The 71,681-nt window shown below is 38.2% G+C and overlaps 4 protein-coding genes across 4 annotated transcripts; 3 read left to right on the forward strand and 1 right to left on the reverse strand.

Moving 5' to 3' along the window:
- Nucleotides 1-16,684: 16,684 nt before the first annotated feature.
- On the reverse strand, nucleotides 16,685-22,833 carry LOC122836534 (alcohol dehydrogenase class-3-like). Its single transcript, XM_044126126.1, has 9 exons — nucleotides 22,698-22,833; nucleotides 21,766-21,867; nucleotides 21,393-21,543; nucleotides 21,197-21,284; nucleotides 20,889-21,108; nucleotides 17,714-17,977; nucleotides 17,482-17,614; nucleotides 17,234-17,372; nucleotides 16,685-16,937 (listed from the first exon to the last, which is right to left on the reverse strand). The coding sequence occupies exons 1-9, from the start codon at nucleotides 22,713-22,715 to the stop codon at nucleotides 16,904-16,906; spliced, it is 1,149 nt and encodes a 382-aa protein (XP_043982061.1). The 5' UTR covers nucleotides 22,716-22,833; the 3' UTR covers nucleotides 16,685-16,903.
- A 14-nt stretch (nucleotides 22,834-22,847) lies between these two features.
- On the forward strand, nucleotides 22,848-25,877 carry gar1 (GAR1 homolog, ribonucleoprotein). Its single transcript, XM_044126128.1, has 7 exons — nucleotides 22,848-22,956; nucleotides 23,164-23,340; nucleotides 24,674-24,828; nucleotides 24,926-24,985; nucleotides 25,058-25,187; nucleotides 25,300-25,404; nucleotides 25,489-25,877. The coding sequence occupies exons 2-7, from the start codon at nucleotides 23,178-23,180 to the stop codon at nucleotides 25,497-25,499; spliced, it is 624 nt and encodes a 207-aa protein (XP_043982063.1). The 5' UTR covers nucleotides 22,848-22,956; nucleotides 23,164-23,177; the 3' UTR covers nucleotides 25,500-25,877.
- A 716-nt stretch (nucleotides 25,878-26,593) lies between these two features.
- Nucleotides 26,594-31,261, forward strand: LOC122836535 (alcohol dehydrogenase class-3). Its single transcript, XM_044126127.1, has 9 exons — nucleotides 26,594-26,695; nucleotides 27,197-27,298; nucleotides 28,413-28,554; nucleotides 28,623-28,710; nucleotides 28,799-29,018; nucleotides 30,251-30,511; nucleotides 30,580-30,715; nucleotides 30,794-30,932; nucleotides 31,071-31,261. Exons 1-9 carry the CDS (start codon nucleotides 26,678-26,680, stop codon nucleotides 31,093-31,095), a joined length of 1,131 nt encoding a protein of 376 aa, XP_043982062.1. The 5' UTR covers nucleotides 26,594-26,677; the 3' UTR covers nucleotides 31,096-31,261.
- A 1,282-nt stretch (nucleotides 31,262-32,543) lies between these two features.
- Nucleotides 32,544-38,020, forward strand: eif4ea (eukaryotic translation initiation factor 4ea). Its single transcript, XM_044128153.1, has 7 exons — nucleotides 32,544-32,646; nucleotides 33,352-33,452; nucleotides 33,723-33,818; nucleotides 35,540-35,603; nucleotides 35,767-35,880; nucleotides 36,095-36,234; nucleotides 36,895-38,020. Exons 1-7 carry the CDS (start codon nucleotides 32,629-32,631, stop codon nucleotides 37,007-37,009), a joined length of 648 nt encoding a protein of 215 aa, XP_043984088.1. The 5' UTR covers nucleotides 32,544-32,628; the 3' UTR covers nucleotides 37,010-38,020.
- The last annotated feature ends 33,661 nt before the right edge of the window (nucleotides 38,021-71,681 follow it).

Consider the following 71,681-nt stretch of genomic DNA (forward strand, 5'->3'; position numbering starts at 1 on the left):
TATTTTTGTATTTTTCATGTTATAAACAGCTGCCCTGCAGCTACAGAGTCACTTCTGAATTCCCTGCAAGTTTGAGAACGTTACATTTGAACATTATGCTTTATGTCAGTTCATATGTTTTTTTTACCTGATATAAAAACATATCAGTTCTGGGATCATTCTGTTCTAAAACTAAATTCAGCCTCAGTCCCTCCAACAGGGATCTAGTTGATTCTAGTTGATTTAGAATCCTGCTGAGAGAACGGATCGATTGCCAAATACTGAAAGGTCCAGGCTAACAATGGTTGGTCTGCTGTCAGACATTACTACCAACACTGTGGCTCGTTTTATCTGCAATTGGAAAATTATTAATGCCAACAGATTTACTGTAAAAATACACAGAACCCACGGAGAGGTCCCATCTGCAAGCTATGAACTAAAGCTGCAGCTGATAAAGTAAAAATACAATAAGTTGTTTATGTGATCCAATCAGACATCAGGATGTTGTCAGAAATCTTACTGCATTAATGCATTAGTGTTATAATTTTCTGTTTTTCATAGATAAAGCAGGAGATTCCTGATCTGTTTGTTGTAACTAGCTACCAGAGCGCCCTGTACTTCTGGACTGACGGGTTGTCTGGGTTGAATTCAGTACAGCCACATATGTTCGGCCTTTTAACATTTCAGAGATTTTGCTGTTTATGCCTTCCATCTGTTGTTCATGCTAATAGACAGGCTGAGTATGCCAAACTTCATTCTGCAGCTACAGTGATCGCGGTGCGTTTGCCGACAGCTGGGTTTTTATCAGGAAGCACCTGCTGTCCCTCCTCATCCATCTTTGAGGTGGTTTCCATTTCTCTATCAGAAAGCTCCTCACTAACGGGTCCTTACTAGTGAGTGGTCCCAGAGCCATTCATCTCTTTGGAACTGGAAACATCCAGGTTCACCGGTGAGTCCTCAGTCATCAGCCGAGTCGCCACCGTCTGGCTGTCGATGTCACAGTTGTATATTCTTACAGGCTGAAATAACAGAAAGAGCACTAGTGAGTGAAAGAGTGAGTGTTGAATTTGTTCACCATGTTAACTCTGGAGTAACACTTTAAAAATACACATTGCAAACAGTAGTGCAATAGCACAAGGATCAAGTCTTCAAGGAGGCATGAATGACACCATAATGGACTTTGAAGTGGATGCATTAAGTGATGTTAAACAAGAGCTAAATTTGTCATTTAAATAAACCAAAAACCATTCCAGGCTTAATTTACAGTCACTTCAACAAACATCAAACCTTCAGCAAAATCAACAAAATAAATCCTGACTGATTGTCCTCTTCATGGTTGACTTAAAAAAATAATTGTGTTATCTTTGCCCCACACAAGTTTTGTGATTCACCTTTTGTCTGGCAGTTTGTTTTCTCCATGGCTTTTGGTTTTATCTACAGAATGAAATTTACTTGAATATTTCAAAGCAGCAAACATTTGTCAAGGTTATGTAAACCCAATGAACTGGTTATTTTTATCACAGCATTTTTCATACTATGAAAACAACAAAAATACAGAAAACAAGAAAAAAGGTAGAGAGATATGTAGGCATCAAAGGAAACAATGAGTTGAAGAGTTCTTTGTAATTGTCTTTATTATTTTGAAAGTTCAGTTGTGTCCTCTCAGGGCTTTAAACCAATTAAAAGGTAGGAGGGGAAAAAAAAGGTTCTACCAGCTGGTTCGGTTCGGTTCGGTTCTGTTCATTTAAAGGTAGGAGGAAAAACCTGACCTGTGAAAGGCCAGAACAGTAATTGGCTGTTATATGAAACTGTAGCACAGCAGACATACAAATAACATACAAATCATATAAAATACAAAGAGGACCGACTTGTGTGCAAGAGAATTAGCAGCTCTATTCTGATCTTTCCCTTGTTACTCACTGGAGTTGGCTGACAACATGATGATTGTTGGCTGTTGTAACTGGAGGTGAGGTGTGGTAAACTGGTGCAACTGGATGAAGCATGAGTCTGTCCGTCTGGTGACGATTGTTGGCAGGCGTGGCTGATGTTGCAGCAGTTTTACAGGTTCAGACAGGAGACATAATTGTTTCTCAGAGGTCCAACGTGGTCATTTCAGTCCGCCCTGGTTATCATCAACTGCTTGTTGTTGCTAAGGTGTTCATGAACATATGCAGTTCCCACATAAAGACCAAAGTAGCTTGATTGGAGAACAAATGTAAATAGAAACACAAAATAAAATAGAAATAGTCATATTTAGTTCACTTTGGCCTTAATTAACAACACTTTAACAACTTCCTTGGAATGCAAAAGTTGGTTTGCTCTCAGTTAAATATATATCTCCATCCATATCTCCAATAATTAAAACCTGTCTTTTTGTTTTATACTAGTCAAGTCAAGTTTTATATAAATTTGTTTTATGTGATAAAATATATCACAATAACCAATTGTGTTGAAAACTGCAAACAAGTAACAAACATTACATTTTGTCAAAAACCATTATAATGAAGTGAACTGTGTGTAATTTGAGTTTGACTGATTCCACAGTAATATCTCAGCAGTAATTATCTATTTATACTAAAATCCCAGACAAATACACATAATATCACTGTAACATACTTAAAGGAAGCAGCTGTTTTTGTTTTTCTTATTTCTTCACGTAAAACATCCACATAAAACATGTTTTGGAAGATTAAAAATCAGCGTTTATAGATGGATGAACTCTAAAAAGATCCTTCCTTGCAAATCTATCGTTGGCCTTGAATATTTGAATTAGACTGTTTATTCTGGAGGTTCGACTGACAGATCTATGAAGTTGATTTTATGGAATAATGGACACTACTTTAGTCTTGAAATCTTTCTTCTTCCCCAACTCTAGAAGCCCACAGAAACATTTTGTGCCAGTCTAATGCGAACTTAATCTCAGAAGTCAGATGCATTGTTCAAATGTGCTGAGAGTATCTGTTGCTGTTGTTCAGGTAATGAAAAGTACAGTAGATGGTTGTAGCTTCTCTAGGAGCAGCCAAATGCTCTTGGTGGATCACAGGAAGTTCCCTTAGACTCTCAAGTTTTAGGAGATTATTTGTTTAGATTTTGGAGACATTAGCAGCTTTAAATTCTTTATGGTTCATAATATAATACTTTTCTGTTCTTTGCGATGTTTACAATAAATTACCTAAACAATAGACAACTGATGATTAAATGTCTGTGAGGAAACATTTAAAGAGTCTGTGGAAAAATCTTTTGAAACATTGTTTTTTTTAAAAGACTAATGAGAAACTCTATTGTCTGAATTCCTTGTTGTCTGTTTACTCAGCCGTTAACGCTACATGACGAGAACTTTGAAAAAACTCATTTTATCTGGAGCTACTGGGATTATTTTAATTACACACAATGACAGACTCAGTCCTTTCAAAGTTAAACCTTGGTTATGCCTCTGTTTAACAACAGGTCTGGTTGAAAAATCTCTGGAAACCCCCTGAGTAGTGTGAACATGTTCAGGATCTGCTGTTCCCCTAAACAATAAGGAAATGCTTGATGGAACGATGAAAACTAAGTCCAACAGATGTTTTATGTTGGAACTGATTTAAACTTTAGTTCATCCAAGATATTTTCCATCTTGTTGGCATTTTAACATTTTTGCAGGAGTTTTCAAGTTCCTTGAAACTCTTCACAGAAAATCGTGAACTCTTAGGTTTGTGATTTTTGAACGGTAAGATGTGGAAAAGTTTGTGCATATTATAACTTGCTGACTTAGCATTCAAGCGTTCTTCATAAAAATGAGCATGGTGTGTGTGAATACACCTGCTGTGAGGTCACACAGCTGCACAGACACCCCTTCCACCTGACGGAGGAGTCGTCTGGCCAAAGAACGGCTCCTGGGTTGGAGTTCAAAGATTTATGGCCGTCTTCTTGCTCTCATGCCTGAGTGTCATAAAATTTTATGATGTCTTTTCCATGGTATTTCTTAAGCACATCTTTAGCAGACAACGAAGACATAACTCAGCGGTGGTCATGATACAGTCGTAACTTATCCCAGCTAGATGGAAACTGATTGTCAGTGTTGTGATCTTGAGCTAATTTAAATTCCCCTGCAGGTTGGCCTGGAAGAAAACTTTAAAAGTTTGTGCAAATTTATATATTGTGAATATTTAAGTGAGGGAAAGGTGGACTAATCTGAAAAGTTCTGCCATCCCAAAGGATTCTGACTCTTTCATGCAGTACAAAGGTTTGAAACTTTAATGAGCCTCTCTGGGATGTGGGCTGGTGGTTCATAGACATCATTAGGAAAGGCCAAGTGATGTAAGGACTCTCATCCTGCAGTTCACCACGTCTAAATGAAGTAACTGGCTGTAAAGTCTTGTTTTAATACTTGCAAAAGGATGAAGATAAACTGATATGAGGTAGTTATCTGATAGTGATAAATCACTATCAGATAAGTATAAAAATAGATTAAAAGACACCAGGCTTGCAGCAATGTCAAGCAGACATAAATTTATTGTTAAAAAATGCTTCAGATTATGATTTTTATCATTGAATTTGTAGTTTAAACTTAGAATTTATTGTCTTTAAATGATACAGAAAGACCTCATAAAATAATGATCCAAACACATAAATGGATAAAATAGTCTGTTTGAAAATGTTTCATCATGGACAGTTTTGGCAGCAGAGCTTCTATGAGTTAGCACAGCCTTTCTTTTCAGTTTATGAGTTTAAACTCCATCATTTTCATTCGGAGAAGTCGGAAAGGTCCAAACTTGTCCTCTGAGTCAAGCTGCTGGAGGACACTAAATCCTCATTCTGTTGGTTAAAGCTGAAAGAAATTTTGTGGAAGAGAGAAAAATGTCTTGGCAAAAAAACAGCACCAAGATTTCCATAGGGGAAATTATTGTTTTTAATTTAATAAATTCTTTAACTCTTAGCTGAAAAAAAAGGATTTTAGAGATTCAAATCAAAACAAACAGAATGTCCAAATGAACATAAAAGAAAGTGAATAATCTTTGAAAGAAAATCAGTTTTACACAGAGTAAAACAGGATTCTGATGCAGACAGCCTAGCATTTAGCCTCAGCTGTGCTTGCACACACACGCCCACCAACACACACCCCTACACACACACGCTCTATCAATGATAAGGAATATTGAAGGAGCCGACAATAATCAAGATGAATGGTTTCGACTGTAGCAAACCAAAGAGGCTCCATTTACTGCTGTTTTAATTTCTTATCTGGGTGGCAGAGAGCCATTAAAAGCATTTATGAACAGAAACATTTGGATGAAATGTAAAAGCCTGAATGCAGTCACATGATGAATGTTGTACGGTTGGCAGACAGGAGAGAGATTAATGATGCTGAGCTCAGAGGTAGCCAGGTTTGAACACCTTGACCGCAGATGGAAACTCTGCTACTTCTGATTTATATTGAAACATCCAATCAAAATGTTTGGTTTTCAATCAGTCATTCCATATTATTGTTACTTTATGTGGTTTGATGTCATACGACAATTTTGCATGAATACATTTGTTGAAATAAAATTAAGCTATTACTATCGACTAAAACGATCATTTTTCTATCGTCTTTCTTTAATTAAAAATATTTTAGAGAAATCTGAATATATATTATTTGGTATCCAATGTGAGAAAAAAAATTGAACAATTTAAGATCAATTTACTGCAACTAAATTATGCCAAATATTGTTCTTCATTACAGTGGCAGCTGAAGCAGAAATGCAGATGTCCTCCAGGTCAGTCAGTCCGTTTCTCTCTAGAACCTCTGACCATTTCTGCAAAATTGCTCCACCTAAAGAAAGAATAGCTGTACTGCAGTTATAAGGAAAGAGAGAGATATAAAGGAGCAGGTCAAAGTTTATCTTTATATGTTGTTGGTTTTCAGACTCACTGTGACTCTGGAGGACCTGCAGAGATCTTCAGCTCAAATTACTGATGTGCTTTACAAATCTGGCCTTTATGGAAGTGGAAAATAGTAGACATTATGGAAAAAAGTATCATTTCCAGTTTGACACAAACTTCGAAGTTAAACTTTGTAGTGACAGAAAATGGGCCACACTATCTGCATGGAGGTGGCAGTGTCATCCTGTGGAGTTGCTTTTCTTCAGCTGATCAGAGCTGATGAGAAGATGGATGGATCTGAATCAGGATCATACAAGAAGCTGCAGAGATGCTGAGTCAGGTGAAGGTTCACCTCCCAGCAGGAAACCAGCCTGAATATCCAATGTAAAATGTGAAAAAGTTCAATTGTTGTGAAAACTTTTCCAAGGCACTTTAAGGATCATTTTCTAGGCCAGACTTACTGTAGCAGCCCAATTGGTGGGTAGAGTGCTGGTTCTTCACCACAAGAATTAAATGAATTTGTTTTCTTAACCGAGTGGTGAGACGTTGTGTGTGGGAAAAAGAGTGACAGTTTTCAAAACAGTCGGCATCACATTTTCCCATAATTATATTTGCAGTTTTCTTTAAACAGAAAGTAATATTTTTTAGATCAAATGTAAAAAGCAATAGTCTTCATTTCAACTTTTCCTTTCTAATTTTTAATATTAGTCTTTATTTCTTTCTTTATAACATAAAAATACTTTCCCATTTCAGATCTTTTGTAAACATTTTGTCTGAGCTAAAGGCCTTTCAGTTAGCATGAGGCGGTGACTGTGGGTGTTCCATCGGTCTGCAGAGTGCACCGACTTGTCAGGGCAGGACGGAGCTCTGGGGTGGGGAAATCTTCCTCCTGCACCCTGGGGACAAGGGATTACCCTGGGCAATTTAGTTGTTTCCAAACAGGTGAGAGCCAGGTTAGACAAGACCGACTTCGTTGGGGTGTCCGGAGCTTAGCGGATATTAGGCTAAAAGCAACTTGGTGGGTGTTCCCGCTGCTCCTTCCTTGTCTTTCCTTGGTTGTTTGTTTGTCAGTCATTAGAGATGAAGCATCATGTGTGGGTAGCTGTTGCTAAGCCAAGTGCTAGTGATTATGTGGGCGGTCAATAGAAGCTAATTGTGTGGACTGCAAAGTTATTACCACAAACATAATTAGTCAGCTTTAAATTATGAGGCAATCTCTTGTTGTGCAGCAGTGCTTTCTTTGTTGTCTCCAAGAAAGACATTTCTGTGGGTGAAATGTAATAATCCTGTGATATGAAAATACAATATAACAATCTGAGTGATCAGAGCCCATAAATGGAATCGTTACTGGACGCATTTGTCTGGCATAAACCCTTTCAAGACTGAGGACTTTGTGGGCCTTAATAAAGCCCTAATAACTGGGACGTATTGTTTATTTTCTGTTACACTGGCCCTTGGGCCACACAAATATAAACCCTCCAGCACAGTGGCTTTGCCTCAAAGCCTCGCATATCCGCTAAATACCATCAGAGATCTGAGACTTTTCCTCAACCGTTTCTCTCATTACTGCTGGTGGTAACCCAACTAAAACTCTTCATTTGCTAATGATGCATTATATGTGCTTTCACTATGAACATTACCTCCTCAGGGCTTTGCTCTCCAGAGCACGTGCTGCTTTGCATTTTAAGATCTGCAGCTTGTTTTGCTGAAGCTTTAAACAGTTTAAGAGCTGCGGTTTCATCTGTGAAAAACACAACAGGATTTCCAAAAATACCAAAATAAACTCAAAGTTCTGCCTTAAAAAAGGAATGTTGGTGGATTGTAGCTGATTATATTTACTTATTACTTATTATATTTAAGTAGTGCTACTCCTACAGTACAACTTTTGGCTACTCTACCCAACTCTGATGTTGCGTAAAATACTTTATTAAATATTCAGACTTGGAAATCTGATGTCATTTGTTGTGCTTACTCTTTATAAAGTTCTGATTATTTGCAGTGGCAAATAAATATGCATATAAAAATTATGATTTACATTAGAGTGTGTATAATGTCTGTGGATCTTGTTCTTGTGAAAAATTACAGCTCCACCTAGTGGAGGTTGTGGTTTTAGCACCTGCATGAGATTGACTCGTACACAAATAATAAAAAAAACTCAGATAGCAGAAATAAAAAGGTGGAAAATGATCCAAGAAGAGTTCACCTGAAATAAAATGGCTTCTACATTTTTAGCAGAAGGTGTGTGGACGTCTCGGTGAGGTTCATAACATCCCATTACAGTCACACCTGACAGTCAGAGCTTCAAACCAAGGCCAGGTTTTGCTGTTTGCTCAGAGAACATCACATTCGACCAAATGTGTTTGCTCATACTCTCAAGACATGTGGGCTGAGGAATGAAATATCAAACAGGACAACGGTTAATGGGATGCACAAGTGTTCACACAGCTAGGTGAGAATGCACACACACACACGCACACGCACACACATCTACACACACATAACAGATGATTATGCATGCATTCAGATTTGCTGCATTTCTCAAACACATGACAGTGACACACTCCCTGACACTCCACACCTCGCTGCCCTAAAACATAATTAGTCCTCTCTCCTGCTTGTTGAATAATCAGTGACTCTACTGTGGGTTTTGCATGAATAATTTCTAATGTGACAAAGATGGAGAGGAGAAGGAGAGGTGTCCTGTTGTGTTTTGGGACATGGGAAGGCTAGATTACCCGTGTGCCAGGGGAATCTAATGCAATTACGAGTGTTTGCTTACACCATGTGTCCTCTTCCGTCTGCGCAGCAGCGTCAGGACTGCGCCCGCCACCATCCTCCCATTCAGCTCTCTTGTTTGTTTTCAGTATTTACACCACCACCACAGGCAACCCACCCACCCCCACACCCCCCTTCTCATTTACCCCTGCTTTCAATATCACTAATTAAAGTAAACCAATAAGACTGGGGGAGGGCAGAAAATAAGATGTGTTTGAAGACCAGATTGAACTCTACCGGCAGCTCAGAAGTCAAAAGAGACATTGTGAGAGGGCTGTTATGTGTGTGTGGGTGTGTGTGGGGAGGGGGTGCGTGTGTGTGCATGCAGGAGTGTGTGTGTGTGTGTGTGTGTGGGTGTGTGTGTGTGTGTGTTGCTGGGAAAATATACATTATTTATAATCCAAAAAAGAGGGGCCACATGGGGAGAAAGAAGGTTTATTTAAAAGACTAGGAATGGCCTGCTTATTAGCTTTAGCTCTCAGTTCCACTCATTAGAATAGACTCTATCAGGGGTCTCAAACTCCAGTCCTCCAGTCGCTGTCCTGCAGTTTTTAGATGTGCCACAGGTACAAAACACTGGAATGAAACGGCTTAATGACCTCCTCCTGTGTAGATCAGTTCTCAGAGCCTTAATGACCTCATTATTCTGTTCAGGTGGTGCAGCAGAGGCACATCTAAACGTTGCAGGACTGTGGCCCTTGAGGACTGGAGTTTGAGACCCCTGCGTCTAGACAAACAGACAGACAGACAGACAGACAGACAGACAGACGTTTTCCCCTCACTCTGGGAATCTGATGACATTTATTTTTTTGTGTATGTAGAACTGAGAATAATTTTAAGATAATCTGCCCATGTTCCTGTTTGCTGTATGAGATTCAGAAAATAAAGTCAAACATTTAGAAAGTGCAGCTAAGTTGAGGGGCGACGGGGAGAGTTTTAGTTGAAAGCAGGATGGTTGTTGGTTCTCTCAGCGTGATGCTGTGAAAACAAAGTCCAAGTCCAACTGTCATTGCTTAGGATTACATATTTGACATGTAATCTGTTGCTAAAGTTTAAGTATGTGTGTTTTACTAGCAGGAAAGTTCACCTTACAATACCAACTCTGTGGAAAACTAACTGGCTGCTGACTTTCTTAATTTTGGGGGATCGTGATCGGCCGATACTTACATGCGAAGCACATCTTATGCACTGATCTTATTTTTGTCTGCAAAGGTTTATAAATCAGCCTCTGTCCTCTTCTGCTCTGCAGTGAGAGGTTTGACTGACAGACTAACCCACCAGGTCAAGTCTGAACGTTCACAGTTCATTTTCCCCCCACTGTTGCCAACTCAGCGACTTTCTTGCTATATTTAGTGACATTTCAGACAAAAACGCTACATAAATGTTTGGCTGTTGAACTGAACCGTTCAAGGTAGCTATAAGGCTAATTTTCTATTAGCAGCTTCACAAATCTTTTTTCTAAACATTACATTATAAAGGCACATTAAAAAACACAGGGTTACCTGCAGCGTTCAACAGTCCAAAGCGCCAGACCAGAGGGGGTTTCCCAACATGGTGCATTCAAGTCCATCTGGTTCACTGCGCTGTCTAAATATGACAACAACTCTGAAGTGACTTAATCACTTTTGTTCCCAGATGTCTGCAGACTCTCCAACGTCTTTCTGTCGGCTTTCTATCTGTACAAACAAAGAGAGATTTAAAGGGGTGCAGCAAAAGCAAACGAGGTGGATTAGCAGCTTACCAACAACTAATGATGTCATCCAGAACCTGGTATTGTAAAATAATGTCTCTGCTTTCCAGAAACTGAGCTGTTAGCATGTCAAAACAGAGATTGTCATACAGTCTTTGGTCAGAGGTCTTCAGATTGTCTGCAAAACTGACTGCTACTGGAGGTCCTTCCTGTTCACAGTATCATCTCTTTGAAGATACTTAGATGGTATTAATCATGACAAACATTTAATTTTCCTCTGGGATAAATAAAGTATTTTTGATGTGAATTGAACTGAATTGAAGAAAGTTGCGAGTTTGATTCCAGCTGCCTCTTCTGTTACGTGTTTAATCTGTTTCATCAATAAGGAAGAAAAACGTCTTTCTGTTGAGTGTATGTAAATATCTGCTGTATTTGACATCATGTGGAAAAATTTCAAATTTCATTGTATAAATTCTTGGAAATGTTTGTTGTACAATTATTCCACTCTGAAAAAAAACAAAAACCTAAATGTGTCATCAAAGGCCTAGGAAGAAAATTGTGTTCATGCCCATGATGAGTAAGAACCTTTCAGTGGAATTGTTATTAATCAATATCATTACTAAAAACTGCAAGAAAAAACTGACAATCTGCTCAAAAATGATCGTGAAGTTTGAGTGTGATGATGGCAAGCTATGCAACCTTCAAAAAGAGATTAAAAATGATTCATAGAATCATTTTTTTTTTTAGCTTTTAGTTCTGGAACTACTGCAACATCAATTCAGTTTTACAAACTTGAGTCTCTGCATATTTATTATTAAAAGTGCAATGCTTTGGAATGAGTAATGGACCGACACACCTATAATGGATCATTTCAGGTTTTCTTTACTGTTCACCACAATTACTACCCAAAGAAAAGTGTTCAGTCAGCTGTGTTCAGTTCGGAGTGTGTTTTTTGGGATCGACCCAATCCCTTTGTGGCCAGGCAGCGAGCCAAGGAACATTGATTTGGAAGTCTCATCTTTGGAAAACAGTGAGTTATTGTGAGCAGAGGGAGAAAAACAGAATGATTTATTTTATGGCGGTTGTCTAACAAGGTAACTGCGACTCACCACACACTCATTTTGATGTTCCTTGTCTTACCGCAACCTTGAAAGCCTTTTGAAGGAGCACTTAAATGATCCGGGACGCATCGGGAAGATAGAAATGTAAGAGAAAACTAAAGAGAGATCTTTGGTAGGGCATAAAGAGCCATTCAGCTGAAACTGATTCCAAACAATCAGTCTAATTTATGCATAAAATTATTATTTCCAGATATAGACCTGAAAAGTCTCAGCTGCATTTGTATGAAAACTAAAGTTTCCATTCAGTTTGACTGAATTGAAACTATTTTTAAAAGAAATGAGTCAAAATTTCAGGGTCTGCAAGGACAAAAATGTTGGAGACAAAATCACTTTATGGTCTGTAGTTTGTTGAACTAACCTGGCAAAATGCACAAAAAGTTAAAGAGGTTTAATAATTTTGTATTTGCAAAAAAAACATTATAGTAAGAAAACAGCTGTACATATTCCCAGGAATGCTCTCAGACTTTTGCGGGTAAACTGCAGACCTCGAGGGAAACTAAATCTCCCAGAATTTTCCTCACGCTTGTGCCGTTTTCAGGGATTTGGGAAAAGCCACCGAGTGTATGAGAAAAGTCTCTCTCTCTACCTCCACCACAAACCAACTGGAGATGTTTTGTTGACTCAAAGTTAACACACAAAGGTAAAAGAAATGCAAAAATTTGCTAAAGGGATTTGGATGTGACATTTATATCCACCCTGTCACTGAAAAGCCCCATGCAGGTCCCACAGGCGGCAATTATTCAAGACAAACTAGGTTTGTTTACTGCAAGTGAGCGTGGGCATAACGCGATGATCTGATTGACCATTCCTGTCGTGTAGAAACTCAGACGGGATGTTTGCTTTGAAAAGGTTTCAGTTATACTTTTCTATACAGAGAACATTTTTGTACCAAGTCATTCAAGGACGACTCAAAGAGCTAAAATAAGTCACATGGTTTCTTCCCATGCCTGCTGCTGATGAGCTGTTTGACCAATGTGGGAGAGACAAAACAAGGGAGTGTCATGATAGCACCTTCCAGCTAATCTCTCAATTACTACCTTACTGCTACTGTCAGACAAAAGACAACAAAAGCTTAGAGCTGTCACGCATGAATCCCTCCATGTGAGCGTGTGTTTGTCTGTCTCTGCTGTAATAGCTATGTGTGGTCTACGTAATCCTGCTCTTTGTTGTCTATTTCTGTTGCAATTCATCTAGAAAACGCAGTCATGACTAACAGCTTGCAAAACATGAAATGTGATCTGGCACGGCTCATTGAGAAAAGCATGATATAGTATTTATATGGGATGAAGGTTCTGAATTAGCAAAAAAGAGGAAGAGTTTGGAGGAATCTAAAGAAGAATACTCGTCTTCCAGTTGAAGGAGAAACTGTGATGAATGTTTATCGAGTCAGTGGGCCGTTTTCTAATCTTTCTTCTTTATGAAAGCCCCTGCAGTGCCCTAAAGCTTCAACTAAAACAGCTGTTCTTCCCAAACACTGAGTTAGTTCACTGTTGTGCCATTTTCAAATCGAGTTAAGTATATTCCTCTGACAAGTAAGCTAAATCTGTGTCAATGAAAGACCAGGGATGTCACAGCCATTGCCTGGCATTAGGCGTATAATGGCCTGGATTTGCTGCTAAAACGGGGGCTTCACATGGGCAGCTTCTGGTGACTTAAGTAGGCTGTTCACCATAGCTGTGGAGCTGCATCAGTTCAGTTTATTTCACACAAATCTAAATCTAATAACTTATTTAACAAATTAATCATCACTGGATATTTTATTTTTGCAGTGTTGCCAACAGATCAGTGCTGCTCTGGTTGTGCATTTCAAACACTGTAAATATTTGATGCTCAGTATTATTTCCTATAATTATGTATAGGAAATACTGCATTCTCTATAATCACATTCTCAGCTTCAAACTGTTCTGAACAGAAAACTTCAGGATTGGCCTGAGATTGTAGAAATCCCTAGTCCAGCATATTACTGTAAAAAAAAAATTAAATGAAGTGTGGATACAAGCAGAAGCATTTCTATGCTCACTCCTCGGGTCGTTTGTTTTTCATATTTCCCTTTAGCCACTTGAACTTCAGGATGACAGCCAGTTTTCAAGATTATGGGTATTTGAACCAATTTTTCCCATTTTTTCTTTTTCATTTTTATGCCTTGGATAAACTTTTTGTCACAATACATATGATTTTAAAGTTAGAATATGTAGTAAAATCAGCTGCCAAACCTGAGAAGGAGGACTTTGCTATTTGAGAGTCTCACACCAGTCGTCAACTGGAAGGAAATGAAGTTATGTGATACCAACTGAGAGACAGTTGTCTTAATGTTTAGTATTAACTGCAACTGTTTTCTGATGTGCTTAGTGTTAGCTTGCACTAATTTTATCTATTGTTTAGTGTTAGTGGAGTTCAGATTTTTGTTTAGTGAATTAGTGGATAGTGAACCTGAATTTTGTACTTCTGCCAACTACTGGCAATAATTACTGCCAGTTTTAGTGCAAACATATATGGGGCACTTCCATTTAAATCTAAGATTTATATGGAAGATTTAAAGACCCAGAGGTTATTTAACCTACATAAAATTATCAATTACTATATTTACAGATTATGACTTTTAACCCTACTGATAGTAACCATGTAGATGTTCTTCTGTATGAATGCAACCAGAACATTTTTAAGTTCTTTTAAATCCCGGAAAGTATTTAGAATTATAATTTAAATAACATTTTTAATCTCTTTTTAATTTAACATCCAGAATCATTCTGTACAAATTTAAATGTTGACTCTTGATCAATAGAAATGCACATTTAAAGTTTTAAAATCCATATTCTGTGTGACCAGTAAAACACTCCCAGGGTTCCAGGCAGCCACTTAGTTTGCTTGTGCTTTGGGCTGGCCCTAAAAAATCTTTTACAAACATTTGACCTGCAGCTGAAACCTTTTGGTTTCTATTTTTGAAGAATTAAGCATATTTTTTCAAAAAATTCTGCCACCGTGGAAGATTGTAAAACTATAGTGCAACCAAACATGACCTCAATAACGTTTAACAGGGGAAAAACATTTTCATTGTAGTTATAGTTCTGTTTAATCAGTTGTGAGTAAATCAACTCATCATGTAAACTGATAGAATGATAGAATGATAATACGGTCAGACTAAGTTTCTTGTTCCAATGTTGATCTGCAGAAAAGAAGATTGAAAAAATTCATGTCACATACTCATAAAAAAAATTTTTTTTAAATAGTTCCTGGTTGAAACCATTACAGAGAAAAATCCAATGTTAATATTACTCTCCAGCAAATACACCTGTCCCTCTCCAAGCTTGTTTGGTGGTTGTTGTTACTGAGGAAGAGCCAGAACATTGAAGCTGAGCTAACATCCCATAAAGCTTCTCAAATAGAAATTTGTTATTCATTTAAAACTCACAATGCTTCCTTCTTGGGTTTCTGCTGCAGAGAAACCATTTTTAAATGAAATTTCATGTAGAACTAAATTGAATGATGATGACACTAATTCCAGATTAAAAAGCAGGTTTGCTGTATATTGAGAAAATATTCACACAGTTAAGCCCAAATGATTCACACCGCTGGGAGGTTTAAATTCAAAGTAATCTCTTAATTTGACCTACGTCTTTCTTCTGACTGGAAGTAGCAGCCGAATCCGAGTCCAGACTTGAATCTGATAGAGAATCTGAGCAGGGAGCTAAAGATTAGGGTGATGGAATGGAGGCCTTTCAACCCTAAGGACATGAAGCTTAAAGTACCAGTGAAAACATACAAAAAGCAGAAAAGCAAAGGGTTTGGTTACTGTATTCCCTACGCAGATTTTCCATTCAATATTGAGGCAAAAATAATGTTCAAATCAATAAAATGCCATTTCCAAATTGTTTCTCCTTTTATATAATTTTATTCCCTAACAAACTTTTTGGTAGAATAGAAGTAAATCTAAACCTCTAGAAGGTTTTTGTTTTACAATGTGCCACGTTTCAACCACAAATTTAATTAATTTAATTAAAATTTCCTGTGATAAGCCAACACAAGATAAGGAAGAAGAAAGTTATTTATTCCTAACAAAATCTTGAAACCTTTTGAAAGAAATCAAGTTTTAAGTTTTTGGCAAGTCACGCAAATCTCACGAGACCAACATTTAACTTTCTGTTTTACATCTAAATGTCTGTGTGGAGGACAAGTAACACCCCCCTCACTTCACAGTGCAGTGAACACACCATTCCTATAGCAGAACATAGTGATGGCAGCGTTATGCTGTGGGAATGAATCCTGGAAGAAAACCAGCTACAGGCTTCAGAAGACCTGAGACTGAAGTGGAGGTTCAGCTTCCAGCACGACAAACACTGTAAACATATAGTGAGATATATTATTATGGAATGGTTTAGATCAAAGCAAATTCCTCAGTACAAATGGCCTAGTCAAAGTCCAGACCTAAATTTAACAGGGGAGCTGTGGCAAGACTTGTCTCAGATAATCCCCATCTGATGGAGCTTGAGCTGTTTTGGAAAGAAGAAAGTGAAACGTTTCAGTCTGTAGATGATTACAGTTGATAGGAACAAAGACAACCAGAGCTGCAGCTGAACCTGAAGTGAAAGTTGATCCTAAAAAAGAAAAAGCAGCAGAAGTCCGTGAGCATGTCCGACACAATGGCTCCCCGTCGCTCCAACACCTGTCTGAACTCGTCTCGCTCTTCCTTCCGCTGATTCAGTATCTCCATGCATCTGCTCTCCACTTCCTAAAAGTTTGCCTTAGCTTCGCATTTTAAGGTAAAACCAGGTCATCTAAACTGAAGTCTGTGATTAATGGCACCAGCAGAGGAACCAAAGATGAAGAGAAAAAAATTTATTTTCAATTTTATAAAAACAATGTTTGGAAAATCTTTTTAGCTGCCAAGTGCATTCATTTGATCCGAACAGACCTTCAATAAAACAAATTCTTTCGACAGCCATTTTGGTTCTTCCCTGTAAGGCATTCCCCAAACAACCTTTTGTCTTCTGTTCTGACAGCCCACAACTGTTTTCCTAACCGCTCAATATATAAAATATTACCAAGGACGAAATCTGGTCAGCCTGACCACATGAAGCCGCCGTTCCTCACAGCTGAGGACGGATTTGGCCTTTTGGTTCCCACAGCTTTTATCCCAGATTCCTGTCCAAGTTGGTGCAAAGCAACTTCAGAGTCATTGTAGCTGACAACTGTGACAGATGTATAGAGAATATACCCCGATGCTGCTGCAGAATTAGGAATTACATGCTTTGTTTCTTCAAATGAGAGACATCAGAGAGCGGTGTTTGCATCAAGACTTTAATAAACTGTAGGAAAAACATAAAATAAAAGAAACTTCATAAATGGAAATGGGATAGGATGATTATAGGGACAAATGTTCAAGTTTTTTTCTATGATACAACACTGCCACCTAGTGGTAACTTGTTGCTAAAACTTGGATAAACCATAGGGTAAAGGGAGTTCTTCATGATGGACTCAGTTCTGGTGTACCCTTCTTTCAGAAGTCTTCCAGACGGATGACTGTTCGGATACTAAACAAATAAAAACAGGATGAATAATGAGGATAACTCAAGGTTTCTTTCTATAGAAGAAAATACATAACTGCAGTTATTAAGAAATAAACTACATGGTGCATTAAAAGAAAAAAAAGACTTTAATGAGTTTTAAACTTATTCAGCTTTTTAAACTGACTTTGTTTCAGAAATGAACTAAACAGGAAGTAAAGATGTTGTGAGATTTGCTCAGTGATTTAAGTCTAGCTCTGCTCTGTAGCTACCTAAACAGAGGAAACAACCACATACTGAGTGAAAACTGAACAGCTTCTCACCTTTGACCATTCCTCAGCAGGTCGAAGGCGTCATTGATCTGAGCCAGAGGGAGATAATGGCTGATAAATTCATCCAGCTTCAGCTTCTTCTGCATGTAAGCCTCCACAAGTTGAGGAACATCCTTCGCACTTTTCCAACCTTCACAACAAAACAATATCAAGTTTAATTAGGCCAGTTTCCAAAAGTATTCTCACCCCTAGAAGTAAAACTACAAACCTAAAATGAGGCTGGAATGTTTTGAACTGACCTCCAAAGTAAGTCCCCTTCAGGGTGCGCCCCATCAGGATCTTTATAACCTGGACATTCATCGACTCTGTCTCTGTCCACCCAGCAATGACGCATGTCCCACAGCCGTCTCTTGTGGACTCCAGTGCAGCACTCTAGAAACAGCAAAACAAGTCCAGTCTTTCACAAACTACATGGAAAACTTAAACCTCAAATCTTAGTTTTCTCATTTTAAAAAAAGAAATGACGTCCACCATGGTAACTGGACTGCCAACACACTCTAGGGCATAGTCCACCCCCCCGTTGGTCTTCTCCACCAGAATGTCCTGGATGGGCTTGTTTCCATAATCTCTGGGGTTGATACATTCTGTTGCTCCAAACTCTCTGGCTTTCTGGAACTTGTTAGGGTAGATGTCGACCGCAATGATCCTTCTGGCCTTGGCCTCCTGGCAGCCCATAACAGCAGCCAGACCCACCGCTCCGAGCCCAAACACGGCACAGCAGGAACCTTTCTCAACCTGGATGGAAACGCGAAGATGGATGAAAAAGAAATGCAACTTCCATAAAGAAACAATAAGATACTGGACAATAATTTGGACCAAAATACTCAACAGAAATGACCATATGTAACTTTACAGAAACCATTAAAAATCATGTGGATACAGGTAAAGTTGTTCAACAACTACATTTCTCAATAAGCATCAAAACTGGTTTGAATCGTATCGTGTTTCTAGACAGAAATGTGTTCAAACAGGAGCGGATCTACTGGGGTGGCATGGCCACTGAGAGGCTTGCAACCCCTGTTGCCAGCTGGCGACATTGAATTCAAAAGAAAGTTATGGCAAATCGGACATTAAGCGTATTAATCTCTTTTTTCCGACAACATTGAATGCAACACCATGTAACCTGACACCTACTGCTAAGTAGTGGGAGAGAGCGGACAGAGCTGGAGGCAGCAGCATTTATATATATGGATGGATGGATATTTTGGACGGGACATTACGTGACTTATCGTGCGCCACAGACGCGCCATTGCTGTCTGTTGAGTCAGAAATATCGGTGTTCAGGAAAATACCACAATCACGCAAAGAATATGAAAAGAGGACGCAATATTTAGCGGTTAATTCAACCCTATGACAGCCATAGATAACAAGGTTCAAGGGTTTCACATTTAACAAGTGAGGAAAAAGTTTTAATTTAGAGAAAATATTGAAAAAGTGAGCAGTGAGTTAGTTACTGCTCACTTTTTACTTTTAACTGTTGCTAGCCTGCTATTGACTCTGATAACCTTATCATGTGCTGCGCAGTTTTATGTGTTTTGGTTCCGTTAGCACTAAAATAGGACAACCCGCACATCATGTCATCAGTAGAGAAGGTGTTTAAATCAGCTAATCAACCACCGCTGTGTTCAGGCGAGAATATATTAATAATGTATTAATAATGACAATATAGACATCAAGCCTGACAACATAATGTAACAGACTGAATGTTCTAGTGTTTCTGCATAATTTATTGAGTGGGAAATGTTTGTTTTTTCCCCTGATAGGACTGAACGTAATCTCTGATTTATCTGCTCATTGAGCTGTTGTCTGTCAGTTGTCATGGCAACGGGTCCGCGTGCAGGGTAATGCTGACTCAGAGCGAGAAAAAGCAGAATATCAGTAGTTATGTCTAGTTTCGTTCTCCACCCGTTTATCAGCTTTATTGTACCTTTATAAAAACTGAACTAATTCCCTCTGTTCGTAAAAAGTGACGATATTTATAACAATTATCAAACTGCGGCTCCTACAGCATATTTAAAATAAAACGATTGACCAATATAAGGGGAAATTGCCCTTTCTTGCATCTTGACATAATTAACAGAAACCAAACTGTTTATAGATTTGTATAATGGAGAATTTATGTATCAAACATCAGTTTTCTCAGCTTTATTTTAAATCGTATTTAATAAATATATCTCTGATAGTAAATGATGGCGCTACTGATATTTTCGTGTCAGATTTCTGCTGGTCCTGTATTGGATAAGACTGGTTTTCTGGACACAATGTATCATAAATAGGCACTGTCCAATCCAATACAACACATCAATTAGCATGAGTATGAAAGACGTAAAAATAATTAATTACACTACATTAAGTAATTATATTTAAACCTCAGTGCTACATGAAGCTCATTTTGAAGCAATGCAAAATATTGTTAAAGACAACATTTTGCAACAAGTAAATTAAGTCCAGTGATAGGTCTATTTATATATATATATATATATATATATATATATATATATATATATATATATATATATATATATATATATATATATATATATATATATATATATATATATATATATATATATATATATATATATATATATATATATATATACCCCTGTGTTAAAATAAATTACATTTTTGCATTGATACAATTTGGAATGTGATGTAGGTGTACCACAAGGGTTGAGCTCTGCTTTTCTCCTCACTGTATGCAGATGATGCAGTCATTTATGTAACTACAGCTACTCCTCATCAGGCTGCAGAATTATTAACTCAGCAGTTGGCTGCTTAATGTCAAAGACTGTTTCAATGTGTTATTCTGAGATAGAAAACACAGAAAGAGTTTAAAATGAAGATGTATCAAGAGGAAATTAAAGAAGTATCTATGTTGAAATATTTGGAGTTATCTGAGACTCACAGCTCAAGTTTGATGCTCATGTCAAGAAAATGTCTCAGACTATCAAGGCTAACTTTTTCCATTTGATAAGACATGTAGATGTACCAAAGCAGCTCAAACCCACATGTACGCAATGATATTATCACATAGGTCACATTGCCTTACTGCTTGGGGACGGACTTCAAAATCAGTAATGATTAATGTTATACAAGCAATAAAAGTATTTAATCAGAAGCCAGTGAAGTGGTATCACTGCTAAATTATTCCAAAATATAATTTATTAAATTTTACTGATTTTCTAAAAACAATATTTAATTGGCCAATCAGGAACCTGTGACTGACAGACACATTGTCATGTTGTCAGACACGAGGCTTTTCTCTGAAGCGCTGGCTGAAAAGAACACCACTGTGGTTTTATGTCTTTTACTTGTGCAATGTAACTTGTCATTTTCTATTACTTCCTTATCTGTGTCATAATTATTTGTTTTCTTGGATCAAAAAGCCTAAAAGCAGCTGTGAATCAGTCTTTGGCTAAAAGCCAGTTGGACTGTCCCTTTAAAAATAAATAAAAAAATAAAATAATAATATGAACAGTAATGCTCAGCGCTTTGAACTCCTTTATACAAGAATATTCTAAGGAAGCTTGGATGGTCTACTGCCATCTTGTGGAGAATTTTCATAATAGCACAAGATGGTTATTATGGCTATTATGAAATCAGCTTTAACTTGACCTAAACCAGGTAGTTTCAGTCCTCTCACCTTCCCGGTTTTAACAGCCGCACCGTAACCGGTGGAGACGCCGCAGCCCAGCAGACAGACTTTTTCCAGCGGAGCCTTGGGGTCGATCTTCGCCAGAGACGTGTCGGGGACCACCGTGTACTGACAGAAGGAGCTGACACCCAGGAACTGATAGACCTGCTGACCTCTGCAAGATATTCTGCTCGTCCCATCAGCCAAAACACCTGCTTGTGTGTTTTCCCTGTAAGTGACAAGAAGATCAGACAGTAATTAAAGTCTGTGGGGGAAAGACCATGCATCCGACCGTGGGTGTATGACTGTGAAATCACCAGTTCTTTTTGCAGAGGTTTGTTTTCTCACATTTACACTGATCACACTCTTCACAAAACGGAAGAAATAGAGGAATGACTTTATCTCCTGACGACAAAATGAAAGCAAAAGCATTAAAAGAGGATGTAATGGACAAAAACGAAGAAGTAAAACCAAAATCTGACTCTGAAATCTGTGCATTTTAATGAAAATTACCCGGTGCAAACTTGGTTACGTCTGGGCCAACACTCTCCACTACACCTGCTGCTTCATGGCCGAGAACCAGAGGGAAAGGTCGGAGGTTCATTCCTCTTCCAGCCTCATACAGGTATTCCCAGTCTGTGTAGCACACGCCTGAGGCAACAACCTAAAGAAACAAAAGATTGAAATAATTGATCAGTTTCACAAAGAGGAAGCTGATGTTTTCCCCAGCATGACTATCAAGCCAAGGCAGCAACAAGTTTTATCTTCCAGATATGTTTTTGCATAACTTTGAGATTATATTTTAATGACATACATCAAAGTTAGCATGAAAACCTCTAAAACTGCATCAGAAACTAATTCAAATGTTTGTGTGCAGTGTGTGTACCTTGATCCGGACTTCATGAACCTTAGGAGGGGCAACATCCACTTCTTCAATAGAAAGAGGCTTCCTGGGCTCCCAAGCAACAGCTGCCATGCATCTGATTACCTGGAAAAAATTAAATATGCTAATTGAATTTCCTTGCCCCACCCTGAAGCTATAACGACTGGATGGGGAACAACCGGCAGTTGATGAAGTTCATATCAGACTTACACCAACCCTCAGTGTTTCACAGTTTTTAAACCTCTAGTTCAAAATCTGAAAAGATTGGATTACCCACAGATTTATAGGTCCATCACAACTACAAAAGAAGAAGTCACACATAGACTGCATTACTGTTAAATTCAGTCTATGTTTTAAAGTAGAAACCCTATTAATTGCAGGAAGCTTTTAAAGGTTGCTTGATCTTTTGGACCAACACAGAACAGGTGCGATAAATATATATGTATATATATTTAAGGAGATCAAACATGGCCTGAATAAGTTTAACCAATAGATAGAATAAAAATATTAATTTCCTGTAAAAACTAAATTAGCAATTAAAACACATAAGACTTGATTATTCAGAAATGGGCACAGCAGCTTCACAGTAAAAAGTGTTATTTAATTTAAAAATACTTTCTTTCTCCTAAAGAAAAATTCATTGTCGTAACTCAGATCTGAAGACTGTTGCTGTACAGAATCTCATACAGATTTGTATGACTGCTAACCATGACTAATGTTAACTCTGAAAGTGAAATAATCGAAGATTTTCTGCTTATTTTTGAAAGTTCCTATACTATTTAATTTATATCTCCATGGTGGACTCGTCTATAGGGACACGTCGGTCATGTGAAATATATAGGAAGTCGCTAATCGGATGTAAATTTAAGCATCAGTGTAATTCATTTATTTATTTATTGTTGAAAGAAAAGAAAGACAAAATTGTGCTTTCTTACCTGTCCTGCTGTTGTCATTATTAAGTGAAAAGTAAGCCTGGAAGTGAACAAATATTAGAAAAGAAACTGTTGAAAAACCAGCACTTAACCAGCAGCAGCTGTCAAAACAGAGAACAACATTGCGCTTGCTCCTTTAAAGATGACGCCAAGGAGGTTTACGACACTTTCTGATACACTCTGTTATGTTTACGGCAGCCTCTGGTCACACGTGTTGTCGCATGGAGATTGGAGTCGGTAGAGCGCTCATCTAGTAATTCAAGTATGTGTTCTAATAAATATGTTTAGATTTTTCGTTTTTTTATCTTAAGTGCTACAACATGTTTTGTAGTTTAATATTGTTGTTAAGTGAGTGTGAGCGAGGAAGCTAACTAGTTAGCAGGAGCTAATACTGTTAGCTCATGTGTTGATGCGACTGAGTTCAACTTCCACTGTGTTTTACTTTGCTTCTCATTTCTTTCTATTTCAGACCTTAAAAGGAAAATGTCGTTCAGAGGCGGAGGTGGACGTGGTGGGGGTTTCAACAGAGGGGGTGGAGGTTTTAACCGAGGTGGGGGCTTCAGAGGCGGAGGAGGATTCGGCCGAGGTGGTGGGAGAGGCGGCTTCAACAGACAGCAAGACTTCGGTCCTCCGGAGCGAGTTGTGGGTAAGATCAGTTCAACCAGCGGAGGTAGCAGAGCTCCGAGGAGACAGAAGAACTTTCAGTTGATTCATCGGGAGATTAGGTGGCTCATGAGGACGGTTTTAAACCCTGAAGTTATGGGCTAATCCTGGTTGGTTTAATATTGAATTCCAAAAATTGTATTTATGCCAAGGGAAATTAAATTAATTCATATCATCCACGTATTTCCAGTCACTTGTTGTGGATGGTGAGATTGTCAGCAGAAAGATTTTCTGGTAGCAGTCAGTCTTGGAACCAACCTCTTCAGGTTTTGCAACATCTGAAACAACAGCTTTCACCAACTGAAGTCTGTTGCTGCATGAAAGTCTGATGTTTGTGATGACATGCTAACAGCTGAATATTCGGGCAGCAGAGCCGTTATTCATGTGTCATCCAGTAACATGTACTGGATGACACTATCAGTTGTTAAGCGCTACTAATTCACCTTATTTGCTTTTGCTGCTCCATGCATCCATAAAGCCTCCTTTTTAACCCCACTGGGATTTGGGGTCAGAATTCAGCTATTATTTGAGCTTTTGATTGTAAATCATCTGTAGATTTGAAATTTTGAAAGGTGATGTTTTCTATGTAAACCTGAATGCCATAAAGTGGAGCTGTATGTAAGTGGAAACATGTTGTATGCATGTGCTGACTGTGCTGGTGTCTCTGCAGATCTCTAATTACCTGGAGTGGCCAAACCAAACTTTGTCACTACATCACAATAGTACAGTGTTGTCGTAACTGTTGTTGTGACAGTAATCATAACTGTAACAACAGCTGTGGTTACTGTCACAATAATTTCACCAGGTCTGATTTGAGCAACAAGTTCCGGAGAAGATTGAATTACATAAAAAATAGTTTCTCCTGCAGCATAATGACCTCAGCTGTTTTTGAGATTAGAAAACTTTTTCTGAAGAGATTTAGTAAAACTTGTAGAACTCTAAACATTTCAGAAGTTTTTTTTTTTAATTTCAGCTGTTATGTTTTGTTCACTGTTGCATAGATTTTATCATTAGCCTTTATTATTTACCCTAAGCTGTTGATGCCTTTATTTCTGCAAAAGAATATAACTGCATATCACACCGTTTAGATTTTATTTATTAAATATTGCAAACCATGAATTTTTCTTTTCATTAATCAGTTGTCCACTATTATCTTTTGGTCTGTCATGTAAAATGCTTTTTGTTGCTGTAACAATAGGAAATGTGAATAATTTCCCAGGACATAAATGCTGCTCCAAGTAGCTGAATCTGTGGTGCAGATGTCTCTAGTTTTTAGATATTAATAACTTAATGTAATAATGACTTTGTCTCTGCAGCTCTGGGGGAATTCATGCACCCCTGTGAAGATGACATTGTGTGTAAGTGTACGACGGAGGAAAACAAAGTTCCCTACTTCAACGCTCCGGTCTACTTGGAAAACAAGGAGCAGATTGGGAAAGTGGACGAGATATTCGGCCAGCTCCGAGACTTTGTATCCTTTCTGTTGTCATGATTTTAGGCTCTGAACCCTCTGAGGATTTTCATGTGTTGCATCCAGGATTGGCTTTTTCTTTAACCGATTCCTGTAGTATTTTTCAGTAAAGCTTTCTGAAAACATGAAAGCATCTTCGTTCAAGAAAATGCAGAAGGTAAAAACTCATTTCCAGACTGTGATTGCTTCTTGTTCAGACTGAACTGATTCTAAATCCCTTCGGTTTTAGTTTTATATCGATCCGATGAAGCTGCTGCCGCTGCAGAGGTTCCTGCCAAGACCTCCAGGAGAAAAGGGGCCGCCGAGGGGAGGCGGAAGAGGAGGGGGCAGAGGTGGAGGAAGAGGCGGTGGGCGTGGAGGTTGGTCTAGTCTGTCATGTTCAATCATTTGTAGAATGCTGGTGCTGCTACTTGGATTTGTACATAATCAGGTCCATCATGTATGATTAGTTCCTGTTTTTGTTTCTATCAGGTGGTTTCAGAGGTGGGAGGGGAGGAGGCGGCCGAGGAGGATTTGGAGGAGGTGGAGGAGGCTTCAGGGGGAGAGGAGGAGGAGGAGGAGGACGGGGATTCAGAGGTCAGAACTTCTCTCTGTACAGATTATTTGTCATCCTGTGTCAGAATGTCGCCTGGTGTCCTCATGGTTTGTTCTGATGTTCAGGTGGAAGATGAGCGCACTCGACATCACATCGAACCTCCGACTAGAAGCTTTCAGTCTGCTGGATTCTGGCCTCACAGACTCATTAGGACTTTAACTGATGAGTTTTCTTCATCTGTTGTCTGGATGACTGATGGATTTTATATTTTTACCATTATTTAAAAGGTTCACGCGTTTGTTTCTGACACAGAGGGGACCCTTTTCTTTTGTTCTAATATTCTGTCTTGATGGGGGTGAAAATAATTCTAGGAAATGCTTTCATAAACTTCCATGTGATGATTTTTCTAACGTAGAGAAATCTAAGTTTATTCAGCATTGGCTGGAAACATTTTAATAGAAATATTTCATAAACTGAATTTTTGTTAAAGGCCTTGATTAAAAGGTTTTCTGTCTGGGGGTGTTCTGCTGTTTTATTTTTTTTAATTATTTTTTTAACATTTTGAAGGTTTTAAAGCATAATTGCAGGGATTTTTCCTTACTGGTAATATCATTCACTTTATTTTGGTAAATTGTCCACATTAAACACAGGAAACAACAAAAGAAAAACAAGATGCAAGTAGAAGAGAGCACAAAACAGTTCACAGATAATACACAATTTAGTTGCATGATTTGAATATGGGTGAGATGGCAACAGGTAGAAAATGAGAATATAAAGAGGTGAATAAACTCAGAGCAGAACATTTATTTTAAAACGGTTTTATGTAATTCAGGATATTCACTTCCTGGAACCTCTTCAGTGTGCATCAAGTACAGTTGGATTATTTTTAATGGGAAATGTTGAAACCAACGGAGGCAACAGAAGTAAATTCAAAACGAACAAGATAGAGCAAAAAGGAGCACAGTCAAAACCACAAGGAAGTAAGGTTTATTTTCATCCATGTTTTCTATTGTAAATCCCAGAGATTTATTTTTTAGTAACAGTACAATGACAGATGGCATTTAAATTAAATTTTCATAAAACATATTCTGGCTACCTTTTGTCTCAGGTCCAAATTTATGTAGATTCATTGCGTAAAATAGAAATTATTAACGGGCAGAGATGATTTATAACTTCTTGTTCGACCCAGTTTTCGCTCCTTTGACCAAGCTGACGTCATACGCACGCGAGCGTTCTCGCTTCTGATTGGCGTAAAGGTTGACTCCTTTACGGCTGCGCGGCATCCTCCGCCTCCTCGTTGCAGAAGGAACGGACATGGAGACAGCTGGGAAAGTAAGTTTCCACAAACTAAACCAGAAATATTTCGTATGCATTTTTACTCCGCGTGAAAGAAGAAGAGTAAACGCTTTAAAAGTGTTCATGTTTATGTAGAGCTCGAAGTTCTGAGAGCCAAGATGAAGGTTTTTACAGAAGCGTGTTGAATGAATCGCAACAAAGAATTTGGGTCTCCAAACTGAATAGCAGGGACTTTTGGCAGGTCGGCTCCAGCTGGTGCTTTCAAGATCCCCCCCCTCCTGCAACTTAAGCGTGGACTCCGTCTTTCCTCTGATTTAAAGAAAAGTAACGCAATGAAAACAAAATTTACAGTAAAATGAGCGTCACGCAGCGCTGTCAACTGCAGAGATTCAACTAAACTAAGCAGCAGCGAGAGGCTTCAGCAGGAAAATACAGGAACTCTGACTGCACTGGAGGACCTTTGGCATGCACAGCATAAGAGGAGGCACTTGTTCTTGTTGCAACACCTCGTTGTTAAATTCTCTATTTTTCCTGCAGGTGATCAAGTGCAAGGCAGCTGTTGCCTGGGAAGCAGGGAAGCCTCTCTCAATTGAGGAGGTGGAGGTTGCACCACCCAAGGTTCACGAAGTTCGCATTAAGGTGAATTTTAATCTGATTCTAGCCCCGTTTTCTAAAGTGGTGCATATTAAAATAGCAATCCCTCTTGAATGAGCTTTCTGATGTCATTTTTAGGCCCTTTGCTTTCATTCGAACCTGTCCAGTGTGTGGATTTTGATGTCAGGATAAATATGGAAAATGTTGTTCACAAGGAGTAAAATTCTGCCAAAAAACTCAGAAATGTCTTAGCTAATTTTAAATATTTACAAGAAAAAAATAGGTTATTGTCTGATGTTGTAAAATAAGAAAAAACATTTTTTCTATGATTCAAGGTGTAACTGGATCCCGTCTGCGTTGTGCAGGTTATTGGTTGTTAGTCAGGCCGTGACTCGGTTTGGCTTTCATCGATTTATTCTGACGAAAATATTAAAAAGAAAAGCAATCGTGTTACAAGCTGCCCGCTCCAAGTCCGACACAAACAAAAATACATAACAGAAATTAACTTAATAAATCTATAAATAAACTGGATGTATTTAGATAGAAAATAAATAGGACACACCTCCCAGGTTACAAAGGCATACATTCATAATATTAAAACTAACATAAATTTACTTTATGATTTGCTATCATTAATTACTAACTTTATAATTTATGACACAATAAAGTCTAAAAGTACTGACAAAAATGCCAGAAGTTTTCTAAGAATAAAGTTGGGCTTCTGGATATTTTCCAAGGTGTAAGTGGAAAGTCCAGCCTCTTCCTCCATCAGAACCACATCTTCCAGATCCACCCTCACTGCAAACGCCTCAAACAGGATCCAGAATATCACCTGCTTTTACTCAGTCTGACATTTATCAAGTATTCTTATACTAAAGACTGCAGTTTGCATTCTAAGACCTTTTACTCTTTAAGCAGAATATTTCTTATTTCACTTTTTTGTTCTTTGAATTATTAAAGTATAGTATTATTTTTTTTATGGTCTTAACATATTGGTTGTTACTCTAATGTTGTCACGACACACACCGAAGCTGTAAAAGAGTCATAAAGTCCTCCTAAATAATTTCTTTCCTACTGTAATGTAATCATTTGTTCCGTCCTTTAAGTTGGTTAATATTTGAAATCTAAAAGGCTCATAATGTGCTGCTAAACTTCCTAGATTCTTGCTACCGGAGTTTGTCACACCGATGCTTACACCCTGAGTGGCAGTGACCCTGAGGGACTTTTCCCTGTCATCCTCGGACATGAAGGTGCTGGAACTGTGGAGAGCGTTGGCGAGGGCGTCACTAAGTTCAAACCAGGTAAGGAGCGGTGCATACAGATACATATCAGTGTTATTTGTGTTTTTAATTCAGTTATTCTCTCCCAGGTGATACTGTCATCCCTTTATATGTGCCTCAATGTGGTGAATGCAAATTCTGCAAAAACCCAAAGACCAACCTGTGCCAGAAAATTAGGTGACATTTAAAACCACAAACCAAATGGAAACTCAGTCATTAGAAAGAATGTCTCCTCATCCATCCACCATGTTTCTCCACCCTGCAGAGTCACCCAGGGTCAGGGCCTGCTCCCCGACAAGACGTCACGCTTCACCTGCAAAGGGAAGCAGGTGTTCCACTTCATGGGGACCAGCACCTTCTCTGAGTACACGGTGGTGGCCGACATCTCGCTGGCTAAGGTTAATGAGAAAGCGCCTCTGGATAAAGTCTGCCTTCTCGGATGTGGGATTTCCACGGGTTACGGTGCTGCTCTGAACACTGCCAAGGTGAGTCTCAGCGGCGGCTTATCAGGAAATAAAACGATTATTAATATTATTACTACTACTACTAGGATGCTCAAGGATGTTTTGCATATAAACACAGAAATACATTTTAAAAAAACTTAAAATAAACAAACAAATTTTGAAATGTGAAAGCTTACACATTTTCTTTGCTTAGATGTTTTCTTGCTAATAGATAATTGTCAAACAATTGAAAATAGATGCAGTATTATTATTGCAATTTATAGAGTAATGCATTGCAGAATATAATTTAAACAGACCACAAGAACAATCTTATAAGAATAAAATAGTTCAAATCTAAGGTTCTTCAGCTGATTAGTTTCATAATGTAGCAGTAAGCTGCTACTTTATCAAAGGATCATGTAAGTGGGAGCCAAGTGTTGGGCTTCTGGCTGAACTCTATTCATCTGGGTTTTTATTTCATGACGAACTGGATATACAGTTTTGATTTAAATACCAACTGGACAGTAAAATAAAACATAGAAAGTACTGGATCAGTGCTTCTGTATTCTGAAACCCCCAGATGGGCATTTCCACTCAGCCTGGCTCTGCTGGACGTTTCTTCCAGTTAAAGGGAAAGTTTCCCTCCTGCTGCCATTGCAGGTGGATTCAGTTTTAGGAAATGGTGCTAGATAATTTTAAAATATAACCAATATTTTTTTTCTTGTGCCATAAATGGAAATTGGTAGATCAAAAATATTGACATTTAGTGAAAAACAACAAAAGTGAAAGGTTTGAAGGGATTTCAGCCCAAGGAAATGTTGAAAAAGTAGGAATGACATTGGAATGGTGAGATACGGAAAAATGAAAAGGAAATTACTTGAGAAACTAAAATGTAGAAAATCCTATGAGAGCCAAAGCAATATTCAGAATATTGTATTTATTCTGATTCCACCTGAAGTACCCGAGTGAAAATTTAAAAAAACTATTTTTTGCAAACTTTCAAATTCTCTTTCAACTACTGTCTCCCTGATATTTTGTTGCAGAATTATTCATAAAACAAATGCTTTATGCATATTTGGTTCCCAGTTTCCATGCAGGCCTGATGTAGCCAACAGGTTGCAAAATGTCCAGAAACATTAAAATCTTTACCTGTGGTGTTATGTAAGATTTCACCAACCAAAACAAGTGAATTTTCTGTCTACAAATCGACTAGTCGGACCATTATCCTGTGATTTTAGCCATTAATTCTCAGAAATGTTGGCTGTGTCTCACAGGTCGAGCCCGGTGCCACGTGCGCTGTGTTCGGACTCGGCGCCGTCGGCTTGGCTGCCATCATGGGCTGCAAGGTTGCTGGAGCAACCAGAATCATTGGTGTGGACATCAACCCCGACAAGTTTGAGAAGGCCAAAGAGTTTGGAGCCACAGATTTTGTGAACCCGAAGGATCACAGCAGGCCCATCCAGGAGGTTCTGGTGGAGATGACTGATGGCGGCGTGGATTACTCGTTTGAATGCATCGGAAATGTGCAAATCATGGTGAGACGTTGTTACTGGTAGAGAGGAGATGATAAATGGATCGCAACAACATGACCGTCTCTCCTCAGAGAGCTGCTCTGGAGGCGTGTCACAAAGGCTGGGGGGAGAGCGTCATCATCGGCGTGGCCGGAGCGGGACAGGAGATCTCCACCAGGCCGTTCCAGCTGGTGACGGGCAGAGTGTGGAGGGGCACGGCGTTCGGAGGTGGGGAACACTTCTGAACCTTTCTGATGAAGCTTCAGTCTGTAACTATATCCCTCAACGAAGCTGTTGTTCCTCCAGGCTGGAAGAGTGTGGAGAGCGTTCCTAAACTGGTGGAAGAATACATGAATAAAAAGCTGAAGGTGGATGAGTTTGTTACTCACACTCTGCCGTTTGAGAAGATCAACGAAGCATTTGACCTGATGCACGCCGGAAAGAGGTAGAAAACCCATCATGCAAATCAGTCAGACCATTTTGCCATGGTTTTTGTTTTAATATCTTTAGTTTTCTTGTATTGTGCTTTGTCTACATCTTGATGCCTTTTCTGCCTTTTTTGTTTGTTTGTTTTTGTTTGCAGCATTCGGAGTGTGCTGACCCTGTGATCTGCCTAAAGCATTTGTCTCATCCAGCCTTAAAGAAGCTCCATCCCCTTACCTCTCCACACTTACTTGGATATAAATTCCAGTGTTTAGAAGAAGCTCTTTAAGGGCAGAGCCGTTAAATCATGAACTGTTCTTAGAAAACCTTATTAAAACATTTAACTTGCTACTTTTGACTGATTTGTCTTTTAATGTTGCATGGTCATTTTCTGACTTGACATAAACAAGTTTGGTGCCTATTCTTAAAATGAAATGTATTTGGTATTCAAGGATAAGTCTTCCTGAAGCTCACACAACATGTGTTGGGAGCACCTATACGTAGAAACTGAAAACTTGCATTATTAAATGTAGAAATTGTGCCTTATCGTTATGCATCAAAAATGTGGGCGGAACTGAAGCGGCAGCTTTCATGTTAGATCCTCAGACAATCCACACATTTACTTCATAGAAAAGAATGAGATGTGTAACATTTACTTCATAGAAAAGAATGAGATGTGTAACATTTACGTCATAGAAAAGAATGAGATGTGTAACATTTACGTCATAGAAAAGAATGAGATGTGTATGTAACATTTACTTTGAGATGACATTGACACTGATATTAACTATGAGATCTAGTCATTATTAGACTCATTTATCTTATTGATCCCATTTCATAGTTAAAGTGAAACAGGAAATTGAAAGTTTAGAGTGATTGAAGATTGTCATCACATCTTCCTCTAAAGTCTAAACTCATTTGGACTTTGCTCTGATGCCAGAAAATTTCATGTATCACTGAACAGACAGAATAGTACAGACCATTTAGTCTGGAGGCAGGTGACTTTCTCCAAAGCAGCTTTTGCTTCTGGTTCTGCCAGCTGTGGGCCCTCCCTCTCTGGCAGGCTTTCATTCAACAGATATCCTTGTGGAGTAGATGGGTTCTGGGGTTTCCTGTGAGTTCATGAAGGCATCACAAATATAGGGTCCTGAAAGATTAAACTGAAAAACTCCAGAAGGTTATGGAGAGAAAAGGCATTAATTATTGATAAAGTGTGTCAAACTTGTTAACCCATCTTTACCACCTGTTCTGTTAATTTAATCCCTGCAGGTGTGATTTGAATTACATTTTCTGGTTATCTAATATTAACAAATGAGGTTAGGAATTAATTCAATTATAATTTTCTGAACGGAAACAACCCCTTCTTTTTATTAATGAATTATTGTTAATCCATTAACAATAATTCAGTCAGAGGTTCTTCAGAACCGCAGTGCTACTGACCACTACTACACATTTAATTTACCTCAAAATATTTTTTTTAACTGAAGTGTATTAGTATTTACATATATTTGCAAAATTCCACATTTTACAGTATTTTTTCATTAATTAAATTTATTTAATATTTTTCAAATAAACCATGCAGAATAATTTCTCAATGCATAACGTTTTTCTGGTTGAGCCTTTGGTGTGAACACGTTCCTTTTTCTGTAAATCTGAGTGCGCATGCGCAGCCTGAAACTATTTTAACACGCCAAAAAGCAGAAAATTGACTCCAGAAGATGGCGACCGCTGTAATGGTGAGTCCCATACATCCCTGTTGTTAGCCGAAGCGGGTCAGGTAGGCTCTGACGGGCCGGAAAAAAGAATTTATCCACCAGTCAACACACATACAGTGAAAGGAAAGTTAGCGGCGGTTCCGAACGGGATCCAGAGAAGCGGAGAAAGGTCCAAACTCTGCCAGCTAGCTCGTTAGCTTCTCGTGAAGTTAGCGTCTCGGATCCAACAAGATAATTTCAATGGAGTTGTTCGGTTAAATCACTGATTGCTGAACTTGCTTTTACCAGAACTTACACCGGAGTTACGTTTGATTCGGAACCACACATCATAGATTTATTCGGACCGTTTAGAACAGTTGAGTCGGTGAATCAAACTGTTGCTGTTGGAAAAAACGAGAACCCGGAGTGGAGTAGGACGTTAACGTTTACGTCAGCTGGTTCTGCTCCTGGTGATGATGGGTTAAAGCTCGGTTCCCGTCTCTTCTGGCAAGCAAAAAAAAATTTCAACCAGAAATCTGTGGGTTTATTTAATATTTTAATATTGAGTTTATTAATATTTGAAACGGAGGTTGACATGAGATGAACCCAGTCTGAAAGGTAGTTTAATGTATTTTCCAGATCCAAGTTCAGATTGTTTTCTGTCCTGGTATCTGGCTATTTTTCCATCATGAATTTTTCCATTCATTCCTTCTTTTTCTTTAAAAGTGTTTATTTTCCTCCAAACAGACGAGTTCAGTTCCTGTTAATTCAGAAAAAGAGAACTGTGAGAAAACTCTTCAGAAGGTTGTGAGTCCTGAAGGTTACATCAAACATCCTTTACAAAACAGGCAAGTTCTTCTTTCCAAATAAGTTTAAAACACATTTTTAAAAAGTTTTTTATGAAGTTGTCAAGGTGTTCATTTTAACCCTGAACTTTGTGAGGTTTATGATTGGGGTATAAAGGTCTGTTTGCCTATTGCTGTGATTTATGACGGATCGTTTGAACATGACTGGTTTCAGCCCAGTATCCAACATGAAAGCTGCACAGATAAAGACTTCTGCAGTCTCCAAACGTTGCATGCAGCCATGCTTCTCTGAGTGTCTTCTTGTTTTTCCAGGTGGGCTCTCTGGTTCTTCAAAAATGACAAAAGCAAAACGTGGCAGGCCAACCTCCGGCTCATCTCCAAGTTCGACACCGTTGAAGACTTCTGGGCGTGAGTAGATTTACCGCTTCGTAAAAGACCAGAGTCATTCTCAAATCGATTCAAAACTCTGTGGAAGATGAATATTAAGAAGGTTCTGCATGAGATGTACATTCTCTATGTAATCTGGTTGTTATCTGCTGGTGTATCTTTTGAAATTGAACTAAAGGAATTTTAATACTTCAGATTGTAATCACAAGAACAGTTCATCAAAAGAGGTTACTGCTAAAGAAATTGGCTGTGCAGTGTTCTTTATTTAAGGCATATTAATGGATAGTTGAGTGGAAGGAAAAAGTCTACATGCAGCAAGGTTATGAAGGAAAACCCAATTTTTCATGTTTCTTTTTGACCAGCTTTATGGAAATGCTGACTCAGTTTCATAGCAGCACCTTGAACTGGTCCACACTTCTAATAATGCAAATACCTGCTTCGGTCACCATGGCGTCACTCGGTGCAGTTCATCTCATGTTAAAAGAGACGTTACCACATTCATAAAATAAAATTCTTTATTTACCAGAGGTTCAGAAAATATTCACATTTTCTACACAGTAAATTGTGAAGCGTATATGTTGCACTTTCAGAGTAAGGTTTACACCAAACTAGAGAGCACTATCACAAATATCTGGAGAAAAAATGAAGCATTACTTAAACATTGAGCTGGTCATGCTTACAGCATTGTCATTTCCAAAAAGCAAGAAAAAATCGTTAAGGGTTTTAACGGCCTCTGAGTGAGATGGTGGGGGTTCAGCTATGCCATGTTTGCTCATCTCTAATGAAAGCTGAAAGGCAGCCTCCATTAAAACTTTCTTTCTGCATTTAAAATTTCTACATTGGAATGGATAAAGGCTTTCATTGCATTATATTGACTATGACTGGTACTCTTAAGGTGTTGTAAGTTGCGCTACAATAAGAAGGAGTAACGGTGGAACTGCTAGCAGCTGGTGATAGATTTCAACAGCAACCGGAGAGAGAGCAGGAGAGAGGGGCAAACAGAGCGAACACAGCATAAAGGAACTGAAAGTGCAGTTTCTGAGGACAAATAGTGGTAATATTGACGGTGTCTAACTGCTTTAATTAAAGAAAAAATCCTCTAAAACTGATAAATTTATATATCTTCGTCTAGTGGACATGTAGCATCTCTAGTGGCACATTTATTAAGGTGGCACTAGTATTTGGCCAAAGTTATACATACACACAAAACTGCCAGTGTACTTACCTGTTTATTGTTGTCCGAAAAGACGTGTCTTGCATCTCGGTGTCCACAAATCCCACTGAAAAATAGTTGTCTGCTTGTTGGAAGCATGCACATTCATAGGACGTTCCCTGACGATCTTGCATAGGCTACGTAAAATGCAAACCCTGAGGAGTCGATCACAAATGCACACCATGAGAGTTGGTGAGTTTATTATAAAACTCTTCGCCAACACTGCAAAAATAACACGGGAAGTGTTTCTAATTACTAATGAATTCTACAGTGTAAAAAAACAACTCTGCATATTTAAACTCTGAAAAAGTAACACTTTATTGTTGGTGAGATGTCTGACTGAAATAAATTTATCAAATCAATTTGCTGTGTAAGCTTTAAGGCAGAGTGACCAAAATAAACCGGTTTAGAGTTCACCACTCTGTCATGATCCAGAATATTTGTTTCAATTAAGTTGAACTAAGTAAAAGTTTTGATGCAGCTTTAGTTTTAGTGTGTATTTGATGAGAATATCGCCTCCTGTTGGCAGGTTGTATAATCACATCCAGCTGTCCAGTAACCTGATGTCTGGCTGTGATTATTCTCTGTTTAAGGTAAGGCTCACCTCTTACACGTTAACACAAACATCTGATTCTCTGCACTGATTTGTTTTTGACTGTGGATTAAATTAAAGTATGAAGAATAATAAATGACCTTAAAGTATTTTGCAGAGCTGGTTCCCTGCCTGATCTGTTCTGGGTTTGCGTTTGACCACAGGACGGGATCGAACCCATGTGGGAGGACGAGCGGAACCGACGAGGCGGCCGCTGGCTGATAACTTTGTCCAAACAGCAACGGAAAAGCGATCTGGACCGGTTCTGGTTAGAGACGGTACGCTGAGCTCTGCTAAAACAATATTTAGTTTTCTTTTATGTTGTATTTGAGTCATCAAGAAATGTAATCTGGAACATCACATCACTAATGTTTGAAGGTAATATGATAATGATTTAACTTGACAAAGCCTTTGTTTTGTGTTCTTCACTGTGAACACGTCAGATACTCGTCTCCGGTTGAAACCGCTTAAATCCGTTTTGTCCTCCTGCAGCTCTTGTGTCTGGTGGGTGAAGCGTTTGACGACCATAGCGATGATGTTTGTGGTGCCGTCATTAACGTAAGAGCAAAAGGGGATAAAATCGCAATCTGGACGACAGACTTTGAAAACAAAGACGCCATCACACACATAGGGTGAGCTGCACAAACCACCATCTTGTTTCACTTGGCCTTCAGCTTTTCAGTGTTTCCAGTGGTAGGAATACTTCTGCTAATGTTCTAACAGTGCAACTAATTTTTTGTTTAGCATTTTTGCTAAGTTCTAAAATGTTTGGCAGTCTTGGCTTGCCCTTTAATAAATTTGTTCAGAAAAATTCCAGTGCCTTTATTTACTTGTGAACTTTCAGTTGAATAAAGTTTGACATTTGTAAAGATTTTATTGATTGATAAGAATCCTGCAACTAGATGTTTATATTTATGCTCTTATTTTGAAGTGAGAAGAATTACAGAGCAGTTTCTTTTATTTGTTTTTTTTTCTTTTAAGAAACTTTGAGCAAGTTGTGAGTATGCAACAAAAAACTATGAATACAGAATTTCTCAATACTTGAGTAAAGAAACAAGCAGGATGTTAAACAAATGCAAAAATTCACAAATGAGAGCCTCATGTTCTCCACAGTTGTAGTTGTGCAGTAAACAGTTTAAAATGTGTTCTGTTGCTATTTTTTTTTTGTCCAATTCATTTCCTGATTCTTTTTTCTTCATTGCAGCAATACTCCTGATATTCAGCCATTTTCTAAAAATATCCAGAGATTTTTCAGCACCAGCTCATATTTGGCTACTTGTTTGTGCTTCTAGGCGAGTTTATAAGGAGAGGCTAGGAGTCCCACCAAAAGTGATCATTGGCTACCAGTCGCATGCCGATACAGCCACCAAGAGCGGTTCCACCACCAAGAACAAGTTTGTTGCCTGAGGACTCTGGATTCATCCACCACGTGTTGTTTTCTGTTGTTTTTTTTTCCATGAATGTAACTGAGAAATTAATCCACAGGGTGAATGTTTTGCTTTTGTTTGACTTCTGACCAAAACTTTAGTTTGTGGAGAGAGTGCAATTCAAAACCCACTTCTTTGGGGTTTTAACTTTATTTAGTGGCAGTTTTTGTTGCATAATTTGAATTAGATGTTAAAGGGGAATATGAAAAATAGTTTGGTTTTGAAATACAACTATCTAATGATTGGAAACTTTGCTAAATTTGAGTTTAAGTTTTGCTCGGGTCCAGTGAAAGTCATTTATTTTACAATAGGAAAATGTTCAGTTTTGTAAAGATAAAGTGATAAAATGTGACTTTGTCGTCATTGGTGCATGTTGGGTAACTGAGCTCTTTTTATTAGAACTCCTCTGTTACACAAGTGTTCATTTTAAGCTCCTCCATCAGAAGCAAAATGCAGTTTCAATGGAGCTTGAAGTCAAACTTTGCATATGTCAACTGCAGAAAATAGAAATTCTAACCAGAACCACAAAAAGAAACCAGAAAAGGAGTCTTTTCTCTTCAGCATCAAATTACTCACAATTAAATTTTTATAATATTCTTCGGTTCAGACGGTCATCTTCAGCTGTAGAGCACAGAGCTGTGATTCCTTTATCTTGAAGCTTCACTGTGTAGATGGAAAGGAGATGCTTTCAATGATTCTCCGACAGATTTAATCTGCAGTGAAAATATAACATTTGTTTGAGGTAAATATTCTTTGAAACTAAAAGGTGCCTTTAGTGTTTAAACCCTGTTTGCATATTTTTATTTTACAATGTATGTAAAAAGGACCAATGTAAATAAATTGTACAGTGATGTGTTCTCTCATAAGAAATAGAAATAAATGTATTAAGTCCTGATCAAATCTGGCCTGCAATGAGGAAATGTTGATGCATTTCTTATGTTTCAAGGTGTTTTAGAAAGTTTTCCAAAATAAAAGGTTCATAAAATGAAAAGGTGTTTTCTACTCCACAGATGTTTCCTCATCTTTTACCAGGATTCGGGTTTAAGTTCATTTTTAAAAATGGGACAAGATGCAAAAATGAACATTTACATGAGATTATAGCCAGATGGCTAATTTCCATCTCTGTTCCCATTGGCAGGTTGTTAAACCAATAAAAAGTAAGGCTAAAAACAAAATACTACTAAAAAGATTCTGCATTTATTCTAATTTTAGAATAAAAAGAAGCTCAAAAATCAACATTTATTCAAAATCGGACCTTGTTACCCTTCCAATTTAAAATATTGTGACCCAACTTTTTCCTAGACAAAAACAATATAGCCCCAGAAAGAACAGTGGCTGTTCAATGACTCTGGAAAAGACGAGGGTTTTGTTGTTGACTTACCATTCACAAACCATTTCCTGCATTCTTGTTGGTTGTGCAGGAGGCTCCATTTCTGCTTTTCAAAAATGTGTAGTTGCATAATTGCACATCTGTTTGCAGCCATTTTCACAGGCAAGTGTAAAATTGAATTAGAGGGGTGAGTGGGTGTGGCCAACAGCAGCTTATGTGCATTTAAAGTGACAGAGCCCTAAAACGGCTCATTCTGACAAGAGCTGAAAATGTGCAGAACAGAGCCAACTGAAATCTCATTATCTTAGAATGACTGTGCAAAAAAAAAAAAAAAAAATGAATGAATGTGGCTTATTATGCTTCACCTGTTCAGTGGAACATGATAAGCCATCTTTAAATGACTCAGTGGGGCTGTGATTCCAATCAGGTGACCTCTGAAGGCAAGGTCAAGGTTGAATTCTATTTATGACTAAACAAAATACAGAAATCCATAATTAAACATGTACAACTTATTTGGCTGAATTGTAACTCTTGTTTAAAGCTTTTTCTTAAGTGATACTTGTGACAAGGCTGTGATCACACCAGCATCAGCGGTGAGATTCAGAATGAGATGTTGCAACTCCTTGATATCCCCTCTGGAGTTGATTAGCACTTCTCATGCTCCTGCAGTGCTAACAGCTGACACATCTGAGGTGTCTGGATTTGAAGCCCCTGATGTTCTGATTGATGGGATTGATGATCTGAGCCAACACCTGTAATTGACAGAGGCATGTGCTCCATGGAAAAGATAATCAACAAGAATGACAGTTCTCTTTGAGGGTTTTCCTTTAGTTGTTCTGAACCTGGGGCTCACTTCAAGCTCATGATACTAATCCAATCAGTGACTGATTGATTCAAACAAAAGCACAAACCTCTTCCTGTAATTACAAGTTCTTGTGTATAAGCTTTCTTTGGGATGATGCATTGATAAAATGTCCTTAAAAATGACAGCCACTTTGACATAGCTTAGCATTAGGCTTAGGTTCATTTTCATGATTTGATCTGGTTCTGCTGAGAGGTGCTCCAGTGAGCAGGTCTGGGTTCACTGCTCATCTGATAACATGTCTGCTTATTGTTCTGTTTAAGCTCTTTGGCTGCTGAATGTATAGAGACCAACCGACTCACACCTCCAGACACTGCATGTTAAACCGCTGATAGTATTTAAATGATTTCATGTGAAAATATGAAATCATTATATCTATATGAAACCAAACCACCATGTTGCATGCTTTCTGACATGCAGGATATTTATATCATCTGATTGGTTGCAGGGATTTGCTTCTATTCAGTCTTTATGATTTCCAAAATAAAGAAATAACAGGAAGGGTTAAGTGAAGAATGAGCGGGCTTGTTGTCTGCATTCTGGATGTGTACAAGCCAATTACAGCCGCAGTCAAAATATAACACTCTGTCTCACCTTTGTTGCTATGGGAAATGTTTAATGATGAAACAGAGTCCACTCTTGAGTCAGACTGGCTGATGTATTTCACTTCTCGCCCTTTCCCAACCCGTCCACCAGGAGGCAATGTGGCCACACATGTGACTTTACATCACACGTTTGACTCCTTCATAATTGTTCTTTTTTTTGTTGTTTTCAGTTTTTTTTTAGTGAAAACTGGGTTTCCTGTGAGTGTGTCTGTTGGGAAGACAATGACTGTAAATAGCAACTGAGCATCTTTCTTCCCCTCTTTAAACTCCAACCCCATCCTGAAAAAATAAAAAATGGAAACATTTGCATTGCATAACCCCCACACATCATTGCCCCAGGCAACTGACAACCTCCTGCTCTCCAGCCCACCTCTTATGCACAAGTGCCAGGTGCTGGAGGTCTAGACTCAGTGACATGACACCACTCTGGATGAGGCTGCAGCATGAAAGGTTTTCCAAAGTCCCTCGCATCTGCAGGAGGTGGTGATACCCTCTGTGTTTTCTATGGCAGACGTGTCACTGAACGCTTAGCTCACTGTAACTCTCCAGCAGCTGCTGCTTAGGATTCTAAGCTAAACTCAACAGGGAGATTGTTATCTATGGAGCTGCTAACAGAGTCCTGCATTCAATATTCACAATATTCATGCTGTCATGTTATTATGAGTATAAATAAAAATTTGTCAGATAGAATATAGTTGGTTTGTATACCCAGCAAATCATGAACATCCACCTCCTTGTTCTTGTCTTGCTATGGTCAGGACATGCCTGCACATGTTTGGCCATTCATCTTTACAAAACAGCTCAAGCTCAGTCAGATGACGAACTATATGAATGAACGTCTTAACACTGCTTCTCTTTAGATTTAGGTCTGGACTTTGACTGGGCCATTCTCAACCCTGTCACAATAAGCAATTAATCAATTGCTTATCAGAACTTAAGTTTTAATCACAATGGATCAAATGAAAAGATGTTCAATAATTAAAGAATAAAACTAATTTAACTGGACAGATACATTTTTACTAATGTGGTCTGTAAGAGTTAAAAAAATAAACTGAAATTCTAGAAGGCAACAAGATATGTCAGCTTAAATAATTTTCTTATTTGCGTTTAATCCCCTGGTAATAAGGGTTGAAGCATTTGCACCAATGAAAAGCAATTTACAGTGTATCTTGTGTTTTTATAAACTTCTTTCTCTTCTTTAATTTAGGCTTTGCCAACATAATGTTACAGCAGCCCAGAAAGGACAAAGTAGTGGATGTTATAACTCAGTAAAATATCACTGGATACTGCATATTAGTTTGTAAACTGTATAGTCATTCTTTGAAAATGTATCATTATAAATAGCTTTGAACTACGCTGAATCCAGAAAAACCCAATGTTTTCACTCATGTCCTGTTTTGTCCGCTGTGATAAGCCTGGTCGACTCCAGACAAAATATATGGACATTTATTTCATTTCTTTGTGTTATGAGTCTAAATCAGGGGTGTCAAAGTTTAGCACTTGATGGTCAGTGTCCTCCTACTTTTAGTAGTTTCTGTGCTCCAGCACACCTGAATTCAATATTTAGATCATCAGAAAAACGACAATTTAGCTGTTGGATTCAGGTGCGTCAGAAAAACACACCTTTTGAAAGTTGCAGGCACTCAGTGATTGGAGTTTAACAGCCCTGTTTTGAATAAATTCACACAGCGGTGCATATTTTAATGGAAAGCATAACTGGTTCTAGAAAATATGGTTCGAAGAAAGCAGCATACTCACCTGGCATAGTTCAAACAATAATAATTCCAGGTAACATAAATTATTCAAGGGAAAATTTGACTTTAGGAACTGCATTCCAGAGAAAAACATGTTTTGAACAAACATATTTCCCAGATATTTAAGTGTTTTCTATGAATAGCAGACTGTCTCTCCACCTGCCCTTCCACCAAAAAATGGACTCTGTGGGTCTGAACTTCCTCAATGACGTTCAATAAAGTGAAAATGCAGTAAGCCAGTTTATTTAGCAGTTCACTGAATTGAAGTGAGAGTTTCTCCTTAATGGCTGCCCTTGAACAAAGTGATGGAACCTGCATGCTAATATTAATGTCTGCTCACTCTAAGGTTTCATTTATTTTATTTTTTGAATGTAAAGGAAATAATTATGTTTTTAACTAATTAACTATTTTCAGGCGTATACCTGCTTCATTCTGTTCAGGTTTCTGAAAGGCAGTAAAACTTATAAGAAGGTCACAACAGGTAACCTTCTGTGTGTACAAGGGTCAAAGGTCAGAGTCTTCTGTTAACCTAAGAAAAGTCATGATGTGATTGGACTGAGATTTGATGCTGCTATTAATGCAACAAAGGAAGTAAAATAACCACGGCAGCATTTCAAACATATCACATTATTTTAAATTATAATTCAAGTCTCAGATATTCAATGTTTCAATTCAATTACTTGTAAATTCCCACATTCCTGTTTATTCAAATATTATATAGAAAATCTTAAACAAATAAAATCAAATCAACTTTTAATGAAAATGATTTTTTTCCCAAATTCATGGAAAAAGCTTCAAAGTTTAGGGATAGTTCATTTTCACTGATAATACACTGTAATGTAAATTTAATTTGCAAATACATGTGGAAAAATTACAACTACACTTTGTGGACAAAAATAAATATTAAGGCTGAAAATGAGCCCTTTGATGTCAGAATGCAAGAGGCCAGACATGCTTTATATCTAAAACTGCACATAATCAGCATGAAAAACCTGTTTTTACAACTTGACCAAGCAGATGTTAGGTTATTTTTTTAAGAATGCTGTCATGACCTGGCTGAGAAGGCACCAACACAATCTGGAGAAAGCTGACAAACATCCTGGTACGTCCTCAACGTCAAAAGGAATAAAAATCACTTCCCAGGAAAGTGCTCTGAGAAAACGCTGTGAGTCAGTCATTGAAATGTCAACTGTCCAAAAACAGCACCGTCCTGAGCCATAATGGATCCTGGCTGCACAAGAACCAGGCCGATTCTTCATTATGTCTGCATCCAAAAACTTTCACAGCTTTTTAAAAATAAAAACATACTCAAAATTATGAATGCATTAGAAATAATTTTCTCTTCCAGACACTTTGGACCTAAACAGGTTGTTTCTTCTCTTGCAGTTCTTGAAATTATATCATCAATAAACTGAACATTTGAAATGTAATAACAATAATGAAGAAAAAAATAAGTGTAAATCTTGCCTGTGTATTTGACTCCTCCCATCCTGTTCATTTCTGGACAGGATGGGGAATTTTAAGCATATTTAACACATTTTGAGATTCGGCCAGCACCATTCCTGAAGCGTAATGTTAGTCTGATTTCTGCATTTGGATGAGTGATTGTGATACATACTTGGCCTGTAAGAACATCCAGTTGTTTTTCAGTGTCAGCAATGTACCTGACTATGTGAGATGAATTTTTTTTTTAAAATGCTTATCTTTATAATTTTTCTTCCACTCTTAAAGACTTGTCAGTACCAGGAAACCGATCAAGTTATATGAACTCTACTGGTTTTAGTTTTGATAAATATCTCACCAGAATCATCACTTGTTAATGGTTTCTTCTTTATAAGTGAAGGTGTATGTATATATTTGAGCCTGAATCACTGTCGATTAGAGAAACTACATTCAACTGAAAATGAAGCACTGAATTCTTGTTTTTTAAATTAATTGCTGTTTATTCTGTACAACCATTCCAAACCGTGAATAAAACAGCTCAAATTTGAAATAAAAAACTAAACTTAATGTAATATTCATGTTGATGATCATGCAAACTTCAGAGCAGCACTGTAAATAAAAATAAGCTACCTGCAGGTAAAAGCTCTCATTCTGAATGTGGGCAGGAAAAAAGGATCCTATAGCAGTTTCTTATAGTGAAATGAGCTTTCGCTCCTGTCTGATCAGCAGTTATCTCTGCTTTCACAGCTCCAGAATCCAACCTATGTTAAATTTATTCCCCAAAGCTTTAGCTATCATCCATCTCCAATGGCTGCCTCTCTGGACAAGTTAGGATTTCTGCCCCACTTTTTGTGGAAACACATTTACATCAGTTTAACATAGTGGCGAGAGGAGCTGCTGCTGCTTCTTATGCAGAGTTTGATCTCCACTCTGAGGTCAGCTCACCATGCGTAAATGGTGTTTCCCTGGCAACATATTCTGTACAAGAAATGCTGATGAAGGCAGTGAAGTGAGGGGAGATCTCTATCTGGGAAATCATTCAGTGGTTGCAGCACATGATGATCACACAGAACCAATATTTCAGACTTGAACACACAATTGCAACATCATCAAGAATCTAAAATAGACAGTAAGTGTGGGTTTCTGTCTTATTTTTAATCTTGCCACATATCTTGGTGAAACATCCATCCATCCATCCATCCATCCATCCATCCATCCATCCATCTAATCTATCTAATTTTCATTAGGACAGATAGAGTGTGTGCATGACTTTATAGGAGAATAAGTAACTGTGTGTCATTGTGAAAACATTTGATGGTTTCTTGTTACCGTACCAGATGCACAGATGCTTCATATTGATGTTTGTCTGTTTCTTTGCCCATTTTTTCCTGCATCAGTTTTTATGTAGGTTAATATCACTACTCTATCTTTCTACACTGTTAAAACACAAAGCAGGTAGAGACAGTATTCTAAACCAATCATTTTAATGTAGATCATAACTGCAGCTAGTGTCACACAAGGTTTGAATTCACCTTCTGATAAAACCTTCACCTGATTTCTCTGGAGAACTGATCAGAGCCGTACTGGTTACACACACTACAATAACATACTAACATACTAATTATTGTGAACTTGCTCTAAATAATTGATCTCCTTCAGATTTTCCTTGTGGCCAGTTGTGGAGCAGACATATCTGTTTGTGAATCAAACCGCAGAGTAAAGGTTAATGCCACAAAATCCTTCAAGTTTGATGATTTTTGACTGATCAAAACTGCCTTTAGTCCAAGTCTCCAGTGTTTAGGGGAGCATGTATATTTTCCTCTGTCTTCTTGTGTACATCGATTTGTTGGCTGTTTAATCTTCGATTGCGACAATGGTCATTGAGATTAGGGACTGGAGCTGCAGCGTTGGGTCTTTTAGGTGCGTAACGGGCAAAAAAGCGTGTTAATTGCCCTTGACTGTTGAAAGTAAATTAATTATTGATCCCCTTCTCGACTCCTCTTCTGTACTTACGTACTCTTACAAATCCTTTTATCTCCACTTTGAAGTGAGAACATTTCCTCTTTTTTCTATCATTATGCAGGCTGGGGAAAAGCACCACCATTTCAGCCAAACTCGTTTTTATTTTGTTTCTGCTTGTAGTTGTGTAGTGTACTGAACAGAACTGTCAGAAATTATCACAGCCGTTTCTGTAATCTGCTGCGACTACCTGTCTGTTACGTCACCCATCCTCAACTTTAATTTTCCAAATAGCTTTTCGTACATGTTTTTCTCTCTTCCTGCCTTCTCGTTTTCTTTCACACACAGCCTGGAGCCCCTGGCACACACACACACACACACGCACACACACACACACACACACACACACACACACGTTTTCTCGCCTCCACACCAGTGGTTGTAACAAATGAATAAGAGGAGAAGATGAATAAAACCTGGTGCTGGGGTCTAAAGGCTGTGTTGTAAATTAATGACAGTGAATGTAAAGGTGTAGTAGCAGTTCAGACAACATCATCATTATTCTACGTATTGATTTTTCCCTTTGCAGCTAAAAGGAAAAATGTTGCTTTATGTTAGAAATGAGACATAAACAAAAGCCAACATAATATAAGCTGCAGATATTTTTATATAGCTGCAGATGTCAAACAGTTTGGATGAAAACTTTACTGCAAAACCAGAAAAGCACCAAGACTTGCACACATTTTAGTGGCACAAATGTTGAAGGACGACAGCTGCTAACGTAGATATTTGCTCTTTTTGAACAGTTTCCTCAGTTGGCAGGTGCTTTGAATTTTAGACTTGAGTTTAAATATGGTCCTATTTAAAAGATTGAATTTTCTGCCAGTAAAAACAGTAATGAATATTTTTTAGAAACTACTTATTATTTTTGTCTAGTTCTGTGAAAACCTTGACATGAAGATGATGTTTGGCTCTTCTAGTTGATGTCGGGGTTAATTGGGGGTACAAATAGGAGCGGTTGTAAAATAATTAGTTTTCCCTTGCAGTTTCTCTTAGTGTGAAAAGTAGCAACTAAATGTGAAGTTAGATATCTTATCTAAAAGAGTCATTCTATCAATGTTAATTAGGACCAGATTAATATTTCACAATCAGGACAATAATTGGAAAGGTAGCAGTCATCCTTTACCATCAATGCAGGAGTTTCTCACTAGAATACATCCTGCTAATGATCTCACATCCCAGCAAAGCACTAATGAAACATAAATAGTGTTACTCTAGATAATGAAGAAAAGGCTACACAATTCAGACTTCACAGTTTCTGGGAAATGACAACCAAATCCAAGAAGATGCTCTGGATTCCCATGTAGTTAGCCTCTGTAGGAGTTAGCCTCTGTAGGAGTTAGCCTCTGTAGGAGTTAGCCTCTGTAGGAGTTAGCCTCTGTTAGCCTCTTTTAACTGCTTACATGCATATGCTGCAGCTTACATAACCAGAATTAGCATTAGTGGCAGGCTATGTTGTGATAAAGTAGCTGTAGCCACAAGCAGGAGGTGTTGAGCATGAGAGTGATTTTCAGCACTAAAACCCTCCTCCAGGCTCTGATTGGTTGTTTCTGGCAGTTAGTACTGGGAACACTGGGAGATGATGAAGGAAATTGATTTGTTTCACAGATAATCTGTGTAATCCTTGTACTGTCAAGGCATAATAATAACAAGTTGATTGAGTAAATAAAAATAGCTAACAGCATAAAATGCACTTGAATTCACTTGCAATTATTCACTATTAAATAAGTCACCACCAGCACATTAATATTTCCCCTGAGCTTAATTCAGCCCATCCAGCTCCTCCCACTAATTAAAGCATGTAACCTAAAACATTAAAGTTGCTTTAAGGCTATCACTTCAGAGCACATTTCTGACTCGGTTAATTGCAGTTTTCTCGGAGCAGAACGTCCCAGAAGTTGGGCATCAGCATTAGTTAATGAGTCCTCTGGTCACTTATATCAGTTTTTTTCTAGAATTATGTGATGTCAGGAAATGTCACAAAGCATGAAGGTTGGCCTTTGCTAAGGGGAGAATTGAGCAGGCGACAGATAGACGCAGCCGTCTTCATGGCCACACAGTAAGAGGTCTAATCAAGCACAAGAAGTGTGAACACTTGTGTGGGATGTGCGGCGTCTTTAAAATGCCAAGCATAATGACCAAATAGAGCATGCTTCTGTACAGCTTTTCAGTGCCATTATGAGCCCTTTATGTTAGCATTGTAGAATACTAATGAAATGCTAATAGTCAGTAACTGGATATTAATATTCTGATGTTTGATATTATTTGGAAGCATGTTAAATGATTTTTGGTTGACTCGATCTGCTGTTTGTTCTTTTTTTTTTGATGAATTTATGCTTCATTCTTATTCACATAATAACTCTCCATGTTTGAGCAGCATTTTCTATTAGCTGGTTTATTAACTCACTAAAAGCTCGTTTAAATGAAACCACCTTGTGGAAAATTATGTCAAAAATTTGTTATTGGAAATCTTGCAGTTGCTACAAAAAAATAACTTGCCCCAATGAAAGATGACGTATCCATTACTACAGACAGAAAAAAACACAAAATGAAAGAAAAATCCAGAAATGGATCATCATCAGTGTTAGTCATGTTGGATATTGAGTCATGTTTAAAACTGTCTGCTTGGCAGCTGTGTGGTGAATGTGGAGCAGAAACCTCAGTCTGCACTCATTGCTCCCGGTGACTTGAGCTGTTCTTATTCTGCCATCTTTGTCATTGAAGGACCTTGATCCTCCCTGTAGCATTTCTGAAATGATAATTGCTGCAAAGATTTAGAGAGATTTCAGGCTTTACTGTGGCCTCTGTGTTGGGAGGGAGCTGGTCATCTCTGCCAGGCTGGGATCTTCATAGCAATCTCATCTATTGAATTCAGAGACAGGTGAATTATAAAGACTCTAACAGGGGTTTATGCACTGAGGCATTTCAATAATGTGACATTAAATAAAACGAAAGGTTCAGAGTTATTCCATTGAATGACCTGTCTTCTCTCGCTGTGTGTCTGTGTTTAGCAGATCTTAGCAGAAGTTCAGAAGATTTTCTAAAGGTCACTTTAGAAACTCTTTAGTGATGAGTCTTCTATATGTCAAACAACGCAAATAAAAATCCCAGGCTACGTTCACAGAGCAGGTCTTGATGCTCTATTGCAAGTTTTTTCTGGAATCCATTTTTTTCCATGCTACTGGTTTAATGTGAATGCAATCAGACTTCAGTTTATGACTACAATGTGAAGAACGTAGACGTCACACAGCAACGCTCTGCTTACAGAAGTAATGATGGGCGCCGCCGGATGGATCGATTAGGAGCCGACATATTGGCACGAGATCAGATCGAAGGAAGCTGATAGGAAGTACAAACAATTAATATTAACAGCCTTTAGTGGATCATTGGTCACAGCTTCTGTAGAGAAGTCTGTTTGCTGTGGAGTCGGACCAGGAGGGGTGGGATTTTAATGTGATGCATTTCTCTGACAGACTGCTTTCATAATTTCATCATTATAATTGTGAGCCATTGTTTACGTCCAGATATGGGTCGCATTCGCCTGCTGTGTGAACGAAGCACAAATAACACGTTCCCATTATCACACTAATGTGATGCACAGTTCAGTGACAGCATAAGACTACAGGTAATTATGCATTTATAGTTTGCTACAATGCACAAGACAAACAGCATCAAAAACACTGAAAGTAAGGAGCTTCCATTTTGAAACTTTGTCTTACTGACGAGTCACAGCAGCAGATGTCTGAAACATTCACACGTCGGGATTTCATCTGGTACTTAACCTCTAGAACCCGACGGACCCACCGGTGGGTCCAGCTGCCATGTTACTTCGGCTCGCTTAGGGTGTAAGAGGTTAATGATGACCTTTGTCAATAGATAGAGGCACGTGCTGCATCATGTCTGGAACAGGATTTGTTTATTTATACATTATTTATAGATTATTTATACATTGTATTGCTAGCAGCATCTCACTCTATGTCAACCAGAAGACCAGAATTGATCTATCCAGCCTCCCAGCAAAGTGCATTTGAACTTGGAATCCAAATGCATGCAGATTGCTAATTGACTCTGTGTATATATTCTTTGGTGTCTGTTGAGTCAGCCTCATTTGGAGCCACTTCCTGTATAGCTGCCCAGGATAAGTAGCTATTTACTGAATGACTAAAACATGAAACCATAGAAATGACTTATATAAGAGGTGCTCTGTTGAAGAGACAAAACAACATCCAAGTTGATTTTTTTAGACCTCCAGCTAATAATAATATAATTCTGCAACGACACTCTGAACCAAAACATATTTTGTAAATATTTATATAAAAAACAGTCGTTCTCATGGCAGCTTATTTGAATTTCGCCGAAAGGTGAAAACGGATGAATTAGGCGTAAAAATGCAAAAATAAAAAGCCAGGCATGTCAGTCTGGTGTGTGTGTGCGGGTGCGTGTGTGTTGGCGTGTATTTATGTGTGTTCCTTACTGCAATGATTTCCTGCCAGTCTTGAGGGGACTGTTATCTCCTTGACTTGTCTTTACCTCGAGCGAGTGGCGCTCTCTCCACCGACCTAATTCTGCAGCTGTGCCAGGTGAGAGTGGCAACCTCATTTAGTTAAATGTTTTTTTTCCTTTTTTTACCTTCAGAATTTGAGCTTTAAAATGAGTTCAGTGGGAACTTGTCTGGCCCTCTCCTCACTTGCACACCTTTCTTTATATTCAATTGACGTTAGCACTTCCTTTCTTGCTTTGTTTCCTGTCACATCTCAAGATTATTAATGTATAACCGATACCCACCTCCTTATTTTATCTGTGGCAGATAATGCTCAGACAGCACAATCTAATTTTGGAGGATGGCACTGCTGAGTGCCCGCGATAAGCAGCTCACAATGAGCAGGGCATTATTTCCTCTCACTCAGGTTCCAGTCTTCCTCAGGTGGAAATCACTGTAAACACAGCCTGTCCCAGATCTCGGAGATTGCTGAAAATGCTGAACATATTTTGCATCATTACTCGGTACTCTAGACCGTGCATGCCTATTTGCACAGTACAACGTCTTACAAAATTAGAACCTGACAGTTATTTCTGCATTTGGGAAGTATTGGTTTGTCAACAGATACAACTATTTGTTTGTGAGAGAACAAACTGCACCAGAGTGATGGGTTTGAAATTGTGCGCTGCAAACAGAAATCAAACAGGCGACAGAGTCTCAGAGGAAATTATCGATATTGTATCCAAACACTGTTGAGCGGCTTCCTCCACAGATAACAAGTGCCTTAAGAGACATCTTTTCATAATTAACAAAGAAGTTGGGAAACAGCAGGAGGCTCCAGCTCATTGGTTGGCACAGAAACCTGTTTAGCATTCCACACTTGAAGCCCACGGCGCAACTGTTTATCACATGAAATGTATTATTAATTTCCAAGCCTTCAGAAAAATCGACCTCAGTATTTGTCTGACCTAATCATGTTTATTTTATCTTGCCCGTAGCATGTAAATCATTCTAAATCAGCTTTAATTACACTGGAGTGGAGTTTGTCTGCGGCGGAGGCTCAGATTAGATTCAAGGACAGGATTATTTTACTGGTAACAGACTTTTTGTTGCCTCTTGTTCAGGATGTGTGTTGCTACGGTGTCATGTGGGCTCCCTCTGTGTGTGATCTTATCTGATGAGGGAGATAATTGGAATTTATAGGAGGTAATAGATAACATGGTAGTACGTACAGCGGAGCTGACAACAGCGGCGGAGTAATATATATCATATCACGGCTCTTCAATTTCTTAGAGCGGTTTAAAATGGAACGCCAGTGAGGAATCTGACACAGATTGAAGCTGCTGCCTCTGGGATTTTCACTTCTGACTCTAAATGTGAAACCAGATGCAGGTGTGGTCTTAACCTGGGGATTTTAGAGCAGCAGCCCATTATCTTTTAAAAAGTCTTTTGGTCTCAAAGGAAGTGTTAGCTGCTTTTATCTGTTTTTACATCTCTAGTTTTCACTTCTCTAACTTCTTTCTGCACTCTGAGCCACTTCTGAGCACTCAGCCGAAAACATCCCATTACACAGTTCCAGGAAAACATGAATGCTAGAAACTGCTAAGTGTTTGAAAACTGCTAAAGCTTGGGGATAAAATCAATTTGTGTTAGTAAGTTAGTTATAAAGCTGTCCAAATGAACCTAAACTTGAACGTTTTCATATTTTCTCTCAAGTACTCTACTGGAAATGCATGTATTAGACCAACAAATGGTTTTGTGGATTTTTATAAATGACAGTAATGTTTGGTAACTCATGGAAACATGCATCTCCGTTGAAATTATTAAAGGGAACCAAAAAAAAGTATAAAATGAAGGTTTTAGTTTCAGGAGAACACAGAGCCTCAAGATAAAAATAAAAAACTCTTCTACATTCAAATCTCAACACTTTGCAACATTTTCCTCAGTCATACTACATTTACTCATATTGTTCAGTGCTATTACTAAGTTCAGAGTACGGTTGGTATTTTCCCGTAAAGAGTTAACTAGACTCAAATTTTTGCTGTCTTTTAACAGTACAAAGAAACAGTAAATAGTCACAAAAATGTACACAATTATGCAAATGTTAATGGATAAATGTGGATTTATTGATAAGTATCTGCGAAAGTGGTTAAACTTTGAGTGATGATAACTCTCACCTGCAGATGGCAGTAATTCATACTTCTACTACCCGGCTGCCGCAGCTTTACCTCATGACCATGATCGACATGGCGAGTAACAAAAATGTTACCGTCACATAAAAACAAATATAGCAAAATTCCCTGCTAATATTTCTATAGTTACACAACAAAATCTGTGATTTTGATTGCAAAAAAGTCACCAAACAGTCATAATATCCTGGAGGAACTGGGTTTTGTAAAGTGAAACAGTTTGCACGAATCGACCAATTATCGCTGTTTTCTGTTTACAGATTTGCTTTTTTCCAAACAATGAGAATCTGAACACTCATTTCTAATCAAACATGTCACAGGTTTGGAGAAAAAAACTCTGATTATCCATCTGCCTGTGCAGTTCAAGGCCATTAACCAAAACCAACTCCAAAGAAAGGATTAAAAACGTGGCTTTCCAGGAGGCTGATGGGTAATTTGCTCTGAATGATTCTGTGAACTGCAGTGTTGTCCTGTGGAAAGTCGCTGTCCTGAACTGTTGATCGCTGAAGGAGCAACAGAAACTCCTCTCAGTGTGGGAGCGCCATCTGTAGGAAGGACATTGAGGTCAGGGGTCATGTGATCTGGCTGGCAGGTGAGGGCGGAGTCCAGATTCTTCTCATCATAACTCAGCTCAGTTCAAAGTCAGCTAAGGATAAATTAAAGAAATTGAAGTCCAATATAAATCCAGTTATATGTAATCCATTTCAATGCCATTTATCTTTGTTTTGCTAATTCAATCCAATTATGGTTCAATTCAACACAGGATGTCAGAGATTTCTCTTTTATTGCTCTGGAAAAAGATCCTTCTCCCATTTTTCTTTTTTTATTCTTTCTTCTTTATGAATGTGCTGGAAACATCATTTCACATTTTCTTTAGGAAGCCTCGGGTGGACTGTCCCTGTAGATAGGGCCTGAAATGATTCTCTATTCTTTACATTGTAAGAGGTATTATAACCATATTGTTGGATGTAATATTCTTTGTCAGAGTCACATTTTAGGAGGATGGATGCAGAGATGCTTGTCTTATTCAAATGAATATGTGACAAATGAGTTTCTCTCGAAGCCATATGATACATTATTAGCATTTTATTATAACTAATGATGTGGGTGATCGGGATTATGTAGAGAAGATAAATCATTTCCCTTGGTTTCATTTAGGGAGTGACAGTGCTTTATGGCCTTTAGCTAGACATAAAACCCGGCTCAATGATTTCTTCAGTCGATTTTAAAATGATATTTTCTACTCTGTTCTTATTCTAGTTTTTGCAATCATGACAATCACTTTCTTCTGAGAGGAGCTAAAGGGTAACCATTACATAGAGAACCAACGCTATTCCCAGTAGCTGCACTCCAAAGGGAGATTAAAGCACACCGCCAGCATAAGAGCTTAATTACTTCTGCAGATGCGAGCCATCATGATAAAAGTCCCCTCTATAGCCGCTTTATGTTATTAATATTAAAGCCCCACCACTCTGAAGTCACACATATGTCAGGTATATTCCATTATGACCGGCTTCCCCTGCAACTCTACACTACATTAGGAGTGTAATGATAGCAGAGGTCTTTGTCTTTAACAATGCATCTGTCTTACAGAACGGTTGCAGCTAACCTTTTCCATTAAAATATTGTGAAGTACAGTAAGAGTTGCATTATGTTGCAACACTGACCTCCTATCTCAAAGTGAGCGCTCTGTCATTTCAATATGTTGCCTGACAACAAGGAAGAGCTTTCTGATTGTTCTGTCTTTGTCTGAGGAGGAGACGAGCTTTGGAGTTAATCCTGGGAGTTTTTTTCAGATATGATGTCTTCCAAACTACACTGAGAGACAATTGTGGTGTAAAATGTTGGCTGCAGAGCAACAGGGAGGCCAGTGTTTGGTGATTTATGTTTGCATTTAAGCTCTGCTTCCCTTCCTCTGCTTTCTGCAGTCCAGCGGCTCCCAGTAGAGAAAACAAGCCAAAGGAGGAAAGAAAAAAAATACCACTTTGGAAGAAGCATCTTTGTGGCTTGCAAATGCACTCACAACCTTTGATATACTTCCTCAAAAATCTGCGAGGAGGCAGTTTTCCACTAATAATTTGGAGTCGCGTTCCACAGAAAAATTCCAGAAAACTGACTCAAATAGGCAGGGAGTCCACCAGAAAGTTTCAAAATGTATCTTCTATAAATGTGTGAAAGGTGTTTGTGCAGCAACAGCAAAGTGAGAGAAATCATCTCCCCAGCATGAAGGGTTAGTTTAACCCTGAAGAGGCTAACTGTGATGTAACATTTGGTCTGAGCTGAACAGAAAACCTTTTTCCACGTCTGAATGGTTCGTTTTGTAGACTTCTGATCAGATCTACATGAACCTCCTCAGATTCATTTCAAGACTGAAAGCTCCATGACATCCTCATTCACAGTCTTACTATCTACAGCGAGTCTTTAAAGACACTCGGATGACACGAGTTCATTTAGTTTCACGTTGAATTGAACTGAGTGTTTGATGTGTTTTCCATATGTCTCATGGAACACTGGAAGTTTAATACAGTTTATATTCATTAAAAAAACTGCATCACTTTTTTCCACTTTGCAGTTACTTCAGATTGTGTTGGTTCTTCAAATAAAACCACATCAAAATGCATGAAAGTTTGTGTTTGTAATGCGACAAATTGTGTAAGTCAGCATGAATACTTTTAAAAGGCAGTGTAGGTATTATAATATCACCCTTTCAAATAGTTTGTTGCATTTAGCATCTAATGAGCAGTGAAGCTTTGAGATGTCTAGTGAATATTAAAAAGAACTAGTTAAGTGCATAAAGGGAATGGATTCAGTCCCTTTAGCAATTTCCTAATTTTATTGGGAAATTTCTAACTTGTTGGAGAATAAATATTTTGTGCAGTTTAGTGAATTTGCTGCTAAAATGCCAAGTAAAACTTTTAACATGCTGACTTTTATTCAGAAACACACAAGGCCAATAGAAGCAAAACTATTTTTTGTTTGTTCTGTTACGTCAAGCCCTAATTTATGAATCTGTTCAGTGAATTCCAGCCTGCTTTCTCAGTTCACCTCACAGTGCACCAGTTACCCCTGATGCCCTTGTACTGGTGCTGCGTCTGCAGCTGCAAGCCTTGTTTGTCCACTATGCTGCTTTAATGCATGTCTAAAAGCTGAGTGTGTCTTTTAGGTCTTTTGTGCACATCTTACATGTTTAATGCTGGTTGGAGATGTTTGGAAGAAGCAGTTTTTGTTGAACAACGTGTATTATTCAACAACAAAATGGTGTGTTACCTTGTTTGTGTAATGGATAATATAATTCATGACTTTTTTTCATGTCCCTTTCTTCTCCTGACTTTCTTTGACCCTTTCAGGAAGTCTCTAAGATATTTTGTCTGCATTTCCACTAGAGGTGATTTGTGCATTAGTTGAAGAAAAACGAAATATTTACAAATCATTTTAGTTTGGATTTGAGTCGTAATATAATAGCAAAACTTTAAATGTAGAAGCTAAACAAAAGACGTAATTAAATAGTTTTTGGCTGTTTTTCCAACATGTTCCTGTCAACCAGCTGAATATTTAGCATGGTGTGGTACTTCATATGGGTATGCACTTTAATCTATTTAAAGTGCATTTAAACTTTAGTTAGTGAGTTAAAACTTTGTGGAACCACCTCTTGGAGCAATTAAACACATTGTGTATTATCTATAATCTCCAAACTAAATACAAAATACGCATTTCCCTCTTCCCTCCATTGTTAGTGTTTCTGTCGCTGCTCATACTGTCGCATGAAAACAGCGATAACTCTGCAAGACACGTAGAGGAAGTAAAATTAAATTACAAAGAAGATGTAATGCATAGTAACGTAAAGTGATTTTGATAAGTAACTGTAGTCTGACTACTGGATTTGAAATAGCAACACGTTAGATTACTCGTTACTGAAAAAACTGATCCGACGTCAGTAACGCTTTACTGGCATCACTGGATGTGAGCAGGACGTCGATAATCTCCTTTTCCCTCAGAAATAGAAACAGAGGCTGTAATACAAAAGAAAAGAAGAAGGTTTTAACAACAGGGAGGTGAGTGTAAAGACACCTGAGACACAAGTAGAAGCTGAACATTTTGCCTTCAAAGCTTCCATGCAGGCAGAGGAATGACAGAATGCTGCTGTGTGAAAAAAAAAGTTTTTATTGAGAAAAACCTTAAAAAGACAGAGGCTCAGATTATCTGTTTCAGCCTGTTTTTATTTGGTGTCAGTGTGATTTCTTGGGCTATGTCTCAGCACAGAGAGGATAGAATGATGAAGCAGTGATAAAAGGTCATGCTCTCTTCCAGCACTGACAGACAGCCTGCTGTCCAGCCTTTTGGATTGAGTTGAATGGGACTAAGCCGTGGAGAGCGGATCACTCTGTCTTCTGAGCATAAATCTGATCAAATGCAGCCCAAAGCAGTCAAAACAAACATGCCCTGCACCTGAACTCAAATGGGTTTTTATTTATTTATACCCCCATAATACAACTTCAGAACACAGAGACAGACAAACAGATTACCTGTGGTAATGGAGAACGAAAGACCTGAAATAAACAAATCTTTCATTGCACCAGCCTGATTTATCACAGAAATGTTTAGAAAAAATAATAATAATTAAAAGTTCAAAACATTTAATTGTTCTCTATCTTTGTTATTTATCTGGGATTAAACTCAAACTGTGAGACTAAGATTGATTTGGAGGAAATAAAAAAGGAAAATGATGTTGCTTGTCAGGTAAAGTGGAGGATCTGTGATGCTGTGGGATTCTTAGGCTTTTTGAAATACCAGCAAATTTTACAGACAAATCTAGCAGACTGCTTGGAAACGGAATCATCTGGTCTTTAAACAGATTAATGATCCCAAACATTCAGCTAAAGCAGGGATGGCCAACCTGTGGCTCGTAAGCCGCATGCGGCTCCTTGACCGGTTAGTCGCATTCTGCCAGACGTGCAATAATAACGAAAAGTAGTCAAATGAACTGTCAATTATTGACAACAGCAGCAGCACGCCATTACTGTTGGCCGTAACCACGCAAAAACAACACAAACAAAAAACAGTCTTTGTTTCTCTTGCAGCCTTACTCTTTCCAGTCGTTCGCCATCTGCTCTCACACAAACCTCCGCTCACCCCTCACTCTCACTCCCTCGCTCTCTCATCCATCCTGATGCATTCACGGACAATGGGAAATCATACACTCTAATTTTAATCTCTAAACAACGTAACATCCAGTAACATTTAGCACATACTGTAGGGTCGCTATAATATCCACGTTTCGCTTCGCTTGAGTGCAATACGGTATTTTCGTCAAATGCGCATGTGCGCAGTTTTTCAGTAAGAGTAAAATCATTTGAGTAAACCTTTCGTGCTCAAAATGGCAGGAAAAAAAGTCCCATTAAATAACACATGTAATGCACATAATAAAAGGAAAAATGTATTGTAAATTGTTCTATTATTGTCTTTTTATTTGGTTAAACAGAGTTTGTTTGCATGAGAAATTGCACAGTGTTGATTGTTGAAAATGTCTGGCCCGTGGTCTTTGTAGTGTTAAAATAGTGTGTGAAATTTACAATAAATCTGGCTGAGCAAAAGTATGAGTATGAGGAAGGGATGGGTTGATGTTCATGTGTGCCCATGCACATGTGGCTCTTTGCGGTAACTTGGTAAAAAATGTGGCTCTTGGTCTTTGTCTGGTTGGCCACCCCTGAGCTAAATGAACACAGAAATGGTTCAACAAACACTAAGTCAGCCTTCATGCATGTTTGGATTTAGACCTGGTACCTAAATACAATCATAAAGCTGTGAGGAGAACCTCAGAGAACAACTAGAGAGAATGCACAAGAAGCTCAAAGATCTCTCTCTGGTTCTCAGCCTTTAGAAATAGAGATAAGTTCTGCGCTGTGGGACAATGGGACTTGTACAAAGTATGAAGAGCAAAGGGACCAATAATTGTGCTTCTGGTTTACATGTTCCCCTGTGAGATTAGGCTGCTGCAGCAAAAGATAAATATATTTTGTAGTTTTTGTACTCAACAAATTTGTTCATGTCTGGATGTTCTTTGATTTTATAACGACTAAAGGTAAACCAAGAGTCCTGCATAATGACAGTCATCTAATGGCAATAAGATGAGTTATTTCTGGAACGAGTTTGCAGCTTGGTCCATTTCTGGTTTCACCTCCATAGAATCGGTTTAAAGATAAAATTCACCTTTCCTCTGAATGAGCCCCGGCAGTGAGGATGTGATTGCATCAGGGATCCCAGGAGTTTCCCTGATCTGAAGTCTAAAACTGCAGCTCTGGGGGTTAAAGAGTATTTCAGCTCCATCACTGTGACAGGGAGGAACATAATCCTTATAATGGAGATTTTAATTGAGTGCTGTCACTTTAAAATCCATTAAATGATCAGGTCTCTGCGGTTTCTTTTGTCTAATTTCTATCTGTCAAAATCGAACATAATTTTTATTAAAGTGTGCAGTGAAATGACTTACTGTGTTTGGACTTATCAACATCAAAGTTTTCATTAACAAGCTAACTCTACTGAAATCCTCCTGTGCTCCGTACTGTACTGAGGCCAGAGGGTTTAAACTCTCTTGTTGGGTTTTGTACAGTAGATGGATCTGTTTCCCCGCCTGTCTTCAGGTTGGGATTTGTCTTCTCTCCTCTTGTGGTTGCTTGTATTTTGATCCATTTGAAAAAGCTTTTTTTTCTCCCCTTGTGGAATCTGTTTTCCTCTCAGCCGTCAATCAGAGGCTTTGATGTGCTGCTTCTCAAACTCCCACCATTCAACTACTGGTTGTATTTGGTGGAAGGTTTTCAAAATACTTTTATCTTTTCAGCAATAGCCGTCTCTCCGCTCCAGCAAATATGTATAAAATCCACATTTAGAGCATAAAGGATGCTAGCTGAGCGTGTTCTTCTGTACTGTACAGTAAAGTGAGTCCAAAGCTTCAGAGAGAGAGTGAAATAAAGGTCACACATACATTTACCTGAACTGTGTTTTTATACTAGCTGGCTGTTTTCCTGTTTCCTTGTCATTCAGCACCTTTTGAACAAATTCTTCCTTTAACTTAGGCAGATAAACATCAACACAAAATATTCACACTGCTGGGACTGTGTCCTCTTTTGTCACATTTCAAACAGACCTCAACACATTTCATTTAGATTTTATGGCAGAGCAAGAGAAGGCTGCACAAAAGTGTAAGGAAAGGACAGCTGGGTTTGGATTTTCCAAACTCTGAAAAGTGTGAGGTGCATGAAAATCCTTCCAACAAGTGCAACCAACTGATTTTAAGTGTAGCTTCGCTGTTAAACTGGGTGCAGCTGTGTGTGAATGCAGCTGCTCTGTTCTTCAGAGGGAAGAACAGAGCAGCAGAACGATGACATCATCATGTGGGGAAACTTTTCTTTCAGTATGGGTGGAGTTAAATCAGGACAATCCTGGAAGGAAAATCTCTAAGAGGTTCACCGTCCAGCAGGACAACCAGCCTGAACATCCAGTAGAGGATATTATTGGATGGCTTAGATCTAAACAAGTTCATGTGTTTGAATGGCCTAGTCAAAGTCAAGAACTTAAAGACCCTTTAAGTTCAGTTATTTGTTAAAAAACTGAATCCTTTTTCCTGTACTTCAGTTATGTTGGCCTCTTGTCTCATTGAGGTTTGTTGCAAAGAGAACAAGTTCAAAATACATGTTTGAAATATTCTGTAGGATTACAGTTTTTCTATGGAGCCAGTAACCTCAGGATAAAATCTTATTGGTACAAAGGATCCTGAAATAAAAGTAAAGTTCAGCTCATCTGTGTTAGAGTCAGTCTGCCCTATATAACATTTGGTAGTGATCTAACTCAGCTGTAAGTAGAAAAGTAGGTCAGATTGGTCTCAAATGTGCCTGCTAGCTTTCAAAATATGTATTTTCTGATTTCTAACTTAATGCAGATTGCAAACATATTCAAAACCTGACATGCATAGCTTCTAAAGTCACAGATTTGTCAGTATAGCTGACACATTTGGAACTGCACTCTGCACATTTGCTCCATCAAATCAGCAGCAAAATGTTTTGTCTTGTCTTCCTGTCTGAAGTCAGTTTCTCTTCTTGAGTTTCCGTAGAATTTAGTTTCAGGAAAGCTCTCGCCTACGTTCAGCAGCCCTCTGCCTCGCTCTGCATCTGTCTACCAACCACAACAGAAAAAGGATGAAATGGTTTTACAGCCTAAAAGACGCTGAAGGAAAGCATAATTTTCTGCACAAGTGACATGAATTAAGGGTTTTCTTCCTTCAGGAAGACATATAAATACATAGAAAACAGTCTTGTTTCTGCCCCTCAGCATCATATTGAATGAAGAAGTGGTTTGACTCAGTTTTGAATATTTACCATCTCTGCAGAATTTCAGTGAAGCTTCATCTGCATAAACCGTAACACAAAGCAGCACAGTGAATAAAGCGCTTGGTCAGATGTTAGTTAAGTTTTCTGTGGCAAAACCTTTTAATGAGTAACTGCTGAGTTTTTTCACTTTATTACTCCACCGAAAATTACTCAAAAATACTTTATTTGCCACAAAGGGAAATAAATATCAGAACTCATATTATTAAAATGCCTTCAAGGGTCATTGTGGATTTTCCAGCTTTATTTTGAAAGCTCTGAATTGGGATGATATATAAAACTGATCGTATTAAAATATTTTTTATCTTTTCCTTGCTCTGACTTTAATTCTTTGGGTTATTTGGCAAAACTTTCTTCACCCTGCTGGCAAAGACCTTTGTAGCAGTGACTGATCTGTAAAATGAAAAGAAGCAATGCAGACATATGAAAAGGTAAATGTTGCAGTATCTTTTGGTAAAACAGTGCGGCTCCTCTGCTCTCAGTATGGATGCAGGATGTGGATGAGCAAACTAGAGAAAAAAGGCGAAGCTTGGCTTTGATGTCTGAAGTTTTTCATTGGAGCAGGAATGGGTCAGCACTGTGGAGTCGTCACTGTACCGCAATCTCAAGCTTGATGCTGACTGAGTGAATATCACACACTGTGTCTGATGTGATGAGGCGAAAGTAAAAGAATTTAAACAGAAACAGGACTTCTGATATACTGCTTCATGTATTATTGATCGATACAATGAGTAATGTGAAAACCAAACTAAAGTTTAACTTCAGAGTTGTAGTGATGATCAGAATCAATTCTCTCCTTTACATGAAGCAAGCTGGTGCCTCCCATAAACCCTCATCAATGTTAAGGTGAGTGTTTTATTAAATGCTAATTGTGGCGTATCATTTTATGATTCCCTCTTCTTGCAGCAGTATGTGCAGTGAGCGCCCCATTTCTTTAGATCCGAAGCAAGCTGAATCAAGACGTTTCAGTATTTTTGAGTTTGGCTTTATTATATTTTCCAGTTTCACAAGCTTCTCACATAACTGTTACAGTTTCTAAATTGTTTCAAGGAAAACTTCATTTTTAAGGCCCATTAGAGACTGAAATGACTTGTTGAGATGGATATTGTTTCGTTGCGATGTTGCCAGGGCCACCAGATGTACCATAATAGGGAAAAGTGTTGTGATGGACTGCAGCAGCAGCAGCTACTGATGTTCACCTTGAGATGAGGGTCACAGTCCTGCCTCATAATCCATAAAGGAGCCATAATAGCCTCTCCTCCAGACAGACACAACCCCTTTTACACCAAAGTAGAACAACACTGTCAGACAGAAGCTTTCCTACTTTAATAACATAAATGAACATGTGCCGGCATGCAGAACAACAACAACAAGCATGTGGCTTTAAGCAGAAACGTTTCAGTTTATTGGAATAAAAAACATTTATAGTTGGAGCAATTTATGCATCTTAATAAAACAATAAAAAAACTGTTATGTGCCCAAGTTATTTCCATCAATGGATGAACCCAAGCAAAAGCAATTAAGAAATCCAATCAATAAAAAGCAGAAACACTCAGTTGAAACCAGAAATCTACATATTCCAAATGAAAACACTTTTTTTTATCTCACTGAACTTAAATCAGACCAAACCTTTAAGTTAGTTAGAGTAACAGAAAACTTAGAGGATTTTTCAGAGATTATTTTGTGACTTTATTTGAATTCAGAAGCGTACATAGATTCTATTGGTCCATTTGGTCCATTTGGTCCATTTGGTCCATGTCAGATGATTATCTTTTAAACTGTAGGACTTGGGTCAAACATTTTGGGTCTGTAAATGTTCTGTGATTCATTCATTCTTGTTTTTGTTTCTTCCTGTTTTTCTTCTAATTGCTGTTATGATCTGGACAAAATGGTTTGGAGCCATAAAAGAAATAAAGAAACAAATGAAAGAAATGGTAGAAATGATTTAACTAACAGAGAGAGCTTTCATGTTTTCTGTTTCTGAATGTTTGGAATCCTGTGTGTTGCAAAATTTTTAATTCAAATTGAACGTTTTTAATAAACAACAAAGAGAACAGAGAAATGTCTCATGGGCTTTGATTTCTCCATCCTCACAACATTCAAAGCAAGACACAATGTAGCTGTTATTGTGAATGTTGAACTTCTCAGCCTAATGTTTGGTGGATTCATCACATCAGATCAGGATCGTCATGATCATGTAAATGTTTTCATCCCCGTCAGGGTTTTAAGATGAAGTGAAGCTTTAGGTGAAGCTTTAGGGCTGCATGGAAATAATCCAGCTTTAATGTGTGTTTACTTCCAGTATCTCAGTAAACCCACTGAAATGGACTTGGCGACACATCAGAGTTACTTTAGTGCGTCTGAAGTTCCTTTTGCTGAGTCATCAAACTAGTTTTCCCCCTTAATTTAGACCAAAAATACAAAATACATGTTTTTAGAGTCATGACAGTGGCTGAGTTGTTTTCAGGAACAGGAATAGATGCTGATTTCTCATTTTCTTCAGATCCAGGCTGTGCTGAAATGTTCTTCAGGTTCTGCTGTCTGCCAGCTGGCTCTCCTGCTGAGCTCCTGCTTTTGGCAGAGCAGCCATTGTTGACCCAAAATGCTTGAAGTTGACAGCAGCACTATCAGCTTCATGTGCAGCGTGTTATTAATTTGTCTGTACTGAAACTCAGATTACTGTAAGTGTTACAGCAGAGAGCATGAAGCTGCTTGTAGATGGTGAACTTTGACCTTGCTCATTCAGCAGCTCTTAGCTTTTTCTCTTCAGAGTCATCACTTTTACTCCTTCTGCATGTTGAGTTCACTGCACACATCGATGCAGAGCCCCTCATTTTTTTCCATTAAAAGAATTGATTGCTTACAGGTTAAAGACACATCCGATGCCAGATGAGGACAAGCGTTTTGTTACATCTACAAATGGCAAAATCAATAAACCGGACCTGGTTTCCAGCTTCACTGCCAGATTTGCTCCATTTTAATGATTTCTAAAGAGAGGAGAGCAAGAGGTTTTTCAGTATTCAGAGAACAGAAATAAATATAGAAGTTTGTTAAAGATGGAAAGAATTTGGAGATCTTGTTAAATATTTAGTTCATACATAAATATATTTATAATCTTTATATTTGTGGATTAGAAAGATTTGATTTCACTCAAACAACATAAATTAATGCTGTTCCACTCATTAAAGAAAACATGATTTACATTTGGGCTGAATAACTTCCTGTTTTCTGCCATCAGTCTGCAGGAGGTTTGTTTCATTTCTACTAAATACGCGACATGTCAGTGAGATCAGGATCGAGTCTTTGACTAGGACCTGAACTCACAGTCTGTTTCTGAGCCAGACCTCAGTGGATTTACTGGCAGCTTTGGGAACCGGTTCTGCTTCAGCCTAAATTTCTATAAGATTATTTCATATTTCTTTAAACGCTCTCTGGTACAGGGTAGAGCGAAGGTGAACTCTTTAACGGTGAACTGGTCAGGTACAAACCATCGTTCATTTAAAAAAAACATTGTTCCAGTTTTATCTTTCTGTCAGGCTTCAGTCTAACCTTCATGTTTCTCTTGTAGGGCAGAGATTTCCTCCCTGCACAGCTTCCATTAAAGTTAAACTTGTCTTTGGCTTCTTCTTCAGGCGAGCACTTTCATGTCAGCTGTAGCAAAAGCCTGAAGTAGATTCTAAAATTTGGGAGCTTTTAAAGACTTTAAAAGTCCCCAGTTTTACCTTCTGCCTTCAGAATGCCTGCCTGGGCTTTCTGGCAGTAACTTTGAATCTGCTCCACTTGAAGGCCAATTCCAAGCAGTTTCTCATACTGATAATGCATGTGGCGACAGTGGGAAGGAAGAACTCACCTTTAGCAGGAAGAATGGTCCAACTGAACCAGAACCTGGCTCAGTGTGAGCGGCCATCTGGAACGACTGAAGGCAGGTTTCAAATCATAATTATAATGTTTGCAAATTTACGCCTCACCAGAAATGAAATGTTATAAAATATTTTACAGAAAAATCTGAAAGTTTTTTCTTCTGTTTTGTTCAGATTTCTCACTAGAGTGGAAATTGGTTTTGAATATCTGTCTCTCTAAATGTGTTGATGCATTTAGAGAAACCGGACCTGGTTTCATTTAGAAACCGGATGCTGTTAACATGGCGTCCTTATCTCCTCCCATGACTGCAAATAATTTCCGTATTTTTGGGTGAAGTGCAGAAAAAAAACAACCATTCAGAAACATTTGTTATGACAGCAAACACTGCGGCAGCCCTGGAGGAAAACTCGCTGCTTGTCACACTGGCTGTGTTGTTTTATGTGTTTCAATCAAGAACCGGCTGCTTCATGACATGATAACAGGTCAGTCAATTTACTGGAGTGGACAAAATCAAAGGAAATGCGCCTCTGGAGAGACGTTAGCTGGACCTGGGAGAATACAGAGTGTATGAGGAGTGCATGCCGTCTGTTCTAGTGTATTTAGGTTGGGTGAGTGGGTGTGAATGGAAACGTGTGATTTTGACTGTGTTTGCCTGTTTATTTGTCAGGTTGGGTTTTGGGAGCCCCCCCTCATGGGTCATCTTGGGCCTACTCCCCCTGCCTGCTGTCAAACGGTGGCTGCTGCCTCTTCTCTCACTTTAAGCCTTTTCCCTGTATATGTGTTGTTTGCACATATTTATCAAGTGGAGCATCCTGGTGAAAGCTGTAATGCTCCATTTGTGGAAGTAAATTTGGGACATCCCAAAAAACAAAAACCCAAAATCTAAAGAAAGATGAACGGATCAGTGGGTTAGAGGTGTGTTGGTAATCCCAGATGGGATTATTTTTTAAATATGTGTGCAATCATTCTGTTTTAAAATGACATTCTTTACATTGTTTCTGGATGTATGCAGAGTAATTTCTCAGTCATCATTTTAGTTCTTAGTTCTTTTAAGTTAGTTCTTAACTTAAAAAATATTTTGGGCTTTAGTTGAAGTAATGCTAAGATTATTTGAGAGTCTGGAGAAGGAGAACCAGATCCTGGTCATTTCTCAGAGATCAGAAACAATTATTTCTTCTTCTGATGTAAAAACTGCTGAATTTTGTGGATTGAAAATGTAGCTTTACTTTAAATATTTGTTGTATTTTGTCATATTCTGTTAACCACACAAGAAAATGTGTGTTGTTTGGACATTGAACTGAAAATTTGCTTTAACAATAAAATAATAAGGTATTGTCTATATTAAGACGTTAAAGTCAACACAAAGCTTCTGACTTTGTCCCCTCCTCGTCCTTCAAGCCTTTCCCATTCTCCCTTAGCAGATCTCAGATTGGTGGATGGGTGACAATTTGATCTAAATTTGTACTTTTTTGCCAATTATTTCCTGACAGACGGTGCCGTGTTCCAGAAATGACGAATGTCGTAATGAAATGACAAATATTTCACTCTGCTAGAAAACTTTTTGAGCTTATAAACTTTTTTCAGCAGCATTGAAAATGGTCACTGGCCAAAAGTGTTACATTAATAAACTTTCTATTTTATGAATGTTGAAGCAGTTAAAAATTGGTTCATTGATAGACTCTGCCCATAGAAACGTACAGAAGCATAAAAAGAGCAAAGTTAGACTGAAGTGAGGAACCTGTTCCTCCACCAGCAGCTGTCAAGCAGCAGGTCTTAGTGCTAAATGAACTCCATGGCCCTAATGTTCACACTACACCCACTTCCTCCACCTACTTCTCTCTATGTCTCCCACCCTCCTCTGTTCCCCTTCTCCTCTCAGAAAATGGGCACTGAGAATCCATTCTGGTCCACAAATCAAATCTTATTATATTGTCATTTTCCATCTCCACTCTGTCTGTTCCTTCATATCCGTCGCTCCTGCTCTTTCACTCTCCCCTCCTCCCTCCGCTGTTCAGAGCTTCTTCCATCTCTCTGCCTGCTTTAAGAAAAACATATCTGATGTGCTGAAAGATATATAAGGCGGTGGTGGGGAATTTTCTCCATTGATAATAAGTAATCCTATCAGGTGAGCTGGAGCCATTAGAGGCAGAAGTCATGTGTCAGGGTAGCTTCAGGGTTCGATTTGAACGTTTCTCGGCTCTAAGGCGTTTTTGTAGCTGCAGTCATTCACATGAGGCAGCCAGTTTCATAATAGCGTCATATTCATGAACAGTCCTTCCCTTTTGGTAGAAAGACATTTCAATGTCATCAAAGGGAAGTTTCACTCGTCTCTGTGGCTCTCATTGTCGTCCTTCTCTTTGTAATGTGTGTTCCCCACCAAACATAATGGCTTCCATTTTTTTAAGAGAGCTCAGGAAAGTAAAGAGGAGTACAAACATACAGACTCAAGCCTGAGTGCAGACACGCATGCACACACACACAACCCCGCACACACACACACACACACACACACACACTGCACTATGTCTCTGCTCTTCTGTGAGTGATTATCCTCCGTGGTACTCTGAGAGGTCACTCCAGATGCCTCGGGCTGCATGCTGTGCTCTGTCGTTTAATAGAGGAGCTCCAATGAAAATATGGTTTTTAACAGAGGAATCGGCCTCCACATCAAGATTACCTGCCGTTGACCTTGAGGACATTGGGGTTTTAACACCCTTGACCAATCCAATGAAATAACTGTTGGTCTCAACAGTCCACTCTCTCACCACAGGTCTCTTTACGAGTGGAATATCAAGAAAGCCTGTGAACAATTCCCCCAGGCCAGAGATGTGCACGTATATATAAGGCAGTCCTAACAGATGAAAACAAGTGAGTAAAGCAGGTCCCAAAGGGAGCCATGAACTCAGTCGGTTCTATTAGATCCAACCCCATCAGCAACTAATGGCAGAAAACCTGTGAAGTGCCACAATGTAAAAGTTATGAGGTGAGCATTAAACTGGATCCTTCATGAACCAGATGGATGTTGAACATGAGAAACTGATTGGGTAACAGAACCACACCAAGAATCATATTTACTTATGCTGCTTTAAAAAAACAGACATGGCCTGTTCTTGGTCATTGTTTGGCATTAAATCAGACTAAACATTTTGTGTTTCAGGTCAGTTAGGGTTACAAAAAGTATTTCTAATTATTAAATACCAGAATAATGAGAGAGAGAAGTTTACAAACACTTAGAGCTCCCTCATACTCGGGCGTATTGTGCTTACTCTGTGTACTCTGACCACAAGTGTACACGGATAGTTGATGATTAATTTTGGTAATGGTTACTGATGTAAAACATTGAACCGACCAATAAAAAACCTTCACTGCTTGCAACATGCTCCTTGTCCACTAGTCATGTTTGTCGTCACACATTATGTGTTTGGGTTTAGCCAAACCACTCAGTGGAAATGAGAAGATGGTTTTTCAGTCTGTAGTTCAAACATCTATGATCCCAGTGAATAAAGTTTCAACCACCTCCAACTGGTAATTGGTTGGTTATTTTCTCCTCAGTTATCATGAAGCACTTTGTGGAAGTATTTTTATGTTTTCTATCTCCTGACCTCAAACTGCTGACAGAGCCACAGGTAGCAGCATTGTCCTTACATCAAAATGTTTTTCTGGAATAAAGCTACACATGATGCCCATCGGTCTGGTGAGGTTGGTAACCTCGGCGCTATTAGTACCGACCAGCTGAGCTAACCGGCACAACATGATGATGAGTTTTCATCGATTGAAGAAAAACTTACATGATCTTACCACAATGAGGATTTGACAAAAGTGCTCATATTCTAATGTTTTTCAGAATCAATATGTATAATGAATTTAAAGCCTTCTGCTATTTTGTAGAGTTGATTTTCTGAAAGACTTTATGTTTCAAGTACAGGGAGTGAACTCAAAATACTACAAAAGCTTCAGGGGATCAAGGAAGGTCCAATGTTTTGTCTGATGATGTGGTTGTAACTTTAATTCCAGATTCTCTTACCAAATCACGATGTACCCTTGGATAAGATGTAGAGCCTCAAGTTGGGCAAATGAATCTGGGGTAACATTGAGTTGTGGAGTCTCAACAGTTGGACAATAAGTGTGGTTCATTTACAGGAGTGCCCCAAGGCTGTGTCCTCAGCCCAGTCTTCTATTATATCACTTCACACACCGCTGTCCTACTTCTCATAACTTCTTACACTCACTTCAAATTTTCAGCCAACACACTGAGTGGAAAAGAAGAAAAAACACAATGATGAAACTCCTTTCAGAGAGAGGTTAAGCTTCTTTTTCAAAGAACAGTGTTGAATAAAACCTAAAGATAGGTGAGTTATTGTTAGTTTCTGGATTCCTTTAATTTTACAGACACAAAGCATACTGACTTAAGTTCTCTAAGCCTCTGTGACCTTCACTCTAAACTTTAATTGACAGCTAGTAAAGTTTTTTTTAACATTTTCTTATCTTTCATAGTAAAAATGAGTCACTCTCATATCCTCTCCATAATAAGGTCACATTATATAGTCAGCAGCACAGAGTGCTTCTCTGCCAGCAGATTTAACATCTTTACTCACTGTGATGCTGAACAAAAACATCAAACTCCAGCTATGCATTATGAAGTTTTCTTTTTCTCTTATTGTTCATTGATGCTCTAATTACTGCATTGCCATTAAACCATAAAATCCTCAGCTTTAAAGGCAGGTAAACATATTAAAAGCTGTTGTTGCTGTAATTCTTTTAAGTTCTGCAGCTGGCAGTCAGACCTGACTCTAGTTTTGGAGATGCTTCTGATTTCAGGTTTACAGTAAATATTTAATTATGTTTTGTACAAAGAACATTTTGCTACAAAAAGGAAAAGGGAAATTCATCTAACAAAAACCAAAACACTTTAAAATGAGATAAATTAAATGTTTCAAACAGTTGCTTTTATATTTGATGTGATAAAAAATAGACAAAAAAAAGAACAGAACAAATAATATGAGAAGATATAGAGCTGAGGAAAACAATTAAAGTTTAATGTGGAAACATTGGGGATAAATACATTAAAAGATTTTATATGTAAACTTAAATTCTAAAAATCTAAATACTAAACAAGCAGAAATACAAGTAACTAAGTTTAGATTTTTTTAAGCTGCAATAAAAATAATATATATATAACATAAGATGTATATATAGTACTTACTACTAGCTAAAATGGTTAATAGCCAATAAATATATAGCCTAAATTGATAATAAATACAGACAGAATACAGAAAAATATGTCCATCCTTTCAACTGATCAGACTGATGCTAAATCCTTCATCCCTAATAAATACTTTCTTCCATTCATGCTCAGCTTTAAGGAGGTGGGGTAAAACTGTGCACCAACATCCCTCAGGAAAGAAGCAAACAGTGGAAAGCTCTCGTTCAGGCAGGACGTATGTGAGGAATCTACTTTCTAAAAAGCCAATTTGAATTCTGTGAAATGACATTGGGCTTAGAAAGACTTTTTTCTCTTGCTTTGGGATATTTGAAATCCTTTTTGGCATTAAAGACTTTTTGCAGTTCACTCAGTGTCAATAACTGGCAGAAACTTTTGGGGCTATGAGACCGAAGCAGCAGCCAGCTAAGACAGCTGCAACGGAGCAAACACTAATATCATTTCAGTATGCAAATGTCCGCATCAGTGAAATTCCTTAATGCTTCTGCAATAGCCACGAGTCAAAGGCCAGTCTGGTTCTCTCTCTGCACAGGAAAAAGTCGTGTTTACTGTATTTAAAAAGAAAATACTCCAGTATTTATGACTTATGTGCAAGAATGAGGTGCAGCCTCCCTGTTTTGGTTTTTATCTTCATTAAATGAGAGCAACAGCGATATATTTGGACACATATTAGAGAAATGTAATACAGAAAATATTTATTTTCTTGAGTTAAAATAACTCAGGTTGATAATAATAATTACCAGCAGTTAATGCTGAATGTTGTGATAACAGACCTCTTATAGAGGAAGGTGAACTGATGTTGGATTGTTGTGGAGGAAGTGTGATGCTGAGGGATGTTTGCTTCTTCACAGCCTGGATGAGTTCCTGTTATTGACGAAACCATAAATTCAGCTCATTACAAGAAGCCGCATAAAATGAGTGCAAATTTATGCAAATTTATGGTTTCTGTATATTGTTTTTCTTTGGGAGGGGGGGTCACTATATTTGCAGTTATATTGATATGGACAATGTCTCTATGTCTGTAGAATCTTGGTTTCATATTTAAGCTTGATGGAAATCCACTGTGGTCAATGTGCTTTAAGATCATATTAGCATCTTCCTGCATGTAATTACTAATAAAAACAGTTTAATGACTAAGCATCAGGAGTTATTTTAGTTCCCTGAAACAAAACATTAGAGTTATTTTTTTAAATGACTGGTAATCTGTTGGTGATAGTGGGGGTGACTGATAGGACTGGGTCAGTTATAGATCAGTCAGTCTGCCTGGCTATCAGGTTTGTAGTCAGTAATCGGTTTTACAGATCCTGACAGGAAATGTAAAAAAAAAAAACATGAAGAAAAGGTCATTTTCAAGTGACAGATTCAACCTGTCAAAAGAAGTCATTTGACAGTTTAAGGTTTTTCTTTTTTACAGTACATATTAGTGCAGGCGGTCGTTCTGATTTAGTTTGACTTTCATCTCTGCCACGTTTTACAAATGCCACTCTATAACCTTTAAGACGAGGATGTGCTAAGTTGCTGATTTATTGTGACAGAGAAGGAGAAGAAGCATTCTCACAAATTTCAACAATGACACAGTGGATTGTTCACTTGGAAGTGGAGCCCTGGGAGGTAAAAACATGCAGAAATAATATTTAAAAGGTAGGAATAAGAGTGAAAGTCTAAAAATCTTGGTTATCACAGATTTAGGGTGATTTAAACACTTGTTGGCATTTCATTAATAAGTAGAGTTATTGTTTAAAACTGAAAACCTACACTTAAAATCGACTTCCCTCTCTTTTGTAAAATGAGGCTTTTACCTGAAAAATGACCTTAAAATATGAATTCTATCTGTTTCAACAAATTAACTCACTTTTATGAGTGGACAAAATTATGCAGGAGCTCATAATCTGTATAACTAAATTATTCAGTAAAATAAAAGGATGTTTCTAATTTTAGCGTACACCCTGCAGTTAGAACAATGTAACAATGATGGGAGATTTAATTGATTCAGGTTTCTTTGTGACTCTATTTATTGGATGTTCTTCATTGGCGGTGACGGGTCCAAATTCTCTGAATGCAACATGTCATGGAAGATTTAACAAAATAATGACCACCTTGATCATGGATGCTTGGTGCAATTCTGAATTTATAAAGCTTCTCTGTTCAATTCAGTTTTTTCATATGGCACAAATTAATGTGTCATTTTAAGGCACTTTACAAAACAAAAATCAATCCACTAAACAGATTTTAGGTCATTTATTTCCAATGTAATTCTTTCTAGTTATCAAACGATGTAGTCAAGTTCAGTTTATTATTCTAACTGGTTTTAAAGTTTCTATCTTTCTCATAATATGCTGTCAGAACGTAGTAATGGTTGTAACAACTATGCAAAAAAAACATGTTTTAGAAAATGTCCTGCAACTTTAAAGAGCTTTAAAGACATGCATTGACAGGCATCGTGGTCAGAGTCATAAACATTTCAGGGTTTTTCTCCTGCTGGATAAAAGAGCTTTTCAGCTCAACCTGAT

This window comes from Gambusia affinis, linkage group LG09 (genome assembly GCF_019740435.1).
Source record: "Gambusia affinis linkage group LG09, SWU_Gaff_1.0, whole genome shotgun sequence".
In the NCBI taxonomy this organism is placed as follows: Eukaryota; Metazoa; Chordata; class Actinopteri; order Cyprinodontiformes; family Poeciliidae; genus Gambusia; species Gambusia affinis.

Coding starts and splice junctions, on each gene's coding strand:
- LOC122836534 (XM_044126126.1), bottom strand. Junction 21,285..21,392: donor CGTAACCAAGTTTGCACCGG/GTAATTTTCATT, acceptor TTTTGTCGTCAG/GAGATAAAGTCATTCCTCTA. Junction 17,373..17,481: donor GAAGGGGACTTACTTTGGAG/GTCAGTTCAAAA, acceptor TTTGTTGTGAAG/GTTGGAAAAGTGCGAAGGAT.
- gar1 (XM_044126128.1), top strand. CDS start 23,178: ATGTCGTTCAGAGGCGGAGGTGGACGTGGTGGGGGTTTCAACAGAGGG. Junction 24,829..24,925: donor TCGGCCAGCTCCGAGACTTT/GTATCCTTTCTG, acceptor CGATTCCTGTAG/TATTTTTCAGTAAAGCTTTC. Junction 25,188..25,299: donor AAGAGGCGGTGGGCGTGGAG/GTTGGTCTAGTC, acceptor TGTTTCTATCAG/GTGGTTTCAGAGGTGGGAGG.
- LOC122836535 (XM_044126127.1), top strand. Junction 29,019..30,250: donor CTGCTCTGAACACTGCCAAG/GTGAGTCTCAGC, acceptor TGTGTCTCACAG/GTCGAGCCCGGTGCCACGTG. Junction 30,512..30,579: donor TCGGAAATGTGCAAATCATG/GTGAGACGTTGT, acceptor GTCTCTCCTCAG/AGAGCTGCTCTGGAGGCGTG.
- eif4ea (XM_044128153.1), top strand. Junction 35,881..36,094: donor ACCGGTTCTGGTTAGAGACG/GTACGCTGAGCT, acceptor GTCCTCCTGCAG/CTCTTGTGTCTGGTGGGTGA. Junction 36,235..36,894: donor GACGCCATCACACACATAGG/GTGAGCTGCACA, acceptor TTGTGCTTCTAG/GCGAGTTTATAAGGAGAGGC.